The sequence below is a fragment of the Vitis vinifera genome, chromosome 10 (genome assembly GCF_030704535.1).
Source record: "Vitis vinifera cultivar Pinot Noir 40024 chromosome 10, ASM3070453v1".
Classification (NCBI taxonomy): Eukaryota; Viridiplantae; Streptophyta; class Magnoliopsida; order Vitales; family Vitaceae; genus Vitis; species Vitis vinifera.
In genome coordinates, this window is record NC_081814.1 from 7,083,619 (window position 1) to 7,143,366 (window position 59,748).

At 34.8% G+C, this 59,748-nt stretch overlaps 4 protein-coding genes and 1 pseudogene across 4 annotated transcripts in view; all 5 read right to left on the reverse strand.

Moving 5' to 3' along the window:
- Nucleotides 1–9,525: 9,525 nt before the first annotated feature.
- LOC100245259 (glutamate receptor 2.7) lies at nt 9,526–14,306 on the reverse strand. The gene is made up of 5 exons (XM_002272297.4): nt 13,893–14,306; nt 11,847–13,156; nt 10,948–11,260; nt 10,457–10,854; nt 9,526–10,202 (listed from the first exon to the last, which is right to left on the reverse strand). The coding sequence occupies exons 1-5, from the start codon at nt 14,260–14,262 to the stop codon at nt 9,660–9,662; spliced, it is 2,934 nt and encodes a 977-aa protein (XP_002272333.2). The 5' UTR covers nt 14,263–14,306; the 3' UTR covers nt 9,526–9,659.
- A 9,161-nt stretch (nt 14,307–23,467) lies between these two features.
- On the reverse strand, nt 23,468–25,386 carry LOC132254492 (glutamate receptor 2.9-like). The gene is made up of 2 exons (XM_059740276.1): nt 24,776–25,386; nt 23,468–24,689 (listed from the first exon to the last, which is right to left on the reverse strand). Exons 1-2 carry the CDS (start codon nt 24,960–24,962, stop codon nt 24,229–24,231), a joined length of 648 nt encoding a protein of 215 aa, XP_059596259.1. The 5' UTR covers nt 24,963–25,386; the 3' UTR covers nt 23,468–24,228.
- Nucleotides 25,387–25,527: 141 nt separating this feature from the next.
- LOC100250383 (glutamate receptor 2.7) lies at nt 25,528–35,643 on the reverse strand. The gene is made up of 3 exons (XM_019222518.2): nt 35,532–35,643; nt 25,665–26,953; nt 25,528–25,542 (listed from the first exon to the last, which is right to left on the reverse strand). The coding sequence occupies exons 1-3, from the start codon at nt 35,641–35,643 to the stop codon at nt 25,528–25,530; spliced, it is 1,416 nt and encodes a 471-aa protein (XP_019078063.2).
- A 4,529-nt stretch (nt 35,644–40,172) lies between these two features.
- Nucleotides 40,173–49,321, reverse strand: LOC100255564 (glutamate receptor 2.9-like; annotated as a pseudogene).
- Nucleotides 49,322–58,980: 9,659 nt separating this feature from the next.
- Nucleotides 58,981–59,748, reverse strand: part of LOC100260637 (glutamate receptor 2.7) — a 4,665-nt gene continuing 3,897 nt past the window's right edge. Inside the window, exon 5 of the mRNA XM_002272180.4 lies at nt 58,981–59,685. Within this exon, the coding sequence (XP_002272216.1) occupies nt 59,230–59,685 (456 nt within the window). The 3' untranslated portion in view covers nt 58,981–59,229. The remainder of the gene's footprint in view (nt 59,686–59,748) is intronic.

Sequence of the window (59,748 nt, forward strand, 5' to 3'; positions counted from 1 at the left end):
TTTCTCTATACCCAAAATTTATTTTTACGTATTCATATCTATGTTTGTTTTCTGAGAAAAGATACAGGAACAAGAAAATAGTTTGAATATTTAAATTTTCATGACTGGTAAACATGTTTTCTATGAGAAGTTTGCTAAACATGTAATTTGTTATAAAATAAACAACATTTATACACAAACTAGTTAAAAACCTAGCCTTACATAAAACATTATGGGGTGAACAATTGATATTCATCTCATCACAAACACGTAAAGGACCTTCATCAAACAACAAAAAAACCACATTAACAAGTACTTATGCAAATACTATTTACAATTCCAAATCAATTAAATTGTCAAAAGAGAGTAGGTTTTACATATTATTACTTCACATACTTCAGTTGATAACCCGACTCATGGTAGCTTAGCTTTAAAGGCGTATTAACAAATTTATACCTTAAATACTATTACTAAAGTAGCCAAGCTACTATAGCATAGTGGTTCTAGGATCGTTCACTAGGAAGGGTTTTCGCAAACACAAGTGATATTCAAATTAGGAAAATAGGTGATTTTCTTATGGATGTTAGCTTTAAAAAAAGATGTAAATGTTTTAGAAAGATTTAAACTAATCTAAGCTAACATTAAAGACTAAAATGAAAGGGTGTAAAAACAAGTTTCTCAAAGATAGGATAGCCATGCTCTGGCTCTTATGCAAATTGGAAATCTCAGGATAGGCTCCTCGCGTTGGGTTTGCAACTATGGTGATGCTTGCTTCCCGAACCGGTATGGATTTAGCAAATCAAGTTTTAATCCTTGAAAATGGCAAAACAGATGGTAGTGAATTTCATCAATGGTTATTCACCTTAGACTTCCTTTGAATGGCTCGTAAGAGATAACTAATGGTCTAAAGCCAAAAGCTTACCAAATATTGGCAACTCAAAGTCATTCCAAGTGATAAACTCACCTTTCAATGGCCATTGAAATTGGTTCTAATGGATTAATGCAAAACTTGGAATTGAAAACCTCACCTTCCAATAGCTCGTAGGAGATAACTAATGGATAGAAATCCAAAAGCTTATCAAGTATTGGCCGTTGGAAGTTGTCCAAAGGAAATAAAAACCAAACTTTGCATTAATGAACCGTTAATGAAAAACGACTACCTTACCTTCCAGGTGCGAGAAATTTCCATGGGATTGCATCCAAGCCATCACATAACATCCATACTTTGAGAAACTAAAAGTTTTAGCCAATCATCCTCTGAGGAAAAGCCCTCAGAGGTTGTTTGGCTACTAAGAAAATAGAAATGGGGCAGAACAGGAGAAGAGAGAAAAATAGAGCTTTATATATTCCTAAGTTAATGTACAGAGGATCGATCCCCCAATCATCCCATATGTTTTGGAGGTGTTGTGCACCTCTATATATAGCAAAATTACAAGATAAAGCCTTATGTCGGCTGAATGCAAGGTTACAAAAGGAATTTACATGAGAAAATAACAAGCTACAAATATCTGGGAAGTCGGTGGTGCGTGCGTGGAGAAACAGAGGAAATTTGGCAAGGTAAAAGGCACCTTGCGAAATTTTCGCAAGGTGAATTACTCATGATGCGAAGTGCCATATTTTCGCATCATGAGTTAATTCACCTTGCGAAATTTCGCAAGGTGGGTCTTCATGGTGCGAAATGGCCAAATTTCGCACCATGAAGAAAATCTCCTTGCAAAATTTTCGCAAGGTGAAATTCACCTTGCGAAATGGTGTTCCCATGGCTTGATGCAGTTGTTTTTCGAAGGTCATATCTTCCTCATTTCAGCTCCAAATCATACACGGTTTGAAGCGTTGGATTCTTGACTTCCTGATCTTTGAAATGGTATATAGAATGTAGAAAATGGACTTCGGGAAGTGCTCCAAAAGTGCGAAGGAAGACTGCAGCTGCTGTCCTCAGTTTTCTTCACTTTGCTTGTTTTTCCTCTTTGCTTCTCTCCTTTACTTGGCTTGTCTTAATGATCCAAAAAGCTGTCAAAACACTAAAACTAGCCACAAATATGATTATAAGTCATTGCTAGGTCCTTAACATGTCAATTGGAATAAAGATTGAGAACTACTACACAAAAGTGCTTAAAACATAATGAATTAAAGGTGTAAAATAGCACTTTTTGGGTAGTAATCAGCAGTACAATTCCAAATATCATATTAGGTGGCTAGTAATTGAAAAATAGTTTGTAGCTAAATGCATAGTATATCTAGTTCCAAGACACAAACATCTTTACCTTAAACTTTGTCCCAACACTTTGCTTCTACGAATCAAATGCACCTAAGGATAAATGACTAGCTTGCTTTTGGGAGTGGTCGAGCAAATTAGAGGCAAACAATTGAGGAAGATTGCAACTACATGATGAGAGAAGTTGTATTGAATTAGAGTGAAGAGGATCTCTGTTCTTTTCCAAGAAGCCACTTGTATAATAAAGAACCTAGCAAACCTCCAAATGTTAGTAAATGCGTACACAACAATAAATCCTGATTTTTGAAGGGTTTTCATGAATGAATCAAGCCAACTCAGACAAGCACAGGGTAATATTTTATAAGCATCAAGCTAGTCAGTAATTGTCGCTATGCTAATTTGATCAAGATAAGCAAACTCTACAAAACATGTAACCATTAAACCTCTTTAACAAGTGATCAACATCAAGTTAACTAGTCTATGTTTGAATTAACCTAAATGTTTTCCCACATCATCAAATAAATTACAATTTTTGTACACAAAGCCAATTTCAAGATGAGAATTAATTTAGAAATTACAATCATGCAATCATAGAAGCTACTTTCCAAGTAACAACTTGTTTAGTATTAAAAGACTCCTAATCAAAACTCTTACTCGTTTCCCTAAACAAATGGTAGACACTTCGTAAGATAAACCTTATTCTCTAAAGAATTGTCTTCTTCTAGATAAAAAAAAAAAGTATATGAAATAAATTGAGAAGATAGTAATGGTAACTTTTAATCAAAGTTGGTCTCTATCCTTAGATAAATATTGTCTTTTTTAAGAAGTTAATTTTTAATGATCCTTTCTTCTACTAAATCCCTAATTAACATCAATCTAAAAGAAACATCTAAAGGTAAGCCTAAGTATATAAATGTGAGACGTCCTACCCTTTAACCAACAATTGAAACTAGTAATTCCATGTTCTCACATTCTATTTCGGAAATAAAATTTTCTATTCATTCAAAGAACCACCACAAAGAAAAGAAGGTTTACCCCACAACTAACAATTAATCATTACCATTTCCTATCAAATGAAAGAATAGAACCCTTAGTAAAGAATAAATGAAAAATTTATAACCCTTCAACATTATTTCGTTGGTCATAAAGCCTTGAAGGAAACCATTATTGATGGCTCTTTGAACCATATAACTTGAGGCTTGTATGACTACATAAAAAAATATGAGGAAAATGGATTGCCTTGTCTCAAAACTAGTAAGATTGGTGAAAAACCAAAAGGAGATTTTGTTTTTTTTCAATATAGAGAATTTGATTGTAGTATTGATAAACTTAATCCACCTATTTTCACCCATCATGCCTATGCCACTTACTTGCATTTAAAATGTCAAAGCCAAAATAGTTTTCTCTCGATGAGATAAAAAATTAAAAATTAAAAATTAAAAATTTCAAAGAGTTCAAACTTTGCCACTCATCCACAACTCCCTTGGTTTAAATCCTTTGCAGTATGTAACATCCATGAGCTAATGATAAATAGATTACAGGTTACCCCCACCCATGTCTAGTAAGAACAATAAAGTCCTACAACAAGCTATTTTTGCATCAAACAACACAGTTGCATTGTTAATTGTATATGGTTCTTGAAAGTACATAACCTAGAAACATCTTTTTCACTATTTCAACATAGTCTCCTTCCTCTATTACAAACAAGCTATTAAGCTAAGGCTCCCATTCACATTCTGAAAAATATTTTCCCTTTCCAAAACTAAAAAAGAACATAAAACAAATTAATGATGTGTGTGGTTCTCAAAATTTTTTTCCTCAACAATTCCCCACAAACAGTCATCCCTGTAAACATAAAAATTTAAGATATAACAAAAAAAAAAAAAAAAAAGCATTTTTCCCAAATATTCTAAATCACAGAGTCATGAACAACGGAAAACAACCATTCTCGTTTCCTAAATTCACTCAGTTTGAAAATTTCTTTAACCAAAACAAATTTTCCCTCTATTTCATTCATGCCAAAATGAATCAAAATACAACATACCACAAAATATAAGACCTTCGGCCCCTATGTTTTCTCAACAACCAAACGAATCCTTAAATGGAAAACTCACATGTGATTGATTAATCCAAAGCAAGAGAAAACTCCACTTTGGTTTTCAGAAACCTTAAAAAAATTCCACCTTTGATGAAGAAATATGAAGATATGGCTCCACTTTGGCTTCATTGAAGGTTTTCAGAAGATGGTTATCGGGTTTGGGTGGTTAGCTCATGAAGAGAGACACACTAGGGTTAGGCCAAAATGCGACGTAGAAGGCTTTGGGAAAATGGGTATCCATTGCCTGGTCAGGACGTCAATAAACAAATCGGCTACCTGTCTTTGTGTATCAAACGAGCTATGAAAATGCGAATTTCCTAAGATGGGGTTAGGGTAAAATGAGAGGAAGTGACAAAGAGAGTTTCCCTAAATTTCCAATGTTTCTTGGGTCGAGTGTTCTATGGGTTTCAAATTTGAGAACTTCAAGTTTCAGATTTTTGTGCTTATTAAATTGCACACCTTCATGTTGACATGGACACCGGTGGCTGTTTTGACAGGGAGACATTAAAGGGCAATTTTGGAAATGAATATGTAAACATTATATAGTGCACGAGAAAGATAATATTTTCCCCATTAATAGGGAAATCTTATATTTCATTTACGTAGGACTTCAAAACCATATATTTTCCTAATCATAGGCTGGCTGAAATTTATTGCATTTTTTGCGAATAGGACAAAAAATAAGGACAATGGTTTGGTGTCCATTCAGTCGTGCATTCACTCCTGTGTCTTGAGTAATAAGCCCTTCCTCAGCTGCAACCCAATGTCCAATATTAGTTATAACTCAATGCTACTTCACTGCTCATTGTTTGGCCATATTTTGAGGCCATCCCGTACAAGTACAAACATTTTTTTTTTGAAATTTAATTTTTAAAATTATCATAACTTATATCAAATTGGATTCCACTTGAAGTATTAAAATACCACATATTGATATTTATTTTCCAAACAATCTTATTTTAATAATATTTTTTAAAAAAGAAAAAAATCTCTAATTTTGGCAACTACTTGACATAATCTCAACAATTCAGTAGTTGATGCGGAGTGATATGAGATCATTTTGATGGGATAAAATTCAACAAAAATTCAATTCCGCTAATAAAATAAAATTTATGATGTTTAACAATAATATAATATACAATGACAAGAAATATAAAATGTACTCATTTATTAATAAAAAATACTAAAATTATATTTTTGAAAGAAGTCAATGTAAAAACATTGAGAGAATATATTTTAATTTTTTTTAACCATTGTACTTATAAAAAACAAAAACCATGAATTTTAACCATGGTCACTATCCATGCATGGGAGGGTATATCTGGTGTCCATTCAATCCATGTCTTTAAAAGTTAGTAGAAAGGAACCAAAAGTCAAGCTTGAGATGCATAAGTACTTGAGTTGATGTAGTTGCAAAAGAAATGATGAGGTAAAGAGCTAACCAAAAGCCAAGTTAAAAGGTGTTTTTGGGTCATAAAGGAGTAAAGGTATGGACCCCAAAATCAGACCAGTCATGCGTACATGAGCAGGACCCATAATTTCAACACACTTCTTCGAACTGGGCTTTCTACGGAATTTTGTTTATTTTGACATAAATACCCCCAATCGTGGAAACCCATGTTATTGCTTTCATGCTGATTAGTCAATACACTAATCTCATATGGGGGGCTGAACCTTATTCCATTAGAGACAAAGGAACCTGCAATAACATTCTGGCTATGACACAGGTGACAGGGAGTTCGATTTTTGTTACTTGTAAATATATGTTTATCAGTGTATGTTTTATATATGAATAGGTATGCGCATGCAGACTGACTTGATTTTGCCCATGATGCTTCACAACTTAGCCATTGCATTCAAAATCACCTTCATTTATTGGGGATAAGAGGATCAACCTTTCTTGCAAGGAAGCAACAAAACCTTCTGTGCCTTCATCAAAATCTTAGTCTGTTCCTTTAATTTCATCTTTTCGTTCTTCTTTGTATTTTTCTTATTTTCTTTGGTTACTTTAATAAGATTTGCTCTTTGGTTAAGTTTCACAAGGTTTGTCGCTTGATTGCATGGCCTTATTTAGAGTAGTTTCTTGAGAGAGGATAGTTTTGAATTCTGTGATAAGGACCTTCCTTTATGTTACTTATGGAGTTTTCACAAACTGCTGTCCAAGTGAGCAGCTTAGATATGCAGTGGAAGAAACCACAGCTATGATATGCAGTCACTTTGTCCTTTAACAACCTGCTTGTTTTTGCCAATGTTAACCTTCAAAAGGGGAATATTTTACCTCTTGACCTTTCCTGCAAAGACTTTTCTTGCTCACTTTATTCTGCATGAACCTTTTGGTGCAGAGGAAAACGGTCTGCAAGGACTACTAATGGTGCCAGCAATGCTGCAGCAAAGAAGGGCGGTGGAGCTGGTGGTATGCAAAGCCAGCTTGTTAACAGGGCATTGGAAGGCATATCTCGCGGTGGAAGAAGTGGTATGAGGGGCAGAGGCAAAGGGTGAGGAGGACGTGGACGAGGAAGGAGCTACTCGTAGCTTCGATTCCCACCCATATTGTGTAACAGAACCATCAGAACGACGGAGTTAGTATGAATCAGAAGAATACAAACAAGAGTCATTGATGTATTAAAACTCTCTTCTATTGGAACGATTTTTTTATTTATATAGGGGCTGCTAATGAGTTGTTTTCAGTTGTTTTCGTCTAAACCAACAAGAAGTTGGTCAGTAAGCCAGGCAACTGATGCTTTATGCGTCGTTAGAAAAGGAAAAGGTTTAATGATGAAACGACAGCACAAAAGCCAGCTGAAGGTACAAATAAATTAATCATGGACATTACAGTGAAGTTGAGATTTACTTCTAGTGTGGGGAATCTCATGATTATTGAGAAAGATTTAAAGATCAAAATCTAGAGATAGGAGTAATTACCTTGTTATAAACACAGTCAACCAGCTCTTCGTATGTGCCAACAACTGGATGGAACTCGTAGGGTAGAGAGTAATTTTGCTCCCTCAGGGACACGTTTTAGGTGATGTTAAAAATTGGATACAATGGAGAAAAGAAACACTCTCAAATACTCTCTTGATACAATAAAACTCTCAAAGTTACAAAATAAGAACAAGAAAAAGAAGAATACAAGAAAGACTCAAACAAGTTCTTGGAACTTTGTCCAAAAACTCTATTTCCTCCCACCACTAGAAATCTTTTGGGAACTAATGGAAATAGTCTTGGGATTGATCAAGCCTTTTCACTTTTCTGCATAAGATTTCAAAAAGAAGAAAAGTCATATATAACACTCTTAGGGTTGAAAAATGGTTACAAGGATGAGAAAAAACTCATTGTCTTCCTCAATCTCTTTATCTTTGTAACATTTAAAAATTAAATCATATATTTAATTCACACATTAAACATGATTTAATCTCAAATGTGTAACTCTCTTACACTTAACCTCTTAAGTTTTATAAAGTTACAAAGATGAGAAGACACATTGTCTTCCTTAACCTTTCAAGTTTTATAACATTTCAAAACTTAATCATGTGTTTAATTCACATATTAAAAATGTAACCCTTCTTACACTTTATTTTCAAAAGTTATTTTTCAAAAGTGTAACTCTTCTTACACTTTATTTTTAACCAACAATATATATATATTTATATAAATATAACATTAGGTACCCTGGCCAAATCACTGGATCATCCAAAACCTTCGTGGTGTTTCTACCGCAATTTTTGTCTCCACCTTCTCTGCTGAGAGGGTTGTCCAAGTCCTGCGTCCAACAGTCAAGCTCCTTGTAGTCCGTTCTAACAACGTTTATAATCCTGAACGGCAACGAATTTGAATTTGATAGATCACCCCCTTCAAAAATAATGTTGCCACTTAAACCACTGAAGTTGCTTGATAATATATTTTTTAACAACATATTTGGAGTATTAGTATCATCACTAGCTAATCTCTCCAGGGCCCGTGTGATGACAGCAATGCTATCATATGCTCATAGTGCATGAATTCCAGGCTGGGCGTTGTCTTCCTCTGGGTTTTCGGATTTAAATTTTTTCTGAAACTGGGCAGAGAATTCTAGGAAGGGTCTATTGGATTTGGAATAGTAGGACTTGATTCCTAGAGCCCCTTCCATATAGGGGATAAAGGAAGTGTCCATGGAATCCAGGAAGCTTGAAATGCTATCTGTAATTATCCAGGCTGAGTCTTTCCCCACAAAATCCATCCGCCCTGCTTCTTGGAACAAATGGGTAGCCATCGGTAATGATGATTGAAGAACAATGAAAACCCTGGATTGTGTGCTCAGAAGCTTCAAGAGCTCTTGATGGACATCTCCTCTTGGATCAGATAGAGATGATATGGGAGGAAGAGACAAATGGTACTCGATCTCCGATCCAACTCTTTGAAGAGCTTCAGATAAAAGAGTTAACATCTCAACGTTGCCACCGTACGCATCATCTTCATAGATTGCAATGACCCTTCGCCAGTGATAGGAGTGAACGATCGCTGAAATGCACCTTATTTGTTCAGAAACATTGCTTCCCATTTGTATCAGGGTGGGCCTTCCAAGCTGCCTTGACGGCCGGACACTGGCTGATGCCGCCAATGAAAGAACTGGTACTTGAGCTTGGTCTTCTATTTCATCAGCTAAAGCCGATTGCTGCCACGTATCCATGCCCACAATCACTTGCACTTTGTTCTCTTTAATCAGTTCTTCAGCTGCAATTAATTAAATGTTATGAACTCCATCAATTGTATTCCATTTTTGTTCTGCCGATTTCATTCATGACATAATGTAACAATAAATGATTTTTTTTATTATTGTTTATAATACAATTCCAATTTCTAATTTATATATCATCCTTTTCATGCTTTATATTTTCTGAGTATTGAGGCCTAGGATCACTTACATAGTAAATAATTTACATGTATTATGAGTTGTATAGAAAACCAAGTCATAGGTTTCTTGCAAGTTAATTACTCATTTAGTGTTGATCAAGTCATTTATTTAAGATTATAGTGCACTACCTTCTAATTGTAGGGATGACTTATCTTGATCTTAAGGATAAGGTTTCCATGGTGAATGCATTACTATGAATAATTATACAATAGACAAAATCTATAATAATTCATGATATTGATTATTAAGTAGTCATGACTTTACTAAATTATTATACTATATATGCTCTTGATCTTAAGAATATATTGAGTTAGTATTGAGATTTTTAATAACTTTGACCTATTTGTAAAAACTTAAAATGATCATATATCCCACTTATGAAGGATGTTATAACATTTACTTTTTTATAATAAAAAAAAAACTAATTATGTATTCTAAGTAAACTAGTAGTAGATAAATTCAACAGCTAGTTTCTATCAAGTGTGTATGGATACAGTAGGGGGACAGGTCTCAGGAGGCTCCAGCACATCAGAAGAGGTCACCTTGAGTTCATAGTCACTGTAGCTGGAAAGACGTCCGGAGGCTCCGTGGGTATCAAAACGGCTCACTGTTGGCCACCTTGTAGAGATCCATTCATCTCCAGTGGGATGGGGAGACAAATTTGACAGTCTTTCATTAGGAAACTCAGTTTGTCCATTATGAAAGAAATGCACTAATTGAACAGTCTTCATCCAGACACTTTCATCACTTGGGTTTGCATCACTTCTGGATGCCTGGTGACGTTTGAAATCGATGAGCAGGCGAAGGAAGAACAGTAGAAAGCAGAGAGTGGAAGTGGCGCCGCATAAAAGGTAGAGAGCCCAGAAGTTCCCGAGGCTCAGTTCATCATTTGTGGTGGCTGAACACTCGGCAGAACGAGGAAACCATTTATCTTCTAATTCTTTTAGAATCCTCTTCTCAGATATGGTTAGGATGGCTTCAGAGACGTCAGTAGCTAGTGGAGAGCCTTTCTGAAAGGCCTGCATGGAGATTAACAAGGATGACATGACCAAAGCTAATTTCATTGTGAGAATGCTAAACAAATTCCATATGCTATCCTATTCCACTGAGCAATGGTTCAACTAATTCCTACCCCCAGACAAGGGATGGGCCAATTTTCTTTGGGGGAAAAGGGCATCGACGAATCAGTTTTGGCCACTTCACACATTTGATAAGAAAAGTTATAGAAAATTTTAGAGAGTGCAAATGGGGAAGAGTTCCAGCTACTACTCACAAAGCCTAATCCTCCGAATCTGTTGAGGGGTTGACCGGCAGTGTAATTCTTGCAGAACTGACTAGTGAGAATTTTTGCATGAGGAAGGCCAAGAACGGCAGCTGAGATGTTCCCACTCTGGAATTCGCCATGATATTGGTTTTGGTTGCAAATATTCTTGATATGAGCTCCTTCGAAATTAAACACGTTCTCTAAGTATTGCCTCACAAATGAAGCACCATTACAACCAACCACAGACCTAGTAGCTTTTAGCCATTCGATATCCATCACATTGGAATCAAGTCGTTGGACAGTGAGCATGGAAGAGAGACTAGCAGTGTAGCTCGAGGTTAAAACGAAGACTACAAACAGCCACACCACTATCACTACTCGAGTAATATTGCTACGAATTGTCTCCCCTGGGAAATGAAACAACAGCTAGCTTTCTGAGTAATTTAATTATTGAGCAAACCAAAATCTCTTCCATTTTTAATACTAATACTAATACTTACTATGAGCAAAGAAAAGAGAAGAGAAGGTGAACCAAAGAGCAGTCCCAAGCTGACTCCTCCATGGGCCTCTGAATGCCGGATTATTGGATTGGTACTCCAGTACCCAAACTATGAACATGGTGTAGATCAAGAGGGCACCTGTGACTACCCACGTTTCCCAGGTGAAAGTCTTCAGGAACATCCATGCCTTGTGAGGTTCTTCAGACGTTACTTGTACTATCACCAATCCCGACTCAGCATATGGCACTGTGAATTCCACTTTTTTTGAACGGGTGGCAAGTATTGTCACATCCCCAACCACAGCATCATAGGTCTTCCATGTATTTGATTCACAAGAGATATGCACAAAATTTCTATCAGAAACAAATGATTGAAACAAATACAAAGTATGATTCATGAATTCTGAGAGTTAATCTTCAGTACTATGTTCACTGCTCTTTCATGGGGATGAAGTCAAAACCTAATATACCAGAAAAGTCTACTGAACAGTCCTCTTCAAAACCTAATATACCAGAAAAGTCTACTGAGCAGTTCTTTGGAAGGCATAAAAATTGAGAAGTTTCAAGGGTTTGAAAAACCTAATTAGGGAAATATATATTTCCACATAAAACTTCCTTAAATTCTTGCGCTCTTGCTGTAGTAAAGCAGGCAAATATTAACTAGGAGAGAAATGAGGTTCAGTCTGACTTTGATTTTCATTTAAACCAACCACATGTTAATTGGGTCAGTAAGCTAGACAAGCTTTTTTTGAGTCATTAGAAAAGGAAGAAGGTTTACTGATGAAATCACAACATAAATCATGGACGCAAATGTGAAGTTGAGATTTAATTCCAGTGTGGGGAATATCAGGATTATTGAGAACGATTTAAAGAGCAAAAGCTAGGGATGGGAGTAATTACCTTGTTGTAAACACAATCAACCAGCTCATCGTATGTGCCAACAACTGGATGGAACTCGTAGGGTAGAGAGTAATTTTGCTCCAAAATTTTTAACACCTCGTGGAAAATATCAATACAGAAACCAGTATATTTTTTTTCAGGCTCGATTTGATCTACGTCCACCTTCACATAATTTTTAAAAGTGGTGTTAGCTGGAATTCCAATCTTCAATGGTTTTGCAACAGTGGGCATTTCCCATCCCTTGGGGACACGTTTTAGGTACCCTGGCCAAATCACTGGACCATCCAAAACCTTCGTGGTGTTTCTACCGCAATTTTTGTCTCCACCTTCTCTGTTGAGAGGGTTGTCCAAGTCCTGCGTCCAACAGTCAAGCTCCTTGTAGTTCGTTCTAACAACGTTTATAATCCTGAACGGCAACGAATTTGAATTTGATAGATCACCCCCTTCAAAAATAATATTGCCACTTAAACCACTGAAGTTGCTTGATAATATATTTTTTAACAACATTTTTGGAGTATTAGTATCATCACTAGCTAATCTCTCTAGGGCCCGTGTGATGACAGCAATGCTATCATATGCTCGTAGTGCATGAATTCCTGGCTGGGCGTTGTCTTCCTCTGGGTATTCAGATTTAAAATTTTTCTGAAACTGGGCAGAGAATTCTTGGAAGGGCCTATTGGATTTGGATTGGGAATAGTAGGACTTGATTCCTAGAGCCCCTTCCATATAGGAGATAACGGAGGTGTCCATGGAATCCAGGAAGCTTGAAATGCTATCTGTAATTATCCAGGCTGAGTCTTTCCCCATAAAATCCATCCGCCTTGCTTCTTGGAACAATTGGGTAGCCATTGGTAAAGACGATTGAAGAACAATGAAAACCCTGGATTGTGTGCTCAGAAGCTTCAAGAGCTCTTGATGGACAGCTCCTCTTGGATCAGATAGAGATGATATGGGAGGAAGAGGCAAATGGTACTCAATCTCCGAGCCAACTCTTTGAAGAGCTTCAGATAAAATAGTTAACATCTCAGCGTTCCCACCGTACGCATCATCTTCATAGATTGCGATGACTCTTCGCCAGTGATAGGAGTGAACGATAGCTGCAATGCACCTTATTTGTTCAGAAACATTGGTGCCCATTTGTATCAGGGTGGACCTTCCAAGCTGCCTCGATGGCCGGACACTCGCGGCTGCCGCCAATGAAAGAACTGGTACTTGAGCTTGGTTTCCGATTTCAGCAGCTAAAGCTGCTTGCTGCCATGTATCCATGCCCACAATCACTTGCACTTTCTTCTCTTTAATCAGTTCTTCAGCTGTAATTAAATGTTATGAGCCCCATCAATTGTATTCCATTTTTGTTCTGCCTATTTCATTCATATTCAGTACATAACAGTGTTTTTCAATACATGGAAGCAATAAAAATCCATTTCCACCTATTTCAATTTCTTTTCTTTTTCTAAATGATGAGTGATGCTTAAAACAAGTTTTTCAAGTTATCCTAAATTTATTTTTTAGAGGAAAACTTAAGAATGAAAAAAAAAAAGGAAAAGAAAAAGGAAAAACATTAGAATTTAATATTTTTTTATTTTACTATGATTGCGAAATGACCAATATAAAGACATCCATCTCTCTATATCTTCCTACTTTTATTTTTTAAAATTTAAAAAAAAATTAATATAAAAAATAAAAATAATTATTTTTACTTCTCTATATCCATTCAAAGTTTAACCCTAATTCTTCCTTTGTCCTTTCCTCTGCCTCGTCCCTTCTTTTCCTTCCTAATGGGTCATGAATGATACAAAGGAAGAGAATAAAAGGGAAACAAAATTGAGGTGGGTGTTAAAGAAGATGAGGATAATTTTATCCTTTCATATTTAATTTTTAATTTAAAATAAATAAATAAAATAAAAAATAGAAGATATATAAGTGACGTAGAGATAGTTTGGGTGGCTGATGTTATAACCACTCGTGTATCATTCTAGAGGATTAATGTTGAAAATAATAGGAGATTAGACAGCCGTAGAAGGAATCAAGGAAGAGATGACCAACCTGTTAAGGCTGCCCCATAGAGTTCTCCGGTGAAGTTCCGGGAGATAAGAGAGAGCTTATGATTCTTGGAATTGTTATTGAACTTATCCACAGCTATCTTGATGGCGGTTATTTCCTCTTTACCTTTACGAGAATTAGCATCAATGATTGCCCCAATGATGGTGGAGTTGTCATCTACTGCTGTGCCGGTGATGTATCCAAGATGGCAGACAATTAAAAGAATGGAGGTAAGTGAAAAGTAGATGAAACATGGTGTTGGAGAATTCAGTGGGGAGGGCATTTCTGCTCTTAGCAACCAGCAAGCAATTAGTGCCTTAAAGGAGATTCTTCTAAGCTTAAATAAATATAAATTCACAAGTAGAATATTCATTTCGAATCCCCAGTATGAAGTTTCCTTCTTACTTCGTAAGTCAATTCTTGCTGGGGAATTCCCTTCCATTACTTCCATTCTCCTTGTACGCGGTATTCAAAGCCAACCGCATGGATTTATGGCCAAGGACAAAGAAGATTAAACAATGTGTCGTTTTCATTCAAGGATTTAGTGGTGTTGGAGGTAAGCGAAAAATAGAAGAAACATGGTGTCGGAGGATTTAGTGGGAAGGGCATTTCGGCTTTTAGCAACCAGCATGAAAGTGCCTCGACTTTGAATCCACGAGTTGAATTCTTTATTTTGAATCCCCAATACGAAGTTCCCTGCTTGCTTCGTATATGAATGCATGCTGTGTTGAAATCACTGATTCACTGAAGGATAGACACAAAGAATATTCAAACATGAGACTACATGCATTTATGGTCAAGGAAATCACTGAATTAACATCCTTCATTCCTTTAATACTTTTGGTTTTATCTACGAGAGAGAGAGAATCTCGATGGTGATCGAACAAAAAGCGTGGATTTTTTTATAATTATTTTTTAAATAAAAAAATTTAAAAATATTTTTAGAATGTGTTTTTGAGCTGAGAAATTTTTTTTTTCATTTTACTAATAAGAAAATATTTTTATAAAACGTTTCCAAATAGATTCTAAATGTCAAGTTTTAGATTTTGGTAAGAATTGTGGTTAGATGATGCTGGATTGATCATCATGATAATACCACTTAAAAAAAATTATCAATATCATCACATGATTATTTCTCATCTTATACTATTTATATAATTCAACAAGCCTATATTTTGACTTAATGAAGCTTATAAATTTATAATATCTTTCAAAAGGGAGAAACAATCTGGTGCTTATGCCCCGCATGCTGAGATATACAACTCCATTCATGCTCTGCCTTGCTAATTGATCATCAATTGGTGGAATATTTCATTAACTAAGAAAGTCTTGAATATTTCAATTTTTTCTAATCGATCTCTAATCAATGGATGTCATCATTAACTAATAGTTGTCATATGTTTCCACAAACATTAGAGATAAAACCGAAAAAAAATCATTTTTCTTAATTTTTATGATAAAGGGGTATTTTTAGAAGTTGACAAATGCGTTAATATGATAAGAATAAACCTTGGAAAATTATTCAAATTTGTCAAACTAATTGTTCAAGGCTCTAGAAGAAAAAATGAGAACATTCTAATTCCAAATACTTTGAATGTGTTCAATTTTCAAAGTATTGATAAAATTTACAATGACTTGATTGTGTCATATTTGACTTGGTCATGGTCATACAAGATTAATAAAATAGTTTTTCTGCAATTCAACACTAACTTCATTCCAAACATCAACTCCATTCCAAATTAATTGGTATGTCTCATTTATTTTGACTAATTCACACTTTCATTCCAAACATCAACGCCATTCCAACTTAATTGGTATGTCTCATTTATTTTGACTAATTCACACTAACTTCATTCCAAACATCAACACCATTCCAACTTAATTGGTATGTCTCATTTATTTTGACTCATTCATGATCAACTCTCAAAATGATTGTATTATGACTCCAATATATAAAAATAAATAAATAAAATAAAAATTAAAATTAAATAAGGAGAATTGTTGTTCTCATAAATTCCTTACCTTAATGAAAAAAAAAAAAAAAGGAATTGAAAATTTTAAATCTCTATTTTTAGAAGAAGATCGATTGACCTTTCAAAGTATCCTGAGCTATAAGTTCTTCATTTTCCTCTCATTCTCTATTTAGAGATTGCATCTTCTCCCTTATAAGTATTGGCCACAATGTTGACTTGACTAAGGTGAATGGCTTCTTGCAAATGTTTGTTGTGAAAGAGTACTTCTAGAAAAAAGTTGACAAATACATTGATAAGATGATAAGAAACCTATGCTTGAGAATCACTAAACAAAAGTGGGTTAGAGAATCTAAAAAGTTGATTGAAACTAATTAATTAAACGAAAGCATTGAAATGGTGGTATATACAAACAAAGTTATCTTTACTTTAGCAATAAATTAAGAAATTTTATGCTAAATAATATGAATTTAAGACTTTTGTTTTAATGAAAAAAAAATCATTGATCTTAAAATTTTCATTAAATATTGAAATAATGATAAATAATATGATCTTCAATATATATATATAAAGTATAACAAAAATGCCAAATACTTTTTTCATAAAATAAAAGAATATACAAGACAAATTTCCTTTTTAACTGAACAAATAATGATTTACTTCCTATAATTTGATGACATTCATGAATTTGTCCCTCTTGAGCTAATCTCCAAATGTGAATAGAATTCTTCTCATTAGAATAATAACAATTTTAAAGTCACCTTGATTCCAAGACCGATAAATTCATAATTTTTCTTGCTTGATTAGCATCTCCAAAAATCATGCATTCCATCTTAACCATTATTGTATCACTAAAATATATGTAAATTGTCATTTGAATGTGCTTACAAGTCTCTAAAATAAATTAATTAAAATTTAACGTAAAAATAAATTAATAAGAGGATCTATCAAATCCATTAATGCCCAAAAACTCTAAAACTTCTTTTTAAAATACATAAGATTAGCTAAGGATAAATATTGGAAACTAATAGAATATTGGTGTTTAGTAATTGGAGCCAAAATATGTGCCCCAATGACACATAAACACTATTATTTATGTAACATAAAAGGCTAGAATCACCCAACTTAACTCAATTTGATGCTAAGATCCTAGTTATGGATCTAACTTATATTTTGAACTTAATTCCAGGTGTAAGAAATGAAAAAAATGCTAAGTGCAAAAGCCATTTTTTCAACCAAGGTAGAGGGAAAGGTTAAAAAAAATGCAGACTCAAGACTTATGGAGCATGAGAAGACCATAAAAATAAGAGAATCGCAAGCATGAAAGATGAGCAACTAATGTTACGGAGAGAATTAGAGAGCAAGCAACCATGAAAAAAGAAGGTTTGAAACAAATGCAATCGAGCTTAAAATGGAATTTGAAACTCAAACCTAGTAATAACACATACCCTGAATTTAAAGGGAATTTTGGAGCAACTTTCATAATCTTTTTGAGTGATTCCACATATGATTTTGAATTTGAAGAAGTCAAGAATCCAACTCTTCAAATAACTCATGATTTGGAGTTGAAATGAAGAAGATGTGAGCAATTAAAAAGAATTGTGCAAAGAGAAACCAAAGAAGTATCAATTTCACAAGATGTGCAAAATGGAATAGAGTTAAATTTTATAAGAGCTAAGAAACCTATGGGAATTTCTTTCGCATTAACATGCAAATATTGACACAACCATGCCAAAACCACTAGAATTGTGTTGAAGTGTTGCCAAACCATTTCCATTTCACATGATCATGCAAAATTGGTAATCCTCATGAGAAATTAAAGAGTTTTATTGTTACACGTCTCTTTCAGGGTTAGACTATATGTATTTGCTATGATTAAAGGGGAGAAAAATGGAGAGAGAAAGGAATTGAACTTTTTTTTTTTCAATTCTTTAATAAATCTTTAGTTTTTTTTTTCTCTCTTTTCCATCTTTCTATTTTATTTTATTGGCAACCAAACATGGGTTGTGAGGAAAAATCCTCCATCATGTTTGGATAATTTAATAGATCCAGAGATGTTAATAGGAATGTGAAGAATCCAAATGAGTAGTAAGAAATGGTAATGAATTAATTGGGTTTCTTTATGTTTTCATATTTGAATTAGTAGGATTAAATCATCTCTATTTGTTTACCCTAGATAAGGTATAAAGGATTCTTACCAAGGTATTAGTGATTGTTGGAAAGATCTTAATCACTAGTTAACTCAATTTGATCCTATTGTTAGCAAATCTAAAAGTCGAATCTACAATATGGATATGGGCTCTTGATTGAATAGAATTGAAAAATAAAATCAACCCTTATATTTAATTGGTTTGAGAGATTTGTGCTTAAAAAAATAAAGATCTAAATTTCAGATCCAATAATGATCATGGGATTCAATTTGGTCTCAAATTGACTTTAATCCTATAACCTAGATTTTACAAGACTCACTTTTTAGGGATTCAATGTTGGATTGTTCAACTCTTAAGGACATTTTCTTTTATTTTATCAATTTCATTAAATACTTTAAGAAAATTTTATTTATATTTATTTAAATTAGGTTTTATTACCTTTAGAAAATAATTCATCATTCCAACCTAAAATTAATTAAACACATTAGTGTTGATCCTAGAGGGTGGCAACTTGAAATACTACAAAGTCATGGTAACTCCATCTCTGGTTTTTTTTTTTTTTTTTTTTGCCAAAGTTATCACGTATTTAGGCTTTTAGTATTTTAATTAGAAAAGAGATTTGTGGTCAATTAGCAATAATATAATATGTGATGGCAAGAAATATGTATTTTAAAAAATACACTCATTACTAATATAAAGTAAATATTTGATTTAATTAAATGTCAATAATGTTAAGATAGAGTTCTTAAAATCATGACATGAGGCAATGATAAATGGATTTTATTATTTATATTATGATTCTAGTTTCCCAATTTCTCTATCCTATTCATGCATTACACTCACTAAGCTTTTAGGATTGGTATCTCTTGCATTATACATAACTTCGGCGCATTATACATAGCTCTTATAAAATTTAACTCTATTCCATTTCGCACATCTTGTGAAATTGATACTTCTTTGGTTTCTCTTTGCACAATTCTCTTCAATTGCTCACATCTTCTTCATTTCAACTCCAAATCATGAGCTATTTGAAGAGTTGGATTCTTTACTTCTTCAAATTCAAAATCATATGTGGAATCACTCAAAAAGATTATGAAAGTTGCTCCAAAATTCCCTTTGAGATAGTATGTCCACTTGGGTGATCCTAAAGACACGTGTTCAAGCAAATTATGCACACAGTAGTTAATTCCTTAATTCGAAACTTGACATGAGTTCTTTGTGAGTTAGTGTACATGTCAGTTGATCACAAAATAGGAGGATTTATAACTTAATGACTTTAGAATTGTTCTTCATCATAAAGAAATCACTTGTGAACATCTGAATCTTTGGTAAGCACTCTAATCTCACTCTTCTAGACCCTAAGAATGTATTGAATGCATATTTTTCCACTATATGTAGGTTCTAGTCGCTTTAAGGAAGTTTCATGCACCTAACAAGGTCTAGGGCTAGGGGACAAAGTTATCTGAAGTTTCCTACACTAAAATCATTAATGACTTTGATCTACTGGTGAGACACTAAGGTTGTTATATATTCCTAATAGATTGGTCACTATTAATGGAAATTAGTGACAACATGTATATTCAAGAGAGGCACCACAATATCTCATTGGTTTGAGACAGTGTGTCCTCTTAGGTGATCCTAATGACATGTGATTAGGAAATATGTGGTTATAATAATTCCTTAATTAGAATTTGACATATACTCTTAGAGAGTTAGAATATGTTAGTTGATCACATAATAAAAGGATATGAGACTCAAAGATTGCAGAGGTAATTTTGAGAGGTTGATAACATATACTTTGTTAAATTACGGATACTAGTTCCTAGAAAGTCTACAAACAATGGATAGTAGGTCATAAACTTGAGTTCTTGTAGTGTAATTGACTCTTTATAGTAGGATGTTGAGTTAACTTTAAAACTTAGATTATGAGGGAGCTAATATATTTCTATATGTTTTAGTGATCTCCGCTCAAACTTATATTTTTTTATGGCACATTTATTGAGGGGTATTTAGGTTATTTATTCATATGTGTGAATAACAGTATTTTAGTTAATACTCAAGATTGCACAAGAGCTTGTAAATGGTCTCTCTAGACTAGGGTAATAGATTAATTAGAGACTGATATGACCAATTAATTAATTAAGACCCAAGTAGATTGGATTAGGGGTTTATAACTATATAAATCCACAAAGAAGCCTATATAAACCCTCTTAGAGGTTTAAGCCTTCATTTTTGACATTACAATCTTCCTATTCACTTCAAAGAGAAGAAATGCTTAGTCACCACCCCTCTATGATACTTCCACTACCTTCAGTGATAAGAGTAAAGGAAAGAGAGTTATCAGGTGGAAGATTCCTAGGCTTGTGAGATCCAAGTTATTCTTTATCGACAAGAAACAATTGAGGAACATTCAAGTATAAAGTAAAACACTTTAAACCTCTAGATCTACATTTTTTTTTTTTTTATGTTTGTATTCTTCTACTTGTTAGATCTGGAGAGCTTTAAGAAGATTTTTCATGATTTTTCGATCCAAGGCTAAGAATGGAGTAATCTATGGATTCCCACAAATAATTTATACAAATTACATTCTAATGGTTCTATCTTATATTAAAATAAAGGTCATTAGTTTTTGTGAAATTAAGGCTAGTCTTATTAGGAAAATCAACCAAGAGGGGGGTGAATTAGGTTTTTGAAAAACTTTTCTAATCACTACAAATTTAATAATAATAATAAGGCATAAATATAAAAAAATTGAGTTAGAGAGAGCAAATGCAAATTTTATAGTGGTTCGACACCCCTTGCCTACATCCACTCTTCTCAAGCTCCAATCGATTGAGGGTTCCACTATCCTTGAAACTTCAACTAAGCTTCCAATGTCTTTACACTTGGATTTTGGCTCTAAGGGGCACTTACACAATCCCTTTAAGAATTTACCAACTTGAAGCTGTCAATGCTCACAAAACTCACATAAACAACAAGGAAGTAAACTCTCAACCTAGCTCAATAAATGCTCAAATAAAAAAGAAGGTTAGGATGAATGACAAAGGGTGCACTAAAGAGTATGCAAGTGAAGAATCAATGCACCAAAGAAAGAAAATAAGAGCTTTAAATGAAAAACAAGTAATTAGACAATTGATTGCATGTGTTCCCTTACTCATAAATGAAGTAAAGTTTTCTATTTATAGGTTTCTAGTCTTGAGAACCAAAAATAACATAAAAATGCCTCATCCGGTCGAGCTCCGATTCAATCGATTGACTAGTCGTTGGGCATTAAATGCATAGTTAGTGACCGTTAGGCCTCAACCGAACCTCAATTGGGAACACCTAGCCCTCAACCAGGAAAGGTCTCACCCTCAACCAAGAATGAAACCTTTCTAGAAGAGAAAGAAAAAAAAATTGCATCTCTCGATCGGAATTAGATGGAATATAGAAAATCTTATGTCCTAAGCCTCTAAATTTGTTCATTATGTATTTCTTTTTATATTAATTTTGTTCTTATTAATTATTTATATATATTATTATTTTGTGCTTAAAGTGTCTATAAATAATTAAAATCAATAACTTTGAAAAGATGAAAGAGTAAAAATTTGAAATTAAAAAATCTTTCATATACATATATTTAAAAAAAAAAAAAGTCAAAGGTATTATGGAGAAAGGAAAAGATAAAAAATAAATAAAAAATAAAAAATCGTGAGGCATGATTGGTTACTACAATTCATAGTTTTCTTTTTTATATATATAAAAAAAATTAAACAAAAATAGACAACCATGATGAGCTTTGCATCTTTGATTTGTCGTGTCAAAGTTAAAAAATAAAATAAAAAATGAGGTAGTTAATTGAAAGTAAAGGTGGTTTAGAAAGTAGTTTTGGAATTTTGATAATATCATGCATGTTTGTAGGATTATTTTCTCCAAAATGTATGTGTTTTGAAAGTCAAAAGTCAAAATTTTCAACTTTTTTTAGGTGTTGCATGATTATATGATTCTCATCCATGGTTTCAACATACTTCTTGGAATTGGAGCTTTCTAGGAATTTTGATTTAGGGTTTCTTAATTAATAAGGGTAAATTTCTAGGGAATTAGAGCTTTCTAAAAGGTCACCAATTTTATGAATTAGCAAAGACAACTTAGAAGAGGATAATTTTACTTCTTGAATGACATTTTTTTTCCTATTGCTCCTTATAAATATAAGAAAAACAAAATAAAACATGATCCAATGGTTTACTTATATAATTTGTGAAAAAAGAATGAGAGATACTTAAATCAAGAAAACCACAACAAAACCCTAAACTTTAACCGTTTGATTCCCTTATCGTCGATATTTTCTCCATAAACAACTACATGGAAAAGCTTAACTCTTTTTCACAAGGCACACTAATCTCTTTCTCTCTATAGATCTACTTCTTTTCTTCTTCTTTTTTCATGAGAAGTCCCTTTGTAGTGGTTTTGATTTCTAGGGTATCATTTCGAGTATTTAAGAAATTCAAAGATTTCAATTTTTAGGTTTTCATTTTAGATCCTTCTATTTTTTCACACCCAAAGAAAACAGGGAACTCTCCAAAAAAACATTGGTATTCAATCTTACACCTCTTTTTTGAGGGCATGACAAATGGGATCTAAATAACATATTGGGCTATTGGGTTTTGGTTTGTTTTGGAAGTCCTTTTTAAATTGAATTTGTTTTATATTTCCATCACCTTCTCCCTTTGTCTCCACCATTTTTATTACCACACTCTCTTCTATTACTATGATTTTTATTTTTCAATGTTGCTTGTTAGGTTTTAATTCTAGGTTTTTGTTTTATATTTCAAAGGCTTATAGCTAGCTCCAAGTGTACAAATAATAACATCATTTTGATTCTCTTATTATTATTATTTTTTATTCAACATGGATTAGGACAAAATCCTTAAAAGCATAACATGATGTAAAAATAAATGATTTTTTATTATTATTTATAATATGTTTCCATTTTCCCATTTATATATCTATCATTTTTTCATACTTCATATTTTATGAGTATTGAAGCCTAGCATCACTTACATTATAAATAATTTGGATGTATTACAAATTGTATAGAAGATCGAAGTCATAGGTTTCTTGTAAGTTAATTATTCATTAACAGTTGATTAAGCAATGTATTTAAGGTTATAGTGTACTACCTTCTAATTGGATGAATGACTTGCTTTAGTTTTTAGGATAAGGTTTTCATGGTGAATGCATTAGTATAAATGGTTATACAATAGACAAAATCTATAATGAGTCATAATATTGATTATTAAGTAGTCATGATTTCACCAAATTACTATATGGTATATATTCTTAACTTTAAGAGAATATTAAGGTAGTGTTGGGATCTTTAATAACTTTGACCTATTTGTGAAACCTTAAAGTAAACATATATTCCTTATATCAAGGATCTTATAACATTTATTAAAAAAAACCTAATTATTTATTCTAAGTAAAATAGTAGTACATAAACTCAACAGCTAGTCTCTATTGAGTGTATATGGTTGCAGTAGGGGGAGAAGTCTCAAGAGACTCCGGCACATCAGAAGGGCTCACCCTTGAGTTCATAGTCGCAGTAGGTGGAGAGGCCTCAAGAGGCTCCGGGCATCAGAAGGGCTCACTGTTGACCACCTTGCAGAGATCCATTCATCTCCAGTGGAACGAGAAGACAAATTTGACAGTCTTTCATTAGGAATCTCAGTTTGTCCATTATGAAAGAAATGTACTAATTGAACAGTCTTCATCCAGACACTTTCATCACTTCTGGATGGCTGTTTACGATTAAAATCGATGAGCAGGCGAAGGAAGAACAGTACAATGTAGAGGGTGGAAGTGGCGCCACATAAAAGGTAGAGAGCCCAGAAGTTCCCGAGGCTCAGTTCATCATTTTCGGTGGCTGAACACTCGGCAGAACAAGGAAACCACTTTTCTTCTAATGCTTTTAGAATCCTCTTCTCAGATATGGTTAGGATGGCTTCAGAAACATCAGCAGCTAATGGAGAGCCTTTCTGAAAGGCCTGCATGGAGATCAACAAGGATGACATGACCAAAGCTAATTTCATTGTGACAATGCTAAAAGAATTCCATATGCTATCCTACTCCACTGAGCAATGGTTCAACTAATTCAATTCCTACCACCAGTCAAGGGATGGGACAATTTTCTTTGGGGGAAAAGGGCATCAACAAATCAGTTTGGGCCACTTCATACATGTGTTAAGAGAAGTTGCAGAAAATTTTAGAGAATGCAAATGGGGAAGAGTTCCAGTTACTACTCACAAAGACTAATCCTCCAAATCTGTTGAGGGGTTGGCCGGCAGTGTAATTCTTGCAGAACTGGCTGGTGAAAACTTTTGCATAAGGAAGTTGAAGAAAGGCAGCTGACATGTTCCCACTCTGGAATTCGCCAGGATATTGGTATTGGTTGCTAATATTCTTGATATCAGCTCCTTCGAATTTAAACACGTTCTCTAAGTATTCCCTCGTAAATGCAGCACCATCACAACCAACCACAGACCTAGTAGCTTTTAGCCATTCGATATCCATCACATTGGGTTCAAGTCGTCGGACAGTGAGCATTGAAGAGAGACTAGCAGTGTAGCTCGAGGTTAAAACGAAGACTACAAACAGCCACACCACTATCACTACTCGAGTAATATTGCTACGAATTGTCTCCCCTGGAAAATGAAACAATGGCTAGCTTTCTGAGTTATTTAATTATTGAGCAACCAAAATCTCTTCCATTTTTAATATTACTACTTACTATGAGCAAAGAAAAGAGAAGAGAAGGTGAACCAAAGAGCAGTCCCGAGCTGACTCTTCCATGGGCCTCTGAATGCTGGATTATTGGATTGGTACGATCCAGTACCCAAACTATGAACATGGTGTAGATCAAGAGGGCACCTGTGACTACCCACATTTCCATGGTGAAAGGCTTCAGGAACATCCATGCCTTGTGAGGTTCTTTAGGCCTTGCTTGTATTATCACCAATCCCGACTCGGCATATGGCAGTGTGAATTCCACTTTTTTTGAACGGGTGGCAAGTATAGTCACATCGCCAACCACAGCATCAAAGGTCTTCCATGTATTTGATAGGCATAAAATCTCTCAGAGACAAATGATTGAAACAAATATGAAGTATGATTCAGGAATTCTGAGCGTTAATCTTCTGTACTATGTTCACTGCTGTCTCATGGGGATAAAGTCAAAACTTAATATACCAGAAAAGTCTACCGGGCAGGATTTCTTTGGGAGGCATAAAAATTGAGAAGTTTCGAGGGTTTGAAAAACCTAATTATGGAAATATATATTTCATATAAAATCTTTCATAAACTCCGGCGCTCTTGTAGAAAAGCAGGCAAGTGTTAACTAGAGAGGTTCAGTTTGACTTTGATTATCATTTATCAAGCGATTGTTTCAATTGTTTTCCTTTAAACAAACGACATGTTAATTTGGTCAGCAAGCAAGACATGCTTTTTGAGAAATTAGAAAAGGGGGAAGGTTTACTGATGAAATCACAACACAAACACCTGCTGAAGTTACAAATAAATCTTGGTCGCTAATGTGAAGTTGAGATTTAATTCTGGTGTGGGGAATATCATGATTATTGAGAAAGATTTAAAGAGCTAAGGCTAGAGATAGGAGTAAATACCTTGTTATAAACACAATATTCAACCAGCTCGTCATATGTGCCAAAAAATGGATGGAACTTGTAGGGTAGAGAGTAATTTTGCTCCAGAATTTTTACCACCTCTCGGAAAATATCAATACAGAAACCAGTATATTTTTTTTCAGGCTCGATTTGAGCTTCGCCCACCTCCACAAAATTTTTAAAAGTGCCGTTAGCTGGAATTCCAATCTTCAATGGTTTTGGATCAGTGGGCATTTCCCATCCCTTGGGGACACGTTTTAGGTACCCTGGCCAAATCACTGGACCCTCCAAAATCCTTGTGGTGTTTCTACCGCTATTTTTGTCTCCACCTTCTCTGCTGAAAGGGTTGTCCAAGTCCTGTGTCCAAAAGTCAAGATCCTTGTAGCCTTTTCCAACAAAGTTTATAATCCTGAATGGCAACGAATTTGAATTTGAAAAATTAATTGTTCCACTTAAACCACTAAAGTTGCTTGATAATATATTTTTTAACAACATTTTTGGAGTATCAGTATCACCAACTAATCTCTCCAGGGCCCATGTGATGACAGCAATGCCATCATATGCTCGTAGTGCATGAATTCCTGGCTGGCCGTTGTCTTCCTTTGGATATTCAGATTTAAAATTTTTCTGAAACTGGGCAGAGAATTCTTGGAAGGGCCTATTGGATTTGGAATAGCAGGACTTGATTCCTAGAGCCCCTTCCATATAGGGGATAACAGAGGTGTCCATGGAATCCAGGAAGCTTGAAATGCTATCTGTAACTATCCAGGCTGAGTCTTTCCCCATAAAATCCATCCGCCTTGCTTCTTGGAACAAATGGATAGCCATCGGTAATGATGATTGAAGAACAATGAAAACCCTGGATTGTGTGCTCAGAAGCTTCAAGAGCTCTTGATGGACAGCTCCTCTTGGATCAGATAGAGATGATATGGGAGGAAGAGACAAATGGTACTCGATCTCCGATCCAACTCCTTGAAGAGCTTCAGATAAAATAGTTAACAACTCAGCGTTGCCACCGTACGCATCATCTTCATAGATTGTGATGACACTTCGCCAGTGATAGGAGTAAACGATAGCTGAAATGCACCTTATTTGTTCAGAAACATTGGTGCCCATTTGTACCAGGGTGGGCCTTCCAAGCTGCCTCGACGGCCGGACACTCGCAGATGCAGCCAATGAAAGAACTGGTACTTGAGCTTGGTTTCCGATTTCAGCAGCTAAAGCTGCTTGCTGCCATGTATCCATGCCCACAATCACTTGCACTTTCTTCTCTTTAATCAGTTCTTCAGCTGCAATTATATCTCACTTATTTCATTCAAAATTCAATACATAATAATGTTTTCAATGCATGGAAGCAGTAAAATCCTATTTCCATCTCTTTCATTTGTTTTTCCCTTAAAAGGAAAACAATGATAAGTACTGATTCGTCCCTAGCAGTGGCAGTGGCAATGGCACCATTTGATTCGGGGTTCGATCCCCGGCAACGGCGCCATTTGATTCGTGCCCAATTGGTGTCTCAGCTGATTCGTGTCCAGCTGGTGCTCCTTGATTGAGGGAGTAATCAACAAAATTTATAACCTATTACACTATATACTAGGGTAGCAAAGACAAAGCTACTATAGTATAGTGGCTCTAGGATCGTTCACTGGGATGGGTTTTCACTTTGCAAATGATATTAATTCAAAGCTGAATTGGTGTCTTTTCATTTCAAGGTTAGCTTTAAAAGAAAACATAAAGATGTTTGAATGAAAAAGGTTTGGTTTTAAACTAATCAAAAATAGTAATTGATTTTACTTACAAAGAAAAGATGTTTCTTGGAGTTCAGATCACTAGGCTCGTTCCTCATACAAAATGGGAGTTCCGGTCACTTGTTTCTTTTCCTCGCATTAGAGAATTAACATATAGTTCCTTCTCCAACCGGTGTTGTACAGATGCTTCCCATCAATGGGTTCAAACACTAAATCCCTCTCACTGATGCAACTTGCAATGGTTCATGCCTCTCACGAGCACTTACCATTCAAGATGATCTTTAACCTTGGACTTCCCTTCAAAAGCTCGCAAGAGATAACTAATGGATGTCTCCTTGGAGTCCAAAAGCTTACCAAGTGTTGGCTATTCTAGAAAATCCTACCTTCAAGTCACCTCCCAAAGGCTCGCAAGGGGTAAACTAGTGCATCTCCATGGACGGAGATCACTTGCCTTACCAAGTGTTGGCCCAGGTGATTTAAAGGCATTTTAAGTTAACTAAAAAGATAAAAACCATTAACGGGTTACACTTTCTCTTCATTAAAAACTAAAACAACAAAACTTCCAAATTATGCATGTGGAAACTTACCCGGCTTTCCTCACTCCAAGAGACAAAAGGCTTAGCCTCTCATCCTCTGAGGAAAAATCCTCAGAGTTTGGTTGGCTAGAAAATGAAAATGAAATGAAAAATGAAAGAGAAGGAAAAACAGAGCAAGGCTCTGTATATTCTATATATGATCAATATTACGGATTACATATATGGTCCTCCTCCTTTACAGTGGATGCAAGGGAATATATATAGAGGAGTTTTTCCAACCTTCCTAGCTAAGAAATCTTGTGGTTGGTGGCTTACAAGGAGAAGAATGGAAATTTATACACAAAAATCTGAAGAAAAATATCTAAAAGAGTCGGTGCAAAAATATCGGGAAGCTCCAGGAACATTTCGCAGGTGAAAAATGGTGTCTGCGAGATTTCGCAGACACTCAAGAGGGCTGCGAAATATTTTCGCAACAACAAGTTAAACTCGCAGGGCTGCGAAATTGGCTTCCACCTTGAGGTTCTCAGAGTTCCAGCTTGCGGCATGTATCGGGTAGCTTCAGGAGGAATTCCATAGCACTGTACAAAAAGGCTGCGAAATTCTCGCAACAAAAGGCTGATTTCGCAACACTTTGGAGTGATCTGCTTGCAATGGCTGTAACTCCTTCGTTTCAACTCCGAATCGCGTACCGTTTGAAGCATTGGATTCTTGACTTCCTGATCTTTGAAATGGTATATAGAATGTAGAAAATGGACTTCGGGAAGTGCTCCAAAAGTGCGCATGAAGACTGCAGCTGCTTGTCCTCTGTTTTCTTCACTCTGTTTTTCCTTTCTCCTTGCTTCTCTCCTTGCATACTTTGAACGACTTTGGCAAAGGGATATGGAGCTCCAAAGCTTGGTTTCTTCATGAATTTGAGCTTCCAAAAGCTTTGCCATGAATTCCAAATAGCTCATCCATCATTTGGCATGCTTGAATTGATTCATAAGCTGATAAAAACATGTAAACTTGCCACAAAATAGTTAAAACCAATTACTAAGGACCTTAATGAATTAATTGGGTTAAATGAATATGATTACTACTCAAAGGTGCTTAAAACCATTATAATTAGGTCTACAAAATAGCACTTTTTGGTAGTAATCACACCCCCCAACCGACTCATTGCTAGTCCCTTAGCAATGGAGGAGATAAAAACTAAGTAACTATAATAATATACATAAAAGGGATCATGCAAATCACTCCAAAAAATTATATGAGTGGCATGATGGACATCCATGGATCAATAAAGATGTGAAACTCAACCTATAATAAGAGTTGTCAAAGCATTCACTTGATCATAGAGTACAAAGAATGGATATTATGCAAGTTTAAGCATCAAAAGAATTTCCACTCTCAAAAGATCCAAATCAAATTCTTCCACTAAAAGCTAAGTGTTAATGTGATTAGCTTCCGAGTATAGTATGGATAACTATCATCTCCCCCCAACCTAAGTCTTTCTTTAAGCTTAGCAAAATTAACCATCTCTTGATAGGCTAGGAACGCACCTCTTATTCACAATTCTTTTCACTTACTAAACTTAACCAATTCACCCATGTAACAAGCAGAGGATCGGTGACTCCCAACCAATAAAGGCTTAGGGCACCAGGCTTTAAAGGCTTTCGCCACCCCTTCGGACCATGCTCAGGTTTCAAGGTAAGTAAAGAAGTTTATTCTATTTTTTTTCTTTTTTTTTTCTTTTTCTTTTTCTTTTTCTACAAAGACTCATTGGTCTTTATGAGGTGTCCCAACACTATTAATGAGAGGTTAAAGGTGTCAAATTATGATTTCTCAAGCTTAGAGGGTGAGATAGTTTCACATCTTATAACCGGAATCTAATGTATGTGTGTGCGAATAGCTTAAGGTGGAAGATATAAGTTTGCATGCAATGGGAGTTTCAACAATTCATCAACTTTTAGAAGAGCATAATACAAACTCTAAGACTCATGTAATCAAGTTGAAACTCGACTTCTCTCATTTAATTTTGAGAGTTAATCCTTAATATCCATGGAGTTTAAAGCCAAAATTTTAAAAATTAAGCAAAAAGCAACTAAAATACCAAAATAACTTAGCATTATTAACAATACTTACTTCCTCAACTCTCCCCCCAACCAAGCTGAACATTGTCCTCAATGTGACAAAAGCGATTAAAAAATAGGGAGGAAGTGGTACCTCATGAGTGACATGAAGTCTGAGTTGTATAGGAGAAACCACATGTTTCAAAGAAAACATAAGAGTTAGTGAGTAGAGGAAATAGAAAAATGCCAAGTTTAAACAAGAATTGATGTCTATGTATGATGTATCATCAGTAATACATCCAATCCCAAAATGTAAGACATCAAAACATGGAATATAATAAGTAGAGACAAAAAAGTAAAGAGATGATCAAGTAGTGGTAGGATCCTGTGGAGCTGATGTGTCTGTGATGGCCTCTTGAGTGGGTTGGATCAGGACTTTGGCCTCTGTTCTGGTAGTCTCCTTAGGTGGCATAGTCTCCTCAACTGGAGCTCTCAGCTGGAGCTATGAGATTTGATGGTTTAAGGAGGTAAGAAATGGAGTGAGAGGCTTGGTGTGTGTGATCCCAGGGTGTGCAGGGCTCTCCTCTTCAGATGCATGATCGTAGGGCTCTGTTGGCATTTTAGCAACTTCCCTTGGCTTTGCAAAGTGTTTTTGTAAATCACCCTCCATTTCACAAGTCAATTTCGCAATTTGAAGGCCATTTCTAAGCTTGGAGGTGATTTCGCAACCATTTCAAAGCTTGGAGATCATTTCGCAGAAAAGTGGCATGTTCACAGACCATTTTTTAAGCTTGGAGCATTTTTGCAGCCATTCTGAAGCTTGGAGATCATTTCGCATCCATTTCAAAGCTCAAAAGTGATTTCGCAGCTCAAAATTGATTTCGCAGCCGTATCGCAGCTTCAAAATGATTTCGCAGCCACGAAATTCTCGCTCAACTTTGCGCGTTTGTCTTCAAACGACCATAGCTTCTTCATTTCACCTCCAAATCGCATACCGTTTGAAGCTGTGGACTCCTGACTTCCCAAGCTTTGAAACGAGATATCATATGCATAATTTGAGCTCCAGAAAGTGCTTCAAAAATGTGTCCAACAGTAGCGAAATTGAGGTGCGACATTTCCGCTCATGGTTTGTACAGTCTTCTTCAAACAGCCATAACTTTTCCGTTTCAAATCCAAATCGAGCACCGTTTGAAGCTATGGACTCGTGACTTCCCAAGATTTCCAACGAGATATTGCATGCATAATTTGAACTTCAGGAAGTGGTCGAATCATGTCCAACAGTTTCCGAAATGGGGTGCGGCTGTGAAATTGGGATTTTTCATGTTTTGGGATTTCGCAGCCATTTCGCAGCTGCGAAATGAGAGTCACTGTGCTGCGAAATGGCACTCGTGTTCCAAAACCGGCTTCGCAATTGCGAAATACCCTGCGGAATGGGACTTTTGGTGCGAAATCAAGCTTTACCACTTCGCAATGCGTTTCGCAGCTGCCAAATGGATGCTACTGTACTGCGAAGTGGCACTCGTGTGCCAAATTCACTTTCGCAGCTGCGAAATACCCTGCCAAATGGAGCTTTCCCTGCGAAATGGAGGATTTCATGCTTTGGTGGTTCGCAGCCGCTTTCGCAGTTGCGAAATGGGGGCTCCTGTGCTGCGAAGTGGCACTCGTGTGCCAAAAGTGGTTTCGCAGCTGCGAAAATTTTCGCAGAGAGGGCAATTGGGTTGCGAACTGGTTTCGCAACAAAATTTCGATTTCGCAGAGGCTGCGAAATCTCGCAGACCCCTGTTTTTCCCCTGTTTCTCCCCTGTTTTCGCTCCGTTTGACTTTGATTTTGCTCCGATTTTGCTCCGATTTTTTTTCTTCAATTTCTTTGCAATTCCTCTTGATTTTGATCATCCAAAAACCTATATTACATCAAAACAAATTAGAATTAAAGCATTGAAATCAAAATTAAAGCATTGAAATCAAAATTAAAACAAGAAATTAACAAAACAAAAAGATATGGACTAGCTAGTCTTTAAAAAGACTAAGTCCATCAAAAAATTTGCTCCTGATTTAGCTTGCCCGGATCCCATATGAAGTTTGCATCCTTCAATTGAGACTTGGTTTGTATGATTTTCCCATACAAAGCTTGGAGAAAAGGTGGAGGCATGTGTTTCTTCATCAATTCTTCCTTGATGACTATCTTCTGTGGTTCTTCATCTATATCAAAATCATAGTCATCTTTCTCTATGCTTTCCCCCTTTTTCTTTCCTTTGATTTCCTCCCTCTTTTCTTTCTCTGTTTCACTCTCTACCTTATGCTCTAGCCTGCATGTGGGCAGATCAACCTCTTTACCACTCCTCAGAGTGATCACTTCTTCAATTTCCTTCTTTTGTGAAGGTTCTCCCTCCTCAGCCTCCATTTCATGGATACTCATGGAATTTTGATAAGGTTGAGAAGGAGAGTTTTCTTTCTCTTGCACTGTGTTGAGGTTGGAAAGCCTTGAGATTGAATCTTGGAGAATATCTAACTTCTGAGATAGATCATTTTGCATTTCATCCATCCTTTTATTCAAAGTACTCTCCATTCTATCAATTCTTTGATCCACTCTGTCCATTCTTTGATCCACTCGAGCATTGGTGGCTTCTTGCTTTCCCACAAAATCTCCCACGACCTTGCAAAGATTCACCATAGCTTGTTCAAGGTTTGAGGCTTGCTGTGGTGCTTGAGCAGGTTGCTGATACTGAGGTGGCTGTGGTTTCCAAGAGAAATTTGGATGGTCCCTCCAATTGGAATTGTAGGTGTTGCAATCACCAAACATTTCCCTCTCCGTTGGAATGATAGGACACTCTTCAACCAAGTGCTCATAAGATAGACAAATGGCACAAGGCATAGTTTGCAATGGTGTTTGAGAGATGGCTTGCGCTTCTTGCATCTGGTTCATTTCTAGCTCTTCCAATCTCCTTTCCATAGCTGCAATTTCTGCCTTCATGTTCATACCATCATTCAAAATATACATCTCACCCTTAGCTTTAGGTTGAGACTTCATTCTCCCCATATCTCGAGCATTTGGTTCATCCCATCCTCTTGAGACTTCAGCCACATAACTCATGAAGTTCATAGCTTCCTCTGCTATGGTATTCAATATGGCATGCACAACTAGTAAATTGTGAATTAAAAACAGAGAACACAAAAGAAAACAAAAGAAAAACAATTCAAAGAAAGAAAATTAAGGTAAACTAAAAACTAAATAAAAGGTATACTAAAACATGAACAATAAAGAAATAAAAAGAGTTAGTTAAAGGAAAAGAAAAGTCACCAAACTTGTGATGAAGATCACAAGTACTCTAGAAAGGTGATATCACTGTAAAGTGGCACCATCCCCGGCAACGGCGCCATTTGATTCGTCCCTAGCAGTGGCAGTGGCAATGGCACCATTTGATTCGGGGTTCGATCCCCGGCAACGGCGCCATTTGATTCGTGCCCAATTGGTGTCTCAGCTGATTCGTGTCCAGCTGGTGCTCCTTGATTGAGGGAGTAATCAACAAAATTTATAACCTATTACACTATATACTAGGGTAGCAAAGACAAAGCTACTATAGTATAGTGGCTCTAGGATCGTTCACTGGGATGGGTTTTCACTTTGCAAATGATATTAATTCAAAGCTGAATTGGTGTCTTTTCATTTCAAGGTTAGCTTTAAAAGAAAACATAAAGATGTTTGAATGAAAAAGGTTTGGTTTTAAACTAATCAAAAATAGTAATTGATTTTACTTACAAAGAAAAGATGTTTCTTGGAGTTCAGATCACTAGGCTCGTTCCTCATACAAAATGGGAGTTCCGGTCACTTGTTTCTTTTCCTCGCATTAGAGAATTAACATATAGTTCCTTCTCCAACCGGTGTTGTACAGATGCTTCCCATCAATGGGTTCAAACACTAAATCCCTCTCACTGATGCAACTTGCAATGGTTCATGCCTCTCACGAGCACTTACCATTCAAGATGATCTTTAACCTTGGACTTCCCTTCAAAAGCTCGCAAGAGATAACTAATGGATGTCTCCTTGGAGTCCAAAAGCTTACCAAGTGTTGGCTATTCTAGAAAATCCTACCTTCAAGTCACCTCCCAAAGGCTCGCAAGGGGTAAACTAGTGCATCTCCATGGACGGAGATCACTTGCCTTACCAAGTGTTGGCCCAGGTGATTTAAAGGCATTTTAAGTTAACTAAAAAGATAAAAACCATTAACGGGTTACACTTTCTCTTCATTAAAAACTAAAACAACAAAACTTCCAAATTATGCATGTGGAAACTTACCCGGCTTTCCTCACTCCAAGAGACAAAAGGCTTAGCCTCTCATCCTCTGAGGAAAAATCCTCAGAGTTTGGTTGGCTAGAAAATGAAAATGAAATGAAAAATGAAAGAGAAGGAAAAACAGAGCAAGGCTCTGTATATTCTATATATGATCAATATTACGGATTACATATATGGTCCTCCTCCTTTACAGTGGATGCAAGGGAATATATATAGAGGAGTTTTTCCAACCTTCCTAGCTAAGAAATCTTGTGGTTGGTGGCTTACAAGGAGAAGAATGGAAATTTATACACAAAAATCTGAAGAAAAATATCTAAAAGAGTCGGTGCAAAAATATCGGGAAGCTCCAGGAACATTTCGCAGGTGAAAAATGGTGTCTGCGAGATTTCGCAGACACTCAAGAGGGCTGCGAAATATTTTCGCAACAACAAGTTAAACTCGCAGGGCTGCGAAATTGGCTTCCACCTTGAGGTTCTCAGAGTTCCAGCTTGCGGCATGTATCGGGTAGCTTCAGGAGGAATTCCATAGCACTGTACAAAAAGGCTGCGAAATTCTCGCAACAAAAGGCTGATTTCGCAACACTTTGGAGTGATCTGCTTGCAATGGCTGTAACTCCTTCGTTTCAACTCCGAATCGCGTACCGTTTGAAGCATTGGATTCTTGACTTCCTGATCTTTGAAATGGTATATAGAATGTAGAAAATGGACTTCGGGAAGTGCTCCAAAAGTGCGCATGAAGACTGCAGCTGCTTGTCCTCTGTTTTCTTCACTCTGTTTTTCCTTTCTCCTTGCTTCTCTCCTTGCATACTTTGAACGACTTTGGCAAAGGGATATGGAGCTCCAAAGCTTGGTTTCTTCATGAATTTGAGCTTCCAAAAGCTTTGCCATGAATTCCAAATAGCTCATCCATCATTTGGCATGCTTGAATTGATTCATAAGCTGATAAAAACATGTAAACTTGCCACAAAATAGTTAAAACCAATTACTAAGGACCTTAATGAATTAATTGGGTTAAATGAATATGATTACTACTCAAAGGTGCTTAAAACCATTATAATTAGGTCTACAAAATAGCACTTTTTGGTAGTAATCAAGTACTACTTAAAACAAGTTTTTCAAGTTATTTAAAAATAAATAAAGGAAAATTTAAGAGTGAAAAAAAGAAAAAAAAATGAAAAGCATTGCAATTTAATATATAGGTGCAGTCGCAACAACTTTAGAAGAGAAGACCAACAGACCAACCTATTAAAGCCGCCCGGTTGAGTTCGCCGGTGAAGTCCCGGGAGATAATAGAGTGCTTATGATTCTTGGAATTATTATTGAACTTGTCCACGGCTATCTTCATGGCCGTCATTTCCTCTTTACCTTTACGAGAATTAGAGTCAATGATTGCCCCAATGATGGTGGAGGTGATATCTGCCGCTGTGGCTGTGATGTATCCATGATGGGAGACAATTAAAAGGATGGAGATAAGTGAAAAACAGAAGAAACATGGTGTTTGGGTATTTAGTGGGAAGGGCATTTCGGCTCTTAGCAAGTAATAAGCAAGTGCCTTGGAAGGAGATTGTTCCTAGCTTATATAACTGTGAATCCAGCGGGCTTAAGCACAAGTAGTAGAATCTTTCATAGTGAATTCCCATGAAGTTTCCTGCTTGCTTCCTAAGTCAATGCTTGCTGTGCTAAAATCAATGAAGGATGGACACAATGAAACTCCCTCCCCATTACTTAATTTCATACGTTCTTTTCAACCGTAAGTACATGTCTCTGTGAAATAATTCTCTCCATGGTACTGTTCCTGTTTTGTGAAGTTGTAGGTCTTGGAAGTTGGAAGTCATTGTCAACCACCTGTTGTTAGTTTAACAAATAAAGAATATAATATGTATATTAAATCCAAATCTTATGAGTTTTAATTAGTTCATTAGTTTGGTGTAGAGGGAGTCATTCAAACCACCTCTTGGCAATTTACATATTCATTTCCCTATTTATCTATGTGTAAGTTCAAAAAGGGTTATTTGCATTTGCAGGAGTATCTCTTCACGTATGAGTGTGGGGCTGCAAATGAGAGAAGATGTTAAAAAAAATGAATTTTATAAGTTTAAGCTTTTAGGAAGATTAGCAATTCAATAAACAGAGTTTTGAAATTTATTACATTTTAATGGGATAAAATTCAATAAAATTAAGAGTGTGTTTGACAGTGATTTTAGGAAGTACTTTTATCATTTCTAATACTTGAAAATTTTTATTTTTTAAGTATTAAAAAGATTATATACACTTCCTAAAATCACTACCATATGAGAAAATACTTCCAATATTTGTAACACTTCAAAATTTTTATCATTCAAGTATTAGAATGATTAAAATTGTTTTTTAAAATCACTACCAAACGTATTTTTAGTTTATAAACATATCCAAGAAACTAAGATGAAATAGTTCAAGGATACAAAATAGAAAATTATGATATTTTTATCTTAAAAATTCAGTCAATTACATAACAGTAGAAAATAAACTCGTAACAAATCTTATATAAATGGGAGTGGTCTATATTAACTCATATATTTGATATAAAACAAATAAGAGGTGTATTATAGCCCTCTTATAGAGGAATTTTTTCAAGAAAAAATCCATTTCTATTTTTTTACTATTTCTTTTATGTTTATGGTCTTTTTAATTATGGGTTAATTTTTCCAAGTTCGTTATGCTTCACCACTCCGAAGTTTCTACATGAATACGACATAGAAAAAATTCTACATAGCATGGATATAAAAGTGTTTGTGTCAAAGTCATATAAGGTTAAAAAATAGATTAAAAATTTGAGTTAAAACATGTTGATATGTTGCACATCATACATTTTAGATATAAAAATAAATTAATTTATATAACTTGCGCTCCAAGCCTGAGTTAAAGTTTGATATATAATAAGACTTGTACATCCACATATTTTAGATATAAAAAATGAATTGATTCATATAACTTGCACTCCATGCCCAAGTTATAATTTGATATACAACGAGATTTAAATATCACTTCTATTGAGTCACACCCGCTTAACTCGTATAAATTGAGATAACACTGATACATGCAAATCATATATGTAAGAGTTCACAAAACCAATAATAACAACAAATTAGTTTATTTTCAAATATTTTTCAAAATCATTTTTATTTGTAGTATTTTAGTTTCAATTATTTTTCATATTTATATAACTATTTTTTAAAATAATTTTAGAAAACAAATACAAATAATTAAAATATATTCTTAAATAATATTCTGATTTTAGAATAAATTCTTAATGAACTATCAATCATATTTTGGAATCTAAAAAATAAGTGCCATGCATCACAGTACTACTTAAAAAATCTGTGGTTCACGTCATATGATTGTTTGTCATGATTACCATTTATATAATCCAACAAGAAGTCCATTGAAAGGGAAGGAATCTTATAGTATCCTTATAAAATATTTGAGCTCCAAAATGGGGAAACAATCCAGTGCTTATGCCTCACATGCTAGTCGGCCGTGGTGATTGGTCATCGATTATTTTTTAACTAAACAATTACACTAAATATTGATATGAATTTAAAACATTAGATTAAAAAATTACACTGAATGATATGAATTTAAAACTTTTGTTTATCATACATTTTATTGTGATATTATATTTATCCTTATTTATTTAAATAATTACAAAAATACCATATATCATATACATTCTAGGATGGACCGTAAATAATGGTGAAATATATGACAAATTACAAGTTGTTAACACATCAAAAATTATCCTCTTCAACATGCAACTCTTCATACTGTAACACGTGCATGGCTTTGGAAGTGCTTCTCAACTTAACACATCGAATTACTCTTTATTTAAGAAACTTTTTTTTTTTTTTCTACTTTTCTCTCTTGTAGAATTTCTCTGAATACAGTTGGTGATTCTTTGTTCTACCTAGGTTCTCTCCAAAACTTTTCTTTTAACTTTTTTTTCTTTTCATTTTATTTCTGCATTTCATTTGGATTTTATTCTCAGAATAAAATAGATAAAAAGTAGATATAATAAACAATTAAAGAGTAATAACAAGAAGATTTAATCCTAAAATTAATATTATTTTACCCTTTATAAGAAATAAGAAGGGAATAGCAGACACTCATGTTTAATTTAGAAAAACCGGAGCTTATCTCTGATGGTGAGATGCTCCCCATCAGAGAAGCCGCGATTGGACAGCTCTGGATCTATGAGTCCCCACCATCTTAAAAACCCCACCAACAAAAACAATCATGAAGATTCACTCTTTCCCTCAACACTTCAAGCACTTGTTGCAGTGAATAGAGACAATATTTTCCACTCTATCTCTAATCCTTGGACTTCTCCCTAACTTAGCCATTACCATTAGTACTAAACTTAAAACCTATTTTAAAATCTGAATTCCAAACATAGTATAAAATGAAGTCTCCCTGTATATGCCGATGAAAAAGAGGGAAAGAAAAGATAGAGGAAAGAGGTGTGTTTGGTTTGGTTTTGTTTTGGAGTGAGGCTTTAAGAGTTGTGAAAATGGTTGACGGTGTGATTGAGACGTGGGAAATGGAAAACTCTAGCAAAAAGGATCAAAACTAGGAATGGAATGGTAGTTATGGAATAAAATAATCAGTTTATGAAAATGGAATAATTATCCATTTTACATTATGTGGATAGTCGATATACACTATATAATCAAATATACAAGTATAGAAAGTACCTCCTATTCATGAAGTTGTAATAAATTTATGAGGAAAGCGGTTATTGTTGAGAAATCTAAAACTGAAAAGGAAATTAAAATTCTTATATGAATTTGTAATAGATATATGAGGTAAAGGGTTGTTGTTGGGAATTCTAAAATTGGAAAGAAATTTTAGAATTCTTATAGAAATGGAATCATAGTTTAAATAGAAAAACCGTCTAAAAATATTATATAATATTTTTAATTATTTAATCAAACTTATGAAAAAATAATTTATTAAAAAAACTTAATTACTTAATTAATTAATTAATTAAATTTTTTCTTTTAAAACTTGATTTTTTTTTATGATAGTTAAATCAAAGAAACATTCTAGACTGCACATATAAAGAAATAGCTTAACTTGGGGTTTTATTTTTTAAACTGTTAATTAAATAATAATAATAATAATAATAAATGTAGTTTATCATAATATTTTTATTTTTTATTATTTAATAATAGATAAGTAAAGAAAACTTACCTTAATGTTGAATAGATAAAGGAGATAAATAGGTAACCTATATAAATAAATTAGTTAAATGAAAATAATTTCTTTAACCAATCAACTATTGACCTAAGTAGAATAAGTTTTTCTTTGATAGTCATTCTTCATTCCAACTTGGAATTGTTATTAATCTTCAAATTCAATACTTGTTATTTGAATTGAAATTTTATTTTATTTTTTAAATTAAGACTTATGTGGTGTTTGTTTTTTTACTTAATTCTAAATAGAACTTTAATGCTTAATAGTGTTAAATATTAGGTTGTTTGTTTTTATAGTATTTTATTTCTCGTAAGTATTAAAAAATATAAAAAAAAACAATATGTTATTTTTTCTATTTAGAAAAAGTTACATATTTTGGTTTTTTTCTATTTAGTAAAAAATTTATAATAAGTCATGAAAATTTTCAAACACCATTAGTTATTTTCTAATTACAGTAGGTATCACAAAAGTGGGGTGTTTTTTTCTTTGGTATTTATAAATGCTCACACTTCTATACCTAGCTTTAATACTTTTTTTTATAGAAGATTACGAAAGTATAATTTCTGTTTATTTTGGTTTGATAAAGAGTTAGCAATTTATTATTATTTTAATTTTCTAAAAGTTTAAAAAATATAATGGCTTTGACCTACATACGAAACCTTAACGATAGGATATTCCTTATGCAAATGATCTTACAACATTTATTTAAAAAAAAAAAAAAAACTAATTATGCATTCAATCTGAGTAAACTAGTAGAACATAAGCTCAACAGCTTGTTTCTATCAAGTCTACATGGTTGCAGTTGGGGGAGGGGTCTCAGGAGGCTCATGCTCATCAGAAGGGCTCACCCTTGAGTTCATAGTTGCAGTTGGTGGAGAGGCCTCAGGGGACTCCGGGGCCTCAGGAGGCTCTGGGGCTTCAGAAGGACTCACTGTTGACCACCTTGGGGTGCTCCATTCATCTCCAGTGAGACGGGGAGACAAATTTGACGGTCTTTCATTAGGAATCTCAGTTTGTCCACTATGAAAGAAATGTACTAATTGAACGGTCTTCATCCAGACACTTTCATCATTTGGGTTTGCATTACTTCTGGATGCCTGGTGGCGTTTAAAATCGATGAGCAGGCGAAGGAAGAACAGTAGAAAGCAGAGGGTGGAAGTGGCGCCACATAAAAGGTAGAGAGCCCAGAAGCTCCGGAGGCTCAGTTCATCAGTTTCGGTGGTGGAACACTCGGCAGAACGAGGAAACCACTCATCTTCTAATGCTTTTAGAATCCCCTCCTCAGATATGGTTAGGATGGCTTCAGAGACATCAGCAGCTAGTGGAGAGCCTTTCTGAAAGGCCTGCAGGGAGATTAACAAGGATGAAATGACCAAAGGTGATTTCATTGTAAGAATGCTAAGCAAATTCCATATACCGTATGCTATCCTATCCCACTGAGCAAAGGTTCAACTAATCTCCACCCCGAGACAAGGGATGGGCCAATTTTCTTTGGGGAAAAAGGGCATAGACAAGGGAAATCAATTTGGGCCACTCCATACATTTGGTAGCCTAAACGTTCCTCCCTCGAGCAATTTTCCTAAGAAAAATGTAGTGAATGCACATGGGGAAGAGTTCGAGTTACTACTCACAAAGCCTAATCCTCCGAATCTGTTGAGGGTTTCGGAGGCGGTGTAATTCTTGCAGAACTGATTGATGAAAACTTTTGCATAAGGAAGTTCAAGAAAGGCAGCTGAGATGTTCCCACTCTGGAATTCGCCAGGATATTGGTATTGGTTGCTAATATTCTTGATATCAGGCCCTTCGAATTTAATCACATTCTCCAAGTATTTCCTCACAAATGAATCACCATCACAACCAACCACAGATTTGGTAGCTTTTAGCCATTCGACATCCATCACATCGGGTACAATCCGTTGGACAGTGAGCATTGAAGAAAGACTAGCAGTGTAGCTGGAGGTTAAGACGAAGACAACAAATAGCCACACCACTATCACTACTCGAGTAATATTGCTACGAATTGTCTCCCCTGGGAAATGAAACAACAGCTAGCTTTCTGAGTAATGTAATTATTGAGCAAACCAAAATCTCTTGCATTTTCAATACTAATACTTACTATGAGCAAAGAAAAGAGAAGAGAAGGTGAACCAAAGAGCTGTCCCAAGCTGACTCTTCCATGGGCCTCTGAATGCCGGATTGTTGGATTGGTACTCTACTACCCAAACTATGAACATGGTGTAGACCAAGAGGGCACCAGTGACTACCCACATTTCCCTTGTGAAAGGCTTCATGCCTTGTGAGGTTCTTCAGACCTTACTTGTAGTATCATCACCAATCCTGATTCAGCATATGGCTGTGTGAATTCCACCTTTTTTGAACGGTTAGCTAGTATGGTCACATCCCCAACCACAGCATCATAGGTCTTGATCATGTAATTGATTTACAAGAGATAAGCACAGAATTTCTATCAGAAACAAATACAAAGTATGACTCAAGAATTCTGAGAGTCAATCTCCTGTAGTGTATCGTCTCATGAGGACAAGGTCAAAAATTAATGTCAGAAAAGTCTACTAAACAGTATTTCTTTGGGAGGCAAAAAAATTTAGAAGTTTCAAGGGTTTGAAAAACCTAGCTAGTTAGGGAAATATATTGACTAGGAGAGAAATGATGTTCAGTTTGACTCTGATTGGCTAACAATCTGATTTTCATTTATCAATAAATACATGTTTCAGTTGTTTTCGTCTAAACCAACAAGAAGTTGATCAGTAAGCCAGACAGCTGATTCTCTATGCGTAGTTAGAAAAGGAAAACGTTTAATGATGAAACCACAATACAAACACAAACACCACAATACAAATCATGGACATTGGAGTGAAGTTGAGATTTAATTGTAGTGTGGGGAATCTCATGATTATTGAGAAAGATTTAAAGAGCGAAGGCTTGAGATAGGAGTAATTACCTTGTTGTAAACACAATCAACCAGCTCATCGTATGTGCCAACAACTGGATAGAAGTCGTAGGGTAGAGAGTAATTTTGCTCCAAAATTTTTAACACCTGGCGGAAAATATCAATACAGAAGCCAGTATATCTTTTCTCAGGATCAATTTGAGCTTCGTCCACCTTCACAAACTTGTCGAAGGAGGTGTTAGCTGGAATTCCAATCTTCAATGGTTTTGCATCAGTGGGCATTTCCCATCCCTTGGGGACACGTTTTAGGTACCCAGGCCAAATCACTGGACCATCCAAAACCTTTGTGGTGTTTCTACTGCTATTTTTGTCTCCACCTTCTCTGCTGAAAGGGTTGTCCAAGTCCTGCGTCCAAAAGTCAAGAACCTTGTAGTCCGTTCTAACAACGTTTATAATCCTGAATGGCAACGAATTTGAAATTGATAGATCACCCCCTTCAAAAATAATTTTGCCACTTAAACCACTGAAGTTGCTTGATAATATATTTTTTAACAACATATTTGGAGTATTAGTATCATCACTAGCTAATCTCTCCAGGGCCCGTGTGATGACAGCAATGCTATCATATGCTCGTAGTGCATGAATTCCCGGCTGGGCGTTGTCTTCATCTGGGTTTTCGGATTTAAAATTTTTCTGAAACTGGGCAGAGAATTCTAGGAAGGTTGTAGGGAATTAAACCGAATTCCCAACCCGTGAGAAACAAAAATTAGAGAAAACACACGCCAAAGAAAAACAATCACACGCACAAGACAGTATTTACGTGGTTCGGCAATTTGCCTACGTCCACGGAGTTGCAGGGATATCACTATTATCAGGGAAGAATACAGAGTACTACTTAGCGGCTACAATATTCTCTATATATATATAGCACGGCAACCCCACCATACTAAAAAACCCTAATTACAAAAGGTGGTTCCACAATGGGCTAAACGGGCCCAACAGGCCTCAATAAATCTCCCATTAAAAAAGCCATGCAATATTATTCGGGTCGGGTCGTCAAACCGGATCAAACAAAACTAGGCTCCACAAAGCCCAACAAATCTCCCACTTGGAGACTAGTCCAATCACCAACATCAAACCGCTATCCTCCAAGAAACGATCCCTCATCCCTACAACTCATCCTCCTGTCCTCAAGCTAGAAGACCAATTGAAGCTGCGCACAGCTTCAACTTCTCAATAGTGACACCCTTAGTCAACATGTCTGCAGGGTTCTTAGATCCACAAATCTTCTCAAGTATTACCAGTTTATCCTCAACAAGATAACGGATAAAGTGGTATTTTGTTTGTATATGTTTCGACTTTGAATGAAAAGCCGAATTTTTGGCAAGAAAAATTGCACTCTGACTGTCACTGTGTAGAATGCCCATCTCCTGCTTCTTACCCAATTCATCTAAGAAACCATGTAGCCAAATCATCTCCTTTCCAGCTTCAGTTGCTGCAACATACTCAGCTTCTGTAGTAGACAAAGTAACAATCTTCTGTAGATTTGAAGTCCATGATATAGCTGTACCACCTAGAGTAAAAACAAACCCAGTAGTACTCTTTCTACTATCAATATCACCAGCAAAATCAGCATCTACATAACCCTGCAGTTTCAAACTTGCACCTGTGAAGCAAAGACATGTATCTAATGAACCCTTCAGATATCTTAAAATCCACTTGACTGCCTCCCAATGCTGCTTTCCAGGCCTACTCATGAATCTGCTCACAACTCCCACTGCATGTGCAATGTCTGGTCTTGTACACACCATAGCATACATCAAGCTGCCAATAGCTGAGGCATATGGCACCTTGCTCATATGGTCCCTTTCTTCTTCTGTCTTTGGTGACTGTTCTTTGCTTAGTTTGAAATGACTACCCAAGGGTGTGCTCACTGGTTTAACTTCATTCATGTTGAACCTGCTAAGAACTTTCTTCACATACTCTGACTGTGAAAGCTTCAATGTACCATTAGCCTTATCTCTAATGATTCTCATACCAAGGATTTGCTTTGCAGCTCCCAAATCCTTCATTGCAAACTGTTTGGACAATTGCTTCTTCAGATTATTAATCTTCTCAATGTCAGACCCTACAATAAGCATATCATCCACATACAACAGTAATATGATGTAAGAGTTGTCAAAGGACTTAACATAGCAACAATGATCAGATTCACATCTCTTGAACCCAATTCTATGCATAAAATTGTCAAACTTCTTGTACCACTGTCTAGGAGCTTGTTTAAGGCCATACAAGCTCTTTCTCAGTTTGCAGACTAGATTCTCTTGTCCCTGAACAATGAACCCTTCTGGCTGAATCATGTAAAGGTCTTCCTCCAAGTCACCATGAAGGAATGCTGTCTTCACATCTAACTGCTCAAGATGTAAGTTTTCTGCGGCCACCATTCCAAGTACAAGTCTAATTGTTGACATCTTCACAACTGGAGAAAATATCTCTGTGTAGTCAATGCCCTCCTTCTGCTGGAACCCTTTAACAACTAATCTGGCCTTGTAACGTTTGCTACCATCATGCTCATTCTTTATTCTGTATACCCACTTGTTGTGCAAAGCCTTCTTTCCTACTGGCAATTCAGTCAGTTGCCATGTCTGATTCCCCAACAGGGAATCCATCTCATCCTTCATGGCTAACTCCCACTTGCTTGAATTCTCATCTTGCAAGGCTTCATCATAACACTCTGGCTCACCACCATCAGTCAACAGGAGATAATTTAAAACAGGTGAATAACGCTGCGGAGGTCTAGTGTTCCTAGAAGATCTGCGAACTTCAACTATAGGTGTACTCAGATCTACCTGTGAATTTACATTCTCCTTATCTTCTTCACCCCCTTTTTGGACAGTACTTTCAGTCAATTCATCTAAGTTGACAAACTCAAATTTCTTTTGATCTATCTCTGTAACATCTGACGTTACAGTTGACCTATCCTTGTACATAACCTGTTCATTAAATATCACATTTCTACTTCTGATGATTTTCCTGTTTTGTTCATCCCAAAACCTATAGCCAAATTTCTCATCACCATAGCCAATGAAAAAACATATTTTTGACTTTGCATCAAGTTTACTACGAGCATCAGAATCAATATGAACATAAGAAACACAACCAAAAACTTTTAAATGTGAAAACTTCACCTCTTTACCGCTCCAAACCTCTTCAGGAAGTCTGAACTCCATGGGAACTGATGGTCCTCGGTTTATCAGGTAAGCTGCAGTGCTAACAGCATCAGCCCAAAAAGTTTTTGGTAGTCCAGCATGCAACCTCATACTTCTAGCACGCTCATTGAGAGTTCTATTCATGCGCTCAGCCACACCATTCTGTTGTGGTGTCCCAGGAATGGTCTTCTCCATCCTAATTCCCTGTGCAGCACAATACTCACTGAATCCTCCATCTATGTACTCTCCTCCATTATCTGACCTCAAACATTTTACTTTCAAACCTGTTTCTGTCTCAACCATGGCCTTCCACTTCTTAAAAGTTACAAATACATCAGATTTATTTTTCAGAAAATAAACCCATACCTTTCTACTTGAGTCATCAATAAAGGTAATGTAGTACCTTGAACCTCCTAGGGATGCAACCGGAGAAGGCCCCCACAAATCAGTGTGTACTAGTTCCAATTTTTCAGCCTTCGGTGTCCTGCCAGTTTTCAAGAAGCTCACCTTTTTTTGCTTTCCTAAGATGCAACTTTCACACATGTCAAAATCAATGGACTTCAATTCTGGTAGTTTTCCTTTTGACAGCAACATCTTCATCCCTTTCTCACTCATGTGACCAAGTCTGCGGTGCCATAGGCTTGTATCAGTACTTGCATCAGCAACTGCAATTGTGTCTCTTGGACATGAGGTCATATACAGAGTGCCAGTCTTCTTTCCACGAGCCAATACCCTAGCTCCCTTTGTAACCTTCCAAGTACCACCAACAAATAGTATTGCATGTCTTTCATCATCAAGTTGTCCAACAGAAATCAGATTCCTCTTCAGGTCAGGAATATGTCGAACCTTCTCCAGTAACCAAACAGACCCATTGGGCAATGATATCCGGACGTCTCCCAGACCCACAACATCCAAGGCTGAACCATCAGCCAAATACACCTTACCAAAATCACCTGCAACATAATTCTGTATGATTTCTCGGTGTGGAGTGGTATGAAACGAAGCTCCTGAATCCAAAACCCAATCATCAAGTGGACTATCTACTGCAAGAAGTAATGCATCCTATACCTCTTCTGTTACAGCATTAGCAGAATCATCTTCATTTTTCTTCTTAGGGCTTTTGCATTGCCTTTTAAAGTGACCTGTTTTCCCACAATTCCAGCATTGTACTTGTTGGCCTGATCTAGATTTGCTTCTGTTCCGATTAGAATTTCTGGAATTTGATCTACCCTGATTTGAATTTTTGTTATTACCTCTGCCTCTTGTCTCAAGGTTTAGGGCAGAACCAGACCCTGAGGTTTCACCTGCATCTCTTCGGCGAATCTCCTCAGCCAGAATTAAATCTCGTATATCATTGTACTTCAGCTTTTCCTTTCCTGTAGAATTGCTTACTGCCATCCTCATTGCCTCCCAACTGTTTGGCAAAGAAGCCAAGACGATCAGAGCACGAATCTCATCATCAAAATCAATTTCTACAGACGACAATTGATTTGTGATTGTATTAAATTCATTCAGATGTTGTGCTACTGATGCATTCTCTGCCATCTTCAAATTGAACAATTTCTTCATCAGATGCACCTTATTGTTTGCGGACGGCTTTTCATACATACCGGACAAAGCCTTCATCAGATCTGCTGTGGTCTTCTCCTTTACAACATTGTGTGCAACAGACCTAGACAGAGTTAACCTAATAACTCCTAGAACCTGTCTGTCAAGAAGCGCCCATTCCTCAGCCTTCATACTCTCAGGTTTTGTCCCCAAAAGAGGCAGATGCAATTTCCTCCCATAGGGATAATCTTCAATCTGCATCCTCCAATGCGCAAAGTCTGTGCCATCAAACTTTTCTATTCCAGACGCCTTTCCTGCTTCCTCTGCCATTGCTCCCACTCAAACCTAACCCTAGGCTCTGATACCAGTTGTAGGGAATTAAACCGAATTCCCAACCCGTGAGAAACAAAAATTAGAGAAAACACACGCCAAAGAAAAACAATCACACGCACAAGACAGTATTTACGTGGTTCGGCAATTTGCCTACGTCCACGGAGTTGCAGGGATATCACTATTATCAGGGAAGAATACAGAGTACTACTTAGCGGCTACAATATTCTCTATATATATATAGCACGGCAATCCCACCATACTAAAAAACCCTAATTACAAAAGGTGGTTCCACAATGGGCTAAACGGGCCCAACAGGCCTCAATAAATCTCCCATTAAAAAAGCCATGCAATATTATTCGGGTCGGTCGTCAAACCGGATCAAACAAAACTAGGCTCCACAAAGCCCAACAAAGGGCCTATTAGATTTGGAATAGTAGGACTTGATTCCTAGAGCCCCTTCCATATAGGGGATAACGGAGGTGTCCATGGAATCCAGGAAGCTTGAAATGCTATCTGTAATTATCCAGGCTGAGTCTTTCCCCATCAAATCCATCCGCCTTGCTTCTTGGAACAAATGGATAGCCATCGGTAATGATGATTGAAGAACAATGAAAACCCTGGATTGTGTGCTCAGAAGCTTCAAGAGCTCTTGATGGACAGCTCCTCTTGGATCAGATAGAGATGATATGGGAGGAAGAGACAAATGGTACTCGATCTCCGATCCAACTCCTTGAAGAGCTTCAGATAAAATAGTTAACATCTCAGCGTTGCCACCGTACGCATCATCTTCATAGATTGCGATGACCCTTTGCCAGTGATAGGAGTGAACGATAGCTGAAATGCACCTTATTTGTTCAGAAACATTGGTGCCCATTTGTACCAGGGTGGGCCTTCCAAGCTGCCTCGACGGCCGGACACTCGCGGATGCCGCCAATGAAAGAACTGGTACTTGAGCTTGGTTTCCGATTTCAGCAGCTAAAGCTGCTTGCTGCCATGTATCCATGCCCACAATCACTTGCACTTTCTTCTCTTTAATCAATTCTTCAGATGAACTCCATCAATTGTATTCCATTTTTGTTCTGCCTATTTCATTCATATTCAGTACATAACAGTGTATTTTAATACAAGGAAGCAATAAAAAATAAAAATAATTTCATCTTCTTTATGTCCATTCAAACTTTAACCCTTGTCCTTTCCTCTCCAGGGAGACCTCGTTTTCCTTTTCCTTGTGTCATGAATGACACAAGGGAAGAGAACTTTCAACGTAAGGGAAAGAAATAAATGGGAAGAAAAAAAAAAAAAAAAGGACGGCCGGATTAGAATCAAGAGTGAGATGGGTGTTGAAGAAGATGAGGATAATTTTATCCTTTCATATTTAATTTTTAATTTTAAAAAATAGAAGATATATAGATAGTTTGGGTGGCTGATGTTATAACCACTCGTGTATCATTCTAGAGGATCAATATTGAAAATAATAGGTGATCAGACAGCTGTTGAAGGAATCAAGGAAGAGATGACCAACCTGTTAAGGCCGCCCGGTAGAGTTCTCCGGTGAAGTTCCGGAAGACAAGAGAGAGCTTATGATTCTTGGAATTGTTATTGAACTTGTCCACAGCTATCTTCATGGCGGTTATTTCCTCTTTACCTTTACGAGAATTAGCATCAATGATTGCCCCAATAATGGTGGAGGTGTGATCTGCTGCAGTGCCTGTGATGTATCCAAGATGGGAGGCAATTAAAAGGATGGAGGTAAGCGAAAAGTAGAAGAAACATGGTGATGGAGTGTTTGGTGGGAAGGGCATTTCGGCTCTTACCAACTAACAAGCAAGTGCCTTGAAAGAGTTTAATCTTCCAAGCTTTTTATCAATATGAATCCAGCTGGCTGAACCACAAGTCCTAGAATCTCTCACTTCAAATTTCATGAAGTTTCCTGCTTGCTTCCTAAGTCAATGCTTGCTATACTCAAATCACTGATGGATGGACACAATGAATTCCCTCTCCAGTACTTTCACACGCGGTTTCCAACCCTAAGCATTTATGGCGAAGGACAAGGATGACGGAAGAATTGGTTGTTTTTATTCAAGGATTTCTTCATGGCACCGCCGTCTCGCTATAGTCATGAACTACTACTTTGTTTTAACTCGTAAGCATTTTGAAATGGTCATATATACGTTAATAACGTTATCAAATTTATGTAAGCTGTGTCCAATATTGAGACTTGTCTCTGAAATAATTTTCCCACTATTGTTCCTGATTTGTGAAGTTGTAGGCTTTCTGTTCTTAGTTTAACAACCTTCCTGTAGGAACCTTCCCTAAGCGGACACATGGCAAATCACCCTAGCCTCATAAGGCACCCCTCTAATGGACACATGGCACGTCCTACCCTCTGTCCGGACATCTAGTCCGGACCCAATAATGGTCGTCCCAAGCAGGACCCCTAACCACATTTCGCGGGCAATCATTACTCACTCGCCAAAAGCACACTCGATAGGACATCCCCATGTCTTTTCAGACAACCTGCTACGCCCTGTCCTACACCACCTGCAGAATGCATTACAAGAAAATATACTTTTCGTGATAAAAATTTAGGGGTGAATTCTACTTTTGTCGTTAAAAGTAAGTTTTCCCAATGAAATTTTAGATGTTGTCAATAATGTCAATTTTCTACAAACTTTTCCTAACGAATTTGAAATTTTTGTCGCTAAAAGATATGGTGGGAAAATTTGGCACTTTTTTTTTTTGCGCAAACATTTTTGTAACGAAAATAAACTATTTCCCTACGAAAATATTTATCACTAATTATAATTTTTAGTGATGAAAATAATTTCCTCGCTAAAAGTTACAACATTTTATCTATTTTTGCTTACAAAATGGTTTCGTCGATAATTATATTATTTCCTGACAAATTGAGTAATTTTGTTACCAAATAATGTTATTAAATTGTAATATTAATAAAGAATATTAATAAATAAGTAGATGATTTATACTATGAAATAATATAATATATATTTGTTGACACTTAATATTTATACTATAATATTTTATTTATATAAATAACAATAAAAATTAAGGATCCATAAAATTAAATACTAGAATGTAGATTTATTGAAATTTAAATGTTCTATTATGTAATAATAGTATTGTTATGATATAACAAAAATGTAAATTATTTAAGCAATTAATATTTATAGTGTAATATGTTATTTATATTTTTATATATATAAATAATAATAATAGATAATCCAAGATATGTAAGATTACATCCTATGATATAAATTTATTTAAACTTCAATATTATTATATGGTGCTACACATACATAAATACTACTAAATGATTTTTATTATATTAGGTAAAAGTTATCCATACAAGTCCAATGTAGTATTAAATTTATGTTAGCTATGAATAAGTTATAGTCCTCTAATTTGTTCTCATTCAAAATCATACCTTATCCACTCAAGAAGTAAATTTATATTAACATTTAGTTACCTAGTTTAAATTAATAGATTTTTTTTAATTATTACTTGGTTTTTAAATAATTGGTCAGAATTAAATTTCTCAAATAAATTGTCTAATGTCTATAAAAACATTCTACCTTCATAAAATTCCAAATATTATTTATGTGTACGAAGATATCATATATTATTAATAAATAAATAAGTATAAGTTAAATATTATATGATATAATATATTGCAAGTACTATATGCCTAGCTCTATTTTCATATTTACAAAATAAAAAACGTCTAATATATATAGCACATGTGAAATTCTATATAAATATAAAGTTTTTTTAAAAGTTTTCAACCACATCTTTATTAATAATTGGGTATTTTATTTTTTTTATTGATCAATTATATATTTATTATTTTTAATTATTAATTGCTAATTTATCAAAATTGATTAGTTATTAAGAATAAAATCTTAAATTATACCTCAAAATAGTAACTTCTATGGCTACTAACTTGTAAAGGAGTTTTTATACTTGTATGCATTTTTAATCAAATATTTAAAACAAATATAGTTATAAAAAATAATTGAAATATATCATAAATTATTATATGATTTATATTTATAGTGTTTCATTATGTTTGATATTTTTGTTTGGAATAGATGAGAAAGGGAAAGAAAAAAAATGATGTAGAATCCTAATTTCATTTTGATCATTATTTTATTAATGTCAATATGAGTATTACACTTTGCCATTCTCTTAACATTGTCTTTCAATTGCACTTTTATTTTATATTTCAAATTTATCACTTTAATCCATAAGTTTGGAATTGAATTTATTCTAGCTATTAATAAACTATAGTCCTCTAATTTGTTCTCATTCAACATTAGGTTTGTTTAAAGGTGACAAAATTTGATATGACTTGTCAATATGACTTGAATTTAACACCCTTTCATGATTTTGGGTTGAGTATAATTGAGTTCAAGTCAAATTCATGTCGACTTGCATACCTTATTTAATAAATAAATAGTGTTGGCCTTATAAGGGGGCCAACAACCACCCTAATGGACTATGGAGAGTGAACTTAAATAATATAAGATCCATGTTCGGATCACCAATTGGTTTTCAGAACAAATGGGGGCCTTGTCATAAAATACTCTATGGTTAAATGTGTTGCAAGCCAAAGAAATCTTAGGATGGGTGACCCATTGGGAAGTCCAGAGCACCTCGATTAACAAGTGGTATCAGAGCTTGGTCATATGTTTGACGGGTGAGCTAGCACTGTGGGTGAATGGCGAAGGCCTGGGGCGTGGCCAAGTCAACTAACAGAGACGGTAGGCTATCATGGACAAAATTAATTTGTTACCAAAAATATTTGGCAACAAAAATAAAATATGTCGGCATTAAATATTGACAACTTTTTGGACAAATTTTATTTTTTTTCGTGACAAAAATTCTTACTTTTGTCAATGAAATATTTCGTTGGAAAACACCTTCAGTGACAAAATTTTATTTCATCAAGGAAAACTTTGGGCAACGAAATAAAATTTTTGTCACGAAACTTTTAGCGACGGTTCTAGGGCGACGAACAAGGCACAAAAGAATTTTCGTTGGGGAATGTTTTTGTAGACGAAATTTAGACTTTCAGTGAAAAAATATTTTATCGCTGAAAGTCAATTTTCTTGTAGTGATGAAAGGACAAGTGAGATGACAAGTCGTCCCACCAACAATCTCTATCAGCTGCCTGTAGGATAATGATTGCTCTGTAGGATAATGGTGGATTCTTGATAAATGTACGGCTATCGGGGAAAGTAATTTTTAAAATGTCATAGATTGAAAAATAATTCTAATTCTACGACACTTTTTAACACATAGGATGAGAATGAGAAAAAATAGCATTTTATATTTGAAAAGAAGTGGAAACCCATTTCCCACCCAACCCGTTTTCTTCTCTGCCTCAAAATTCATTTTGTCATATGCCCGAAAACCCATTTTCCCGCACGCTGATCATGGAGTGGAGATCCTTGCCTCAACATCAATAGAAAGGAAGTGAAGTGCAGATCTGAGAAACCATTGCCTCCGGTGTTTTCTGTAAGTTTTGTGGTTATATTTGGTGGTGTGGTTGTGTTTGGTCATCGAAAAAGTGTGGGAAAGTTGAAAAAAAATAAAGTTTTCTTTTTTTTTTTTACAATGAAAACGAGTAGACTAAAAATTATGGAGAAAGTTTTCATTTTTTTTTTTTTTGTGGTTCGGCTTGTTGTGATTCTATTTGGTTGCCAAGAAAGTGTGGGAAAGTTGAAAAAAATAAAGTTTTCATTTTTTTTTTACAATGAAACCGAGTAGACTAAAAATTATGGAGAAAGTCTTCATTTTTTTGTGGTTCGGCTTGTTGTGATTTTGTTTGGTTGCCAAGAAAGTGTGGGAAAGTTGAGAATTTTGTTTTCATTTTTTTATCGGCCGGCTCCAACACAATATTTGTCACCGATTATGTGTCTAATTTTTTTTTATATAAAAAAACATAAGATGCTATTTGGTAATTTGATCATGATTTGCGGGGAAAGGTTGTGTTTTTCAGCCTAGCTCAAAAATCGTGGATTTAGGGTTCGTGAAATTTAAATCCAATGGCACAAAAGCAAAGAGACCCCTAGAATAGATCCAGAAAGCACAGGGAGCAAAAAAAAAAGCATTTTTTTTTTCGTTGGGGGTTTTGCATGGATTTTCTCGGAAATCAAACCATGATGAATTTTCCCAAATCGAATGGGGGATGGATTTTCTTGGGAATCAAACGGGGGTTGCAAAAAAAATAAAAAATAATAACATGATTAGATTAGTACTTGCGAGGATTGAGAATGGCAGAGGAAAATAGGGTCTGTTGCCATTGGGTGAAATGGGATTCTTCATTGGGTGAAGCTTGTTGCCAATGCAGTGAAGGAAATGCTACCAGTGGTGGCAAATTCAATTTCATAGGGCAAAATGGGATTCTTCACTAGGTTGCAACTTGGAACCAAATCCAATGAGATTCTTCACTAGGCAAAATAGATATCCTATTTTTTTATTTGTTACAATTAAATAGGTTATCTTGTATAAAATGAATACATTAAATTGAATATGATAAATTAAAATAAATTTAATTTGATTCAATTTTATATATCTTTTATTTGATTCTTTTTAGGTACATGAATGGATAGTTTGCTTACAATTGTGTTACAAGGATGGTGAAATAATTGATGGCCCAAATGAGGTAGTCCACCACCTCATCAACAACCGATATCATTCATTACTCGATCAGGAGGTGTACGGACTAGAGGGCGAGGGGCTCATATGAGATGGACTAGGTATACATCTGTTCTTAGAAATGCACCATCGACTGACATTAGTCTGCCACCTGTTCAGGAGACTCCTATTACACCTATGGAAGTGCCATCCACCCCACCTGTAGTACCACTTCTTGCATCATCACCACCATCGATAGAGGTTATATTGGTTGATAAGGAGTTAGTTTATATAGCAAATGATGATCAACAAGGACAAAAGACTGATCGTGGTCGAGGACGTGGTAGGAGACGTGGTCGTGGAGCTAATGGAGGGTTACATGTTAGCCCCATAAAGCCAATAGTGAAGCATGCACATCATAGACGTCCACAAGGGAAGATGAAGGCTCCTTCGTGCGGTACACATTAAGGATGTTACTACATATGACTTGTATTTTGGATACTATTAGTATTTTGCATATCATTATTTTGGACAAATACTCAAGATGTATGTTTGTACTTGTTATATTTTGGATTAACTAACTTTTTATTGACATAAGTTCTATAGTATTCTATTTATTTTGGACTTATTCTACACAAAATAGTACTGTTACTATTTTGGAAAGGTGCTGACTTAATTGACATTTGGTTTACTTGTTTTCATTGGTTTTAGATTGAATGTCAAAATATTGATTATAATGTATACAAGTGATAAACTTTAAATATTTGTTTATACAATAAGTAATACTAATTAAGAGATAGAATTTTTTTTTTTCTTTTGTGGAAGGTGTCTCTTCAAAAGACACCTTCAGCATAAATTCGAAATTTTCTACTGTGTATGGAAATTGTGGAAAGTGTCTCTTAAAGAGACACCTTTAGTATAATTCTATTTTTTGGGAATTGTAGAAATGCCTTTTCAAAATTCGAAATTTTTCGGTGTGTGAAAATTGTGGAAAGTGTCTCTTGAAGAGACACTTTTAGTATAAACCCAATTTTTTAAAAATTATAAAAGACGTCCAAGTATAATTTCATTTTCCTGGGAATTGTGGAAGGTGTCTCTTGAATAGACACCTTCCATAATTTTAAAAAAAATTGGGTTTATACTGAAAGTGTCAAGAGACACTTTCCACAATTTTCATACACAGTAGAAAATTTCGAATTTATGTTGAAGAAAGACATCTTTAGCTTTAAAATCATTTCCACAATTTTTAATACATATTAGATTTTGTGGAATTGTGGAAAGTGTCTTTTTAAGAGACACCTTTAGTATAAATCCAATTTTTTAGGATTGTAAAAAATGTCTCTTTAATATATATTGGAATTTGTAGAATTGTGGAATTGTGGAAAGTATCTCTTCAAGTGACATATTTTGTATAAATTAAAATTTTTAGGAATTGTAGAATGTGTCTCTTCAAGAGACATCTTTAGCTTTAGAATCAAATTCATAAGACATTCAAATTTTTCAATTTGTGAAAAGTGTCTCTTCAAGATACACCTTTAATGCATATTGAATTTTTTATCACGTGAAAAGTGTCTTTTCAAAAGATACCTTTAATATAAATCATTATTTCTGAAATTGTAGAAGATATCTTTTGAAGAGACACATTTAGTTTAAATTCAATTCTTTTTAAATATGTATCATGATTTTGAAAATTATGAAAGGTGTCTCTTTAAAAGACACCTTTCACTGTCATAAATCTATCAATTTTTCCCAACTATTATTTTTTAATAATTATTTTTAAAAATTGCTACAAAAGTTTAAAAAAAAAAAAAAAAAAACCCGCCACATGGTGTTGCCTGTAGAGCAATGAGCCGTCAAATTAGACACAATCCAAAAAGTCAACTATCTTAACCGAAAATATAACATTGAAAAGTCAACTGTCTTTACCTTGTAAATAAATAAATATAATATTTTAAAAAAATATTGTGTCTTTCTTTATAAAAAAAATCAAACGTGATATATTCTTAGCGGTCCAGTAGTTTGACGTGGGAGGGGTCTTTCTAATTACTCATGTTATAATAGTCTGGGTTTATCCATATTAAAGATCTTCTAGGAACAATCCAACCAAAGGTACCTTCCCTAGTTGTCCAAGGTGTTCTCATCGTTGGAATACTAATTAAACCCAAAGTCAAAGTCATACCAATTTAAAAAGCCAGCTTAATAATTTGAGTAAGCAGATATTGGTATGGTGCACGTCACACGTTTTGGACATAAAAAAATTGATTCATGTAACTTACGTGTTCAAGTAAAGTGGTGTTTATTTTTTAACATAATATTAAATGTAATTTATTGTTAGAATTTAAATTATTTTTTCTTTTAATTTTTTATTTATTACTTATTTTTAAAAGATTTGAACTCAATGATAAAAGTCAAAATATTTTATTTATCATTGAATTATAAAAATAATTTTTGAAATAATCAACATAACCTCCACTCTATTAATATTTAACACTTAACAAAAATAAAATAATAATAAAAAATCAAATAACTTAATATTTAATATTGTTAAATTATATTTAGAGTTAAATTAAATTAAATTCTATTTATATTTAAAAAAAAATTAAAAAGCACTACTTCCATTATTCCATTATAATCTTAATATAGAAGGAAACTTAAACTAAAGAAAAAAAATAACTTAATTTAAGTTTTGAAATCAAAAGAGACTTAATGAGTCCAAATCATATACACAAGAGTTCACAAAACCAATAATTACAACAAATTGGTTTTTTTCTAATATTATTTTGAAAATATTTTTTATTTGCAGTATTTTAATTTTAATGGACTTTCATATTTATATAATTAATTATTTTTTAAAATAATAGTAAAAATATATAAATAATTGAAAATAATTAAAATATATTTTCAAATAATATTTTAATTATAAGTTCAGTTTTAGATTATAAAAAATAATTCTTTAATTTAATAATAAAAATTATTTTAAGAAATGCTATGGAAGATATTCTAAGACATCCAATCTTAGGTTGGTTAGGTTTAGCGGTTAGATGATGCATGATTAATTATCATCACAATACCATTTAAAAAAATTATCGATCACATCATATGATTATTTTAGATCACTACCATGTACATAATTCAACAATCCCTTATAATATCTTAAGAAAAAATATTTGATCCACTGAACATTAACAACTCAAGCTAGACAAAAAGAAGATCTAACACATGCAACTCTACATCCTGCAACACTTGGCTATGCAGTGCCTTTCCCTTCAACACATGTCCATCTATTCTTCATTTGAAAAAAAAAAAAAAACTATTTTTTTTTCTACTTTTCTCTCTTATAGAATTTCTCTGGATGCAGTTGATGGTTCTTGATCTACTCAGATTCTCTCCAAAACTTTCCTTTTAACTGTTCATTCTTTTTCATTTAATTTCTGCATTTCATTTTGGATTTTATTCTAGATAAAAAGTAGATGTAATAAACAATCAAAGAGTAATAAGTAATAACAAGAACATTTAATTCAAAAATTAATATTAATTTTATACTATTAGTAAGAAATGATACCACACTCTTTTAGAGAAAAAAAAAAAAAGACTAATTGGACAATTACATTTAATTTTTAAAAAAAATGGAGAATGTCTTAGACGAAGATAAGAGAGACTAGAAGAATGAAAGTATCGATAATTAGATTTTATGATTATATCGAGAAATATTTGTTGAAATTTTGATAAAAAAATATCAATGAGACCAAAATTGATGAAAATTCATAAAAATATTGGGAAAAACTTTTAAAATAATAAATAAGAATATTCAAGTTTAAAAAAAAAAAAGATATTTGTATAATAGATTTTTTGAGATTCTATCATTATATATAGAATTTAATAACTTATGAAAAAATAATTTATTTAAAAAATGTAATTTTAAATCTTTTAAAACATGATTTTTTTTTTATAATAATTAAATCAAACAAATATTTTGGACAACACGTGAAGAGACAACTCCAACTAGGATTTTTATTTTTTAAACTAATAATAAGAAGAAGAAGTAGAAGAAGATAATAATAATTACAGTAGTTTATTGTACTATTTATTTATTTTTATTATTTAATACTAAATAAATTAATATTACATATCTTAATGTTGAATAGATAAAGAAGAAAAATAGATAACCTAAATAAATAAATTAGTTAAATGAAGATAAGTTCTTTATATAATTATTTTTATCAGTTTTTCATCAATCAAATATTGACCTATGTAGAATAGGTTGTTCTTTCAGTCATTCTTTCATTGAACTTGATGTTCTTATTGATCTTCTTTTTTGTCTTTTTTCTTTTCTTTTTTTTCTTTTTTATATTTATAAATGTTCCTACTTTCATACCTAGTTTTATTTTTTATAATTTTTATTAAGTAATTATATTTGAGTTAATATAGTTGCAAAGGAAATAATGAGGTAGAAAGAAAACTGAAAGTGAAGTTGAAGGTATTTTAGAGGTGTAGAAGACCAAAAGGCATCCCTAAAATCACAGTCACCTATGAGCTCATGAGTTTCGACCCATGATTTCAACACACTCCTTAGAAATAGGGCTTTCTAGAGAATTTTGTTTAAGGGTTTCTGGTAATGAGTAATTAGGGGTTGAGATTGCAACTTATGTGAGGATACCGACATCTCATAGATGGATTAGGGTCATTAAACTAAAATCAAACACGTATCAACTCTTAGAACACAACCATCCTTTTAGGTACTCAAATATTTTTCTATAGAGGAATATCACTTGTTTCACATACACAAAGAAAAAACATTCCATATCAAATATCATTACTCATTCCAAAAGAAATGAAATATAAACTTCTGAAGTAATATTCAAATTTTGTGTTTACACCAACACAACAATGTCTAATAGGAACAGCTTGAGAACCTAGAAGAATTATCAATTCAATTAATGAATATTGTAACTCCTTACAACAAATAAATTCCTAAGTTCTTATATATTACAACCTCTTATAGAATCTTAATGGGGTTAGTCCTAGATTCGTTCTAGCTACAATCAATAGTTCATATCATTTGAATAGCAGTTGGAGGAGAGGCCTCTGATGGTTCAGGAGCATCAGAAGGGCTCACTAATACCCACCCGGGAGAACCACTTGAAGAGGCCCTATTGGACCCTTGAGAAAAATCTGAAGCTCTGTCTGGAATCTTAATTTCTACCTTGTGGATGTAATTTGCTAGTTCAACAGTTCTTCTCCAGGCACTTTCACTTGGCGCATTTTGCTGAAAATATTTTAGTAGGAGACGACAAAGGAAGAGCAGAAAACAAATGGTGGAAGTGGCGCCACATAGAACATAAAGAGCCCAGAAGTTCTGGAGGCTCAATTCAGTAGTGTCAGTAGTGGAACACTCGTCGGAGCTAGGGAACCACTTGTCTTCTAATGATTGTAGAATCCCTCTCTCTGAAAGGGTTAGGATGGCTTTAGAGACATCTGCAGCTATTGGAGAACCTTTTTGAAATACCTGCAAATCAAGAGTTTTCTGTTCAGAACTGGAGGAAAATGAAAATGAAATAATCCAACTACA

What these genes read in the sequence shown, in the direction of transcription:
- LOC100245259 (XM_002272297.4), bottom strand. Translation starts at nt 14,262, where the DNA reads ATGAATATTCTACTTGTGAATTTATATTTATTTAAGCTTAGAAGAATC. An exon ending in CTATGGGGCAGCCTTAACAG is followed by an intron (nt 13,157 to 13,892) that starts GTTGGTCATCTC and finishes ATTTAATTACAG; the next exon opens with CTGAAGAACTGATTAAAGAG. An exon ending in TTCTCTTTTCTTTGCTCATA is followed by an intron (nt 10,855 to 10,947) that starts GTAAGTATTAGT and finishes TTCATTTCCCAG; the next exon opens with GGGAGACAATTCGTAGCAAT.
- LOC132254492 (XM_059740276.1), bottom strand. Translation starts at nt 24,962, where the DNA reads ATGGATGTTCCTGAAGCCTTTCACCATGGAAATGTGGGTAGTCACAGG. An exon ending in TTCTCTTTTCTTTGCTCATA is followed by an intron (nt 24,690 to 24,775) that starts GTAAGTAGTAAT and finishes TTCATTTTCCAG; the next exon opens with GGGAGACAATTCGTAGCAAT.
- LOC100250383 (XM_019222518.2), bottom strand. Translation starts at nt 35,643, where the DNA reads ATGACGGCCATGAAGATAGCCGTGGACAAGTTCAATAATAATTCCAAG. An exon ending in CAACCGGGCGGCTTTAATAG is followed by an intron (nt 26,954 to 35,531) that starts GTTGGTCTGTTG and finishes ATATAATTGCAG; the next exon opens with CTGAAGAACTGATTAAAGAG.